General features: G+C 35.7%; 1 protein-coding gene across 1 annotated transcript; it reads right to left on the bottom strand.

Annotated features, from left to right (window-relative positions):
• Positions 1 to 26,015: 26,015 nt before the first annotated feature.
• On the bottom strand, positions 26,016 to 37,042 carry LOC149155414 (uncharacterized). The gene is made up of 2 exons (XM_089444419.1): positions 36,844 to 37,042; positions 26,016 to 29,455 (listed from the first exon to the last, which is right to left on the bottom strand). The coding sequence occupies exons 1-2, from the start codon at positions 37,040 to 37,042 to the stop codon at positions 26,016 to 26,018; spliced, it is 3,639 nt and encodes a 1,212-aa protein (XP_089300545.1).
• Between the last annotated feature and the right edge of the window lie 35,047 nt (positions 37,043 to 72,089).

Raw genomic sequence — 72,089 nt, 5'->3', positions numbered from 1 at the left:
GAATCTTTTGTTTTAGCTGGGAATTCTTACAGAGGTATAAGCGATCTTTGTACCATAACGAATCATTTTTCCAGCTAAATGTATCAGACGTACTGGAATCTTGTTGTAACTTTCGAATAAGTGCCCACACTTCTTCGTCATTCTTCCATTCCTCCCTTGCTTCGTTTATCCAATCTGGTTGGATAATAGAAATGGTGCACAACAATGCTTCCACATCCTCATCCTTTCTTGAGAGTGCATCTCCACAACATTTTGCTTCCCTTTTTTTAGATGATTTCAAAGTCATAACCCAACATCTTTGTGACCCATTTTTGTTGCTCTTCAGAGGATAATCTTTGTTCTAAAAAGTATTTAAGGCTATCATGATCTGTTTTTACCTTGAAGTGTCTTCCCATTAGGTAGGGTCGCCATTTCTTAAGTGCATGGAGTATTGCCAACATTTCCTTCTCATAAATAGCTTTGCTTAAAAACTTTCCCTTGATTGGACGACTTTCAAAAGCAATGGGTCTTTCATCTTGCATTAGAACAGCACCAATTCCATTTCCTGAAGCATCACATTCCACAATAAAGGTTTTTGTGAAGTCCGGTGTAGCTAAGACCAGTGCTTGGCACATTGCCTCTTTAAGATGTTCAAAGGCCTTTGTTGCTTCCGGAGTCCATGAAAATGCATCTTTCTTCAATAATGTTGTTAGAGGTGCTGCTATTCTCCCATAATTCTTAACAAACTTGCGATAATACCCTGTCAACCTGAGAAATCCTCGCAGATGCTTTATGGATGTGGGGATTTTCCATTCCTTAATGGCTTTAATTTTTCTAGGGTCTACCTTAACTCCTTCATGAGATACAATATGACCCAGATATTCCACCTCTTGGACTCCAAAGAAACATTTGGATCTTTTTGCATATAATTGTTTCTCCTCCAATAGTTGTAGCACCCTGTCAACATGTTCAACATGATCCTTCCAAGACTTGCTGTAGATTAGTATATCATCAAAAAATACTAACACAAATTTTCTAAGGAATGGTTTGAAAATTGAATTCATCAAACCTTGAAATGTTGAAGGTGCATTGGTAAGGCCAAAAGGCATGACCAAAAATTCATAATGACCCTCATGAGTTCTAAATGCTATTTTCGGAATGTCTTCAGTCTTCATTCTGATTTGATGATATCCTGAATGAAGATCCAACTTGGTGAAGTAAATTGATCCATGCAATTCATCAAGTAATTCATCAATGACAGGAATGGGGAACTTATCTTTAATAGTGAGCTTGTTGAGCTCCCTATAATCTGGACACATGCGCCATGATCCATCCTTCTTGTGCACCAATACTACTGGAGCAGAGAAAGAACTTTGACTCGGTTGAATTATACCAGCCTCTAGCATTTCTGCAACCATACGTTCAATTTCACTCTTTTGGACATAGGGATATCTGTACGGCCTGATGTTTGGAGGAACACTTCTTGGAATCAGATGAATAGCATGATCATGATCACGCATAGGTGGGAGACCTTTGGGAGTCTCAAATACCTTGGAATGATTGTCCAGGACTTTTTGGAGATCTGGAGAAATAGATGATTCCGATGTGGAAACATCTAGCGAACATAATTGTGCAATTACACCTCTTTGCTCCTTTTTTAGAAGCTTTGTCATACCATTAGAGCTGATTATCTTTCCTGGTTTCCCTGCAATACCCCTTAATTCAACTTCCTTTCCTTCCGTAGAAAATTTGATGAAAAGTTCTTGAAAATTAAAAGCTATTGTACCCAAGGATTGTAGCCATTGGACTCCTAGTACAACATCAGCACCTCCCATTGGAATGGAAAGCATTGGGCTAGTCAATACATATTCTCCCATGGATAGCTTGATATTATGGCACTTTCCAGAGCAATTTATTGTTCCTCCATTTGCAATCATCACTTGACACTCTGGTGCTGGATATAGGAAGCAATTCAATTCTTTTGCTACCTTACAATGAATAAAATTGTGGGTGCTTCCTGAATCAATCAACACTATTACCTTTTTCTTCTTGATTTGTCCTTCTATCTTGATGGTTTGAGGAGTGGTAATTCCCGCCAATGCATTACAAGATATGGTTGGATTTATTTTTTCTTCATCTAGGCTTTGTTCCTGGAGTATATCCTCTTCTTTTGACCTTTCTTGCTCCTTTTCTTCTTCCTCTTCACAATCTATGTAGAATAATTTCTTCTCAGCACACTTATGACCTTTAGTGTATTTGCTATCACAACTGTAACAAAGCCCTTTTGCTCTTTTTTCTTCCAATTTTTGTGGTGTCAACCTTATAGGTTGTGGAAGACTAGGGGCAACAACACTTCCGTCTTTATAGTTGTGAGTGGTATGCTTCCTGGTTGCCATAATTTTGCTTTCCATTTTTCTTGCTAACCTGAATGCCTTCTCTAATGAATCAGGTTCCCAAAGGCGAACATCATGTTGGATATTATCCTTTAAAGACCCTATGAACACATCAATCCTATGCTCCTCTGGAATATCTTTTACCCTTATGTTCAATTTTTGGAACTCCTCAATGTGCTCCATTATTGAACCCTTTTGTTTGAGACTTATCAATTGGCTAAAAAAAGTGTTTCTTTTTGTATCCTCATAATGTGCTATCAATTCTTCCGTAAAAATTTCCCAAGTGATTAATTGTTTACGAGAGCAAAGCCATTGATACCATACAAACTGATTTGGTTCCAAATATAAAGTTGCCATACGTACCTTTTGTGTGTTTTGCACATTATTGAGATCGAAGAACTGCTCCATCTGTAATATCCATGTGGCAGGATCCTTGCCATCAAACTTCCTCATATCGATTTTTGGAATATGGTGGATCTTCGATCCAACATTAGAGTCTATGGAATCATGATTAACATTTCTTTTGTTCACATCATGAGTTTCCTTTACAACCTTTTCACCATTAGTAAGTATTTCTTGTAGAAAATTTGTCAAATCTGTCTTCAAATCTGCCATGTCTGTCTTCAAATCTGCCATGTCTCTCTTCAAATCTCTCTTCAAATCTCTCTCTCAAATCTGTCTTCAAATCTGTTAGCTTTTGTGAGCGTGACATTTGTTGCACTTGTTCTTGTAATTTTGATATATCATGTAGCATTTCTTCCTCTTCTTCATGAGTCATGCTAGAGCTTTCAGGTTCCTTAATAAGTGTTTGCATTTTCTTTCCTCGGGGCATCAGTTACCGATAATAATGCTTTACTATGACCTTTGAATTCCTTCAAACCAAGCTTACGCAAAAATTTAAAAAAAAACTACACACCTTTTTTCACTTAGTAGAAGCCTGATATTGAATCTGATGTATCACTGTAATTTCAGATCATCCAGTTTTGGAATTGCGACCTGTAGTATCCTTCTGTGTCCTCTTTGCAATGCCACAAGTCTGACCCAAATTGGATTCTCCAAAGAAGAGTTATGCGAAATCTCCCACAGTGACTTGATTATAGACTAGTTCAGTAGAGCGAACTTGTACGACGTGCCACGAGTCACTGTTTCGACCTTTGGATCTGAAAAATGCATACAAGAAACTACATTCCATCCTCTTTCTGTACCTTCTTATGAAATTTGAATCCGATCCCCAGAGAGAAAGTTATGAAGATTTTCCCTAGGTCACCTGTTTGGAATGTAATTCAGGAGTTTGCAAAAAGACCAACTTCCTCAGATCATATATCCATAAATATAGCGCGAAAAGCTCTGAAATTCGGACCCAAGGTTCAGCGCGATTTCTTCTCAAATGGGTTTTTTTTTTGCAACTTCTCAAACATCGTAGAAAAAAGGTTATAGCGAAAATGCCACGATGACCTATTTGGAGCAGCGAAACCCTAGAATCCAAAGCTCTGATACCAAATGTTATGAAACCAGCTCAAGAAAAGATAGAAAAGATAGATCAATGCCTTAGAATTCAGCCTCTTCGAGGGGGCAACCTCCTTTACATTAATAAATGAACAATTCTTGGATGATTCAAATGACAATTCCTCCTTTCTATCTATAGAAGTCTAAGGAGTCACAATATAATCCAGCCGACCTAACAATAATAATATAAAGCCACAAAAATAACAATAGAGGGATTCTATGGGGCACAGTAATAACAATATGGGGGCAATAGGGGCACAACAATATTAATAAGGGGTATAACTACAATAGTAATGGGGTAATCACTAGTATTATAGGGACCCAACATATTTTTTCAAATTCTAATTTAATAAGTTGCATAAAAGCATATGTTAAATAACACACTGATTAGATGCCAAAGATGCACCAAACAGATGCAGATAAGCCACAGAAAAGCATAACTGATCATCTTGTCCTGTGCATATTTACAAAGATCTCATGGAAGTGGAATGTCAAAAGAAGATCAGTTTTAAAAAGAAAGGTGATATTAAAACATTCATCCCTACAAAAAAATCATTAACAACTCTAGAGGCTTCACAGATATTTAAAATTCTTGACATTGTACCTTTGTAAATGTACCACTAATATAATCTGAGGCTTCCCTCCCTAGCATCATGGCCTCTTCTATATTTGGTACACCAAACTGTATCATAACTGAATCTGTATCTCCATATACAACCTAGATTCAAATATAAAAATATAATATCAAGCTTTACAATAGAAATCTTGGTTAGGATCAAATCACCCATTATGATTTCAAGAACTTGGACTATCACCAATACAACAAGTGTACTTCCTGTCATTATTGATCCAGTTCAAAGGTTACAAATGCCTTTAGTTGCTAAATAATAGCCTACCTCAGCATTGTACTGGTAACCACCAACTTTTGTGAACCTTTCTTCAACTAGCCTCTTTGTATTCTCTATCATTTGATGGCCTGGCAGGTGGAAGAAAAATGAGATGGTTAATGATATGAAATTTTAAAACAATACGTAAAATTGATATTGTCTAATGGAACAGAGAATGTGTCAAAAGATCAAACTAGACTTGTAATCAAAATATAATAAGAAGGCCTAAGCATATCATCTTAGTTGTACAAGTACACATGACTAATTAATGCAATTCAAGAACTCGATCTTATTTGTACAAGATTGTCAATTACAGTTCATACCCAAAACATTATGCCAGGAGGAAGAAAAGAATTACATGGATATAATTGATGCCCAAAAATAATCAATGTGAATGGCTGATACATGCATATATAGAATAAGAGAGGACTGCAAGCATCTCTATCTTGTAAGTAAAAGAAGCACCAATAACATTACAACTAGGAAAAACAAGGGGAGAATCAAGGTGTCCATGGATTTAATGTTTTTTTTCCATGGAAGAACTGTGAAATTACCATAGCTCGTCACACTCGACGAAATCTCCAAACAGGGAAATTGCCCAACAGTGGCACCAGTAAACCCATAAACTGAATTCGCACTGATCTGCAAGTGCACACAGTCAAAACTATTTTATGCGTTTCACCAGCATACCTAGTTTTACTTTTATTCCATGTCCAAGCCATAATTAATACAGACTTGACAAAGATGTAATTACCTTCAAAGCCAATTTTCAGCCATCCAAGACATCCTTTTAAAAAGGATCTTTAGCCTCCTAAACAAGATTACAGGAAGTTAAAAACTGAGATGTTAAGTCGAAAAAATACAAGCATGTAACATGAACATAGGAAGCACTTAGTTCACCACCTTTAGGTCTGCCTTGGCTCTTTTCCTGGCAGCCAGTAACTCTTCTAGGATCTCTGGTAATATGCCCTAGGAAACAGGAAAAAGAGCATTGAATTTAGCATCATCGAAAATGGTCAGCATATGATGGTTAAAAAGTAAATAATGAAATAAGTATCAGCATAGTGTTTGACATACAAAGACATTAAGGTCCTAGCATCCTACTTTACATTTAATCCTCTCTAGTAGCATAGCTTCTGGTGCCTATGTTAGTGCTACAACGGTACAACTGTGCATTATACAGCTAGGATGACTAGGACAGTGTATTGGGATCTCATCCACATAGCAATTTGACTGCTAAAGTCTACCATACATGTTAGGGAACCTATCTACTTTTTGTACATTGACGAATCAACCAAATATGAATCTGAATCTACTTTTTGTAATTTGACTCCAAGACTATTGAAGTTTGGAGAAATGCACTTTTTCGTGTTGCAGACATTAGTGGTTTCGAGTTGGAGGCGTGCAATACTGGGTGAAAACTGAACCTCCACTATCAATGATAGTATTTTATGTTTGATAAATAGACATAGACGTTTATTTCTCACTTTTATATTTATTTTCTTCTGAATAACTAGAAAGGAGCTAGAGATGGAGTTGCTAGATAAGGAGGTTAAATGTCTATCAGAAATAGTGAAAAAGCCAGAGTTGCCCGTGGCCGACTATCCAACAAGCTTGAATTTTAAGCTTCAAGATTTTGAAGAGATAGTCCTGTTGCAGCAAAAACAAAGGGGGAAATATCAGATATTGGGGATAGTGGGGTTAGGTGGCGTAGGAAAGACAACTTTTGCAAAACATTGAAAAAGGGTGAGATTTTAACCCTGTTTTTCATGTGGCCCCATACCTTTTAAAATTGACAAATATATTTGGTGTAAACATGTTGAAACCTTTGTACTACTCTACTAGGAATGGAAAAGAGTATATATCAAGACTATTTCATACAAAACAACTAGTACCAAAATGATAATGTTGATGTCACTAAGTTCTAAACATTGAAAATAGATACAATGAAAAGAAAAGCACCTAACTCAATCAATATTTCCATACTATTGAAATATATGTCCCCCAAATCTAGAGTAAATGACCTAAATTCACTACCCAGTGATAGATAGAGAAATAGGTACTTTGAGGCCAAATGTTTTAAGAAAAAAATAGATGATAACATGGCTAAAAGTATGGAGAATATTGTGAACCCATATGTTAGAAAAATGAGATAGGGAAACTTGTAGTAGAATTAGTGTTGGTAATCTTCCAGTATGAATGTCACTAATAAATTTAGCTCCAATTATACTCAAATATTTTTATAAATATGCTCCATAATATTGCAAGGAATTTAATAAAAAGTTTTGAGATCAGAACTAGTTTCAGAAATCAATTTCAAGAGACAAAATCCAATAGTCCTAATAATAAAAGGACAATCCAATTCCTTCCTTGTATTTGGGGATTAACACTATCTTCAGGTTGAAATAAATTTACATTTTTCCAATTCCCAAGTGAAATTTTAGATCCATGTTAGAAAATTTGTAAACTCGGATACATGTAACCAGTATGATGTTTGCACCAAAAGAGCCTAGGTTCCTTCTACAACATTCAGGGAAATGAGATGAGCCATCATCTCTTTCATGGCACATTAAATAAGGAAACTAACACAATCTCATGTAAATCAAGATCTAGAATGCACCTAGACATAGGAAACTCGAGGATGAATATCTATCTTGAGTTCACACAAATGGTCGATGTATGCATTATTGTAACTCTAAATATCCAACCTAAATTTAAATAGATTTGGCTAATGTATATGTTAATTTATAGAAATGTACTTCGAAGAAAACCCAAGTGCCTAGAGAGGGGTTGATGACATAAAATTGAAAACCCAAATCGTGGTTACAATACTTAAATATAAAATGCTATGTTGTTTAGTTTGAACATATAAAGGAACTTACAAGCATATCTTGCATGAGAAGAGTGGGAAGAGGTTTGAAAGAGGGAAATATGGCATCATTTAAAACAATTCTTTTCTCAGAAACCACTGCATGCAGATTGTTGCATCTTTGAAGCTCTCCTCCTTTCCATTGTCCAGAAAACTTCATAAACCATTTTTTCCATCTATACATAACCATCCTGAGAGACGACAATAAAGATGGGACTAGACCTTCCATGTACTACCAACTTCAATTTTACCCATTTTGTGTTCAACTCATGGAAGACTGAGAGGCCACAAAATTGGTGCAACCTAAATTTTTAAAATGGGCTTATGAGAAAACTACAGAAAAACCCACAACAGATTGAGAATGAGTAGTTATGTAAGTATAAAGGTCCCCAGAATACAAGGTTCCCATTGATAAACAAAACGAAACCTCAATACCCTTCGAGGGGCCAATAATAATGTAGAAAAGCCCCCGAAAATTTAGATTGAGATAGTAAATTGGATTATCATAAATTTGTCTCGTAATCCACGATTCAACTGTAGCAAATTATAAGTTTCTTCCATGGAAATAAATCGAGTACTGCTGGAAACACAAGAAATAACCTTTTGACTCAACAATAAGGTAAGATGAACAAAACACATCCAAAAACAAGCAACTCCATCGAAACCTTTCAAGAGGACATGCGGGATTCTGGGGGGTGCTGCTTTGGAGGTCTATAGTAGCATATGTAGGAGGATCAGCCTCATGACATTTCTCTAACATTTCCCTGAAATGTTTCATGACCTCCTCATACTTATTAGGTGGATCAAAGCTGTGGAATTTCTCTAACATTTACCTTAAAATCCTCATGATCTCTTTATACCTATTGAGCGTAAAATGGGCCTTCATTAAAAGATTAAAATTCAATGTACTCAGTGTCATCTCAACCTCGTAGATGGTTTTCAGCATATCGAACCAGGCTTCCATGTCCAACCTAACAATGAGTGCTCAAAACTATGTTATATGTAACGAGATTCCATATAACACCAGGTTATTTAATAAATTTACAAAGAGAAAAAACATTATGCCGTAATAAACATTATTGCCCTAAATTTACACTCAAATTCAGGACGAAAGGGTTAAATGTCTATCGAAAATAGTGAAAAATCCAGAGTTAACCGTGGCCGACTATCCAACAGGCTTGAATTTTAAGCTTCAAGATTTTGAAGAGACAGTCCTGTTGTAGCAACAACAAAGGGGAAAATCTCAGATATTGGGGATAGTGGGGTTAGGTGGCATAGGAAAGACAACTTTTGCAAAACATTTATTCAATATGAAGAAATCAGATTATCATAGATCCTGCTTTTTATTTGAAGTTAGAGATAGTGCAACTAAAAACTCTTTAAATTCATGGCAGAGAATACTTCTTAAGGCCAACATCTTTGCAAGGGAAATACATCAAATTGAAAGGAAAATACTTGTGGAAAATAAATCCTTTGTTGTCTTCCTTGAAACTTCTAGCTCAGCTTCGAGTTCCTTTGCAAAATAACAGTGAAAGCCCCAGCATATAAAAACTAAAAAAGTTTAGTGCCAAAAAGATTTTCGGCCTCTACACCAAAAAAATTTCGGTGGTTTCAGCTGTCTTGTTTCCATTTTAAGATGGCCTAGCCTACTGTTTCCTGATGTTTCATAAGAATGAGGGTCTTAATATCAATCTCCCGCCACCCACGAATAAATGAGTATGTACTTCGCTGCCGTTGGGCCTCATGCCCTTAATTCCCATCACAAAAGCCCTAGTCTCGTGGCTTTAATAGATCAATAACTTAACACAAGCGCATTCTTGGCAACAAGACTGCAATTTCATAACCAAAACCAAAAGTCTGAAAACGAGGAATTATTCCTCTGAGTTCGGCCCAGTCCCTCTGAGTTATTATAACAAAACCCTCAACCTTAGGCCGGAGAAACCTTTTAAAAATACATTACAGGGATAGTATTCCATCCAGTTCACAGATGAAGGATGTTAACTAATATCCCTAGCCTAGTTCGACATACAAACACATACCTGGTAGTGGGCACCAAGAAACTGGTAGATCCAACCGCAATTCGGCATGACTCCGAGGACCCACACCATAGCTAACCAGGGCTGCACATTCAAGTAGAAAACAAGATGAGTATGTGATGACAAAACAACAGAAAAGCTATAAAACTCAGAAACTATTTAAGTTTAACACCTCAAAAGAATATGCGCTTACCTGAAGAGACTATCCAAGCTGGAAACCCTTTCTGAAAACAGAGACTGTGTCTCAACGCACATCATGTTATACCACTGAAAAGAACCAATTTCGAAGGAAACCAGAAGTGGGCAGCTTGATCAAAGGCAAACTGTGGCGAGGTAAAGCAGCGGGTAGAGAACCATAATAGAGAAAGACAAAAGTGAACCATTTGAGGACTTGATGGACTAACACTCGCGGCTCGACAACCCTGGGAGATCACCTCAAGACACACATTGTACTTGGATCTAACACCATGACCGTTGGATTTGGAAGAGGCATCTGCACCATAGAACCGATGCATATTCCCATTGAATGATTCCAACTAGAGGCTCCTTGGCAGTTGAACCATGCATAACCCTAGGCATACAACAACCAGGGTACCAACTAGAGGCTCCTTGGCAGTCGAACCATGCATAACCCTAGGCATATGACAACCAGGGTATTAATGTAAGCTTGAAAGGAGGTGGTATGGCCATAATTGCCATAGCACTTAAACATTTATGGAAGGTTAATAAATAAAGCCGGTTCACAGTGTCGTCATCTTTCCGGCATTAACAGAGAAAGCGAGAACAGCTCAGGGAGAAAAATTCAGGCCGATCGCATTTATTGGACTTCCTTCCAAGGGTCTCTGTAGCACAAAATCTTTGTTTCGTTGGCAGAGTAAAACGCTCAGTAAATCAAATCCTGTTAAGTCTGAAGTGCCTTTAATTATGGCATCTACAAAAGCAAGGAGTAGTAGAATTTAAATAAGGAGGAGGTGCGTCCATGTGTAAGATGTACTATGAATTGCGTGGATGCATCGACGCATTTCTCATATCATTTCTACAGAAACCTGTATGTTGTATTTGATAGACATGTACAAAATTGTTAAGACGTAGGATTAGGATATGTGGTTTCATTGGCACCTCTCCATAAATCTAATGTCGGTTCCACGTTCCTGTTTGCTCTTTGCATTTCGTTTACTCCTTGCCTGAGAAAGGAGACCTCCGAACACACGAGGAAAAAATAAAAAATCACCTAAATATCCACTCGGTGGTACATTCCCGTTTGCTCATTGCGTTCTGTTTACTCCTTGCATGAGAAAGGAGACCTCCGAACACACGGGGAAAAAAATCACCCAAATATCCACTCGGTGGTAAGCCCTTATTAAAATATTACATGTTTATTAATTTTAAAAATTTAGCAGACAACTTTGTTATGTGATTTTGTAAAGAAAATTATATCAACACTGCATATTCGTTAATTTTTATTTTAGTTTTAAATATATAATAGAGTTTTGTAAAATCTAGATTTGTAGGGTGGGTGTATTTTAATTGTTTTATATTTTGAATTTTTTTTTAAATATTATATGTCTTTTTGAATGTATAAATGGATTTAGTATTTGAAAATTTCCAAGATATTTGAATTGTGTAGACTATAACATTTCCCATCACCAGATTCTTACCAGTATTTCCAGCGGATTTACTAATTTCCCCACCGCTAAAAGCCCTTCTGTTGTAATTCCCCCCTTTAATGTGGAGCATTTGCAAGAAAGAAGGGCACATTTTGTCCAGTTGCTTAACAAAGACACATCTCTGGAAGACCCCCCTTTAATGTGGAGCATTTGCGAGAAAGAAGGGCACATTTTGTCCAGATGCTTAACAGAGACACATCTCTGGAAGACTTGTGAGACAAATCCAACAGTGGAAAACTTTGACAGATCCAATGGTCGAAAATGAAAAGGTAGATGATGGGTGGTGGCTTAACTCATTCAAAATGTACACCTTTGGTGTAAAAAAAATATCATCTGCTATTTCTGGTGGCAAAGCGGACTGGCCTGCCCTGATGTGCGCAATTTTGAATGATTGATTGGATTTTATTATAAAAATAATTGAGAGAAAAGAAAGATAATAATTTGTATAATTTTGATTAAGGATTTATTTTATTCTGGGCAATTTATTAACAAGGTTTAGTTTGAATGATTGAATTATTATAATATTTATTATTTTGAACCAAAATACAATTCTTTCAATTTAACATTTCTAGTTTGAATGATTGAATTATTATAATATTTATTATTTTGAGCCAAAATACAATTCTTTCAATTTAACATTTCTATCGGCCTCTCTTTGCACCTTTTGGAGCAATTGATAGTTAAATATCAGGTTATACGTTAAATCACACCAATAAATGGGAAGTTTCCAGCCGGATTATGGAACTTACAATCATGTATAATGGTAAATTATATATGTGCTGAAAAACCATAGTCCAACATTTCATTGCAATTTAAATTAATGAATTACGCCATGTTCTTTTGAAAGTGAATAAACATAATGCTATTGGTAATTCATGGATTATTATTAATATAGACAAATTTTATTTTACTATAAGTTACCTTATAGATGTGTGACATTAATACTTTTATTGTTTTTATTGTACCATTAAAAAATAATAAAACTATGATTGAAATTACACTAATTTTATATATTTATATATTCTCTATCTATTTTACTATTTACACTCAATTTAATAATAATAATTAATAATTAGCACATATTTAACTTTATATATTTAGTTTATTTTCACTTATCTTAATACTTAATATATTTTAATTTAAATCTTTTATGTTAAATTTATTAATAACAAACATATATTTAACTTAATTTGATTTCTTATAGGTTTAAGAATATTAAATTCCATAAGAATTTTAAAATGTTATGTTATTTTACATAGGTTAAGGTTCCATAAAAATAAGGTTTGAAGTTGCTTTTTTGAATTGACTTATTATTGATCTACTTGTTGTACTATAGGTAGTGTATCTATTTTATAGTAAGTAATCATTGTACTATAGGTAGTGTCTAGTAATTTTTTAAGGAGCATTCATCAAAACAAAGAAATCTAATGAACCATAATAAATATCATATTTATTGAAGGGATTTTATCATCATAAATTACCAAAATGTAATTTGAGTGACTAATAAAATTCTACTATTACAAATAGATAAAAAAATTCATTCCACATTCATATACACTTCAAGGTGGAATGTGCTATTCTTTAGTAATTACACCTTATTATCTTGACATCTTTGCTTATGTAATGACTATCAATCCTTCACCCTTTATTTGATTATTGTGATTTATAGTAATTGTTTTGCATGTAGGTAAATTATTTAAATAGAAATGCCTCCAAAAAGGAAGGGTCAATCAACTAATTTTTTTATGTATATTTTAAACATCAAAGACTTATAATGTTAAAGATATTCCATATATACCTCATTTGAATGATGATGCTAATGAAGATATGAATGAAGAGTATTTTGTTGATATATAAATTCTTGGCAATAAAAAGGAAGGGCACGATGGTGGATCTAGTAGTTCGAGGAGGAAGGCCTTCTCAAAACGTGAATTTCGAGAAGAGTGGATGATAAAACATCCTTGGGTGTATAGTATCAATGTTGAATATCACAAGACTCATATGAAGTGTAAAATTTGTGAGAAATACAAGGCTCAAGGTCCATGGGGTATTGGAGATGGATTTAATACGATTCAATATGATGTTGTGAGAACTCATGGAAAATCCATTATTCATCAAACATCAACTTAGAGAAATTTGTATGACATTGAAAGGTTTGAAAATCCCATTCAAGAACACATAGTGGCTATAAGTGAGGCTAATAAGGAAATGGTCATAACTACCATTTAGTTAGCATATTTTATTGCAAAAAAAGATATTTCAATTTTTACTTATAAAGATCTTTGTCATATTCAAATTCATCTACAGATGCCTAATATGCCTTCTCGAGTGGAGTATTCTTCCTACATAAATAGAAAAGAAGCTACTAAATTCATTCACTCTATATGAAATTATCTTAAAGTGGTGCAAACTAGAAAAGTGTTAGAAAATCCCTTTTTCTCTATAATGTTAGATGAAAGTATAGACAATGGTTTGGAACAACACCTTGTTGTGTATTCTACATATCTAGATTTAAAAGGTTTGGGCCCTCCAATCACACAATTTATGAAAATGATTATTGTTCCCAGTGGAAAAGGAAAGACTATATATGATACCATCGTTAATTTAAAGGAAACAAGGTAGTTGGAAAATGAGAAACTAATAGCGGTTTCGACTGATGGTGCTTCATCTATGGTTGGATGTGAAAATGGATTTGTCACACTGCTAAAGAATGATTTAGCAAATTTGATTGGCACTCATTGAATTTCACATATTGAAGCACTTGTAGCATCATATGCTTTGAAAAAGATACCTGAGTATTTGTATGTTGAGATAATAACAAACAAGGTATACTCATGGGTTGGAAATTTAGCAAAGAGAAATAATAAACTCATTTCCTTATTAGGGATAATGGAATTAGAATCCTTGTAGGTTCTTCAAATCCATGGGATTCTATGGCTCTCTATTTTGAGTGTGTAGAAGAGAGAAAGAAAGAATTCATTGTATCATAAGGTAAGGATTTTTTTAATTCAATTTTGTTTAAAAATGCTTGCTGATGTTTTGAAGGAGTTGAATAATATAAACGAAAAATTTCAAGAAGATAATGTGGATGTCACATTTCTTGGAATAGCTATTAACCATGCACTAAATACTCTTAAAAGATATTTTTGTATACTAAATTCTTTTGTAGAAGGTGTTTTACATCTTACTAAATTTTTGAAAGACTCCAAAGATGGTTTCCCTGAAAATGTTGACAAAGAGGGGAATACCCATAGACATGATTTTTTGTATATTTCAATCCATGATGAACAATTGTCACAACCAATGGTAGCTTGCATTGAGGGATCCCTTCAGAGTTGCATACAACTTACAAGAAATTATGTCCAAGCATTGATTGAGAGTTTCGATTCAAGATTTCCAGATCTTCATCTTTTTAATCCAACAAGTTTGTTTAGTCCTTGTCATTACCCATCAGATATTTATGTTAGAGAAAATAGTGTAAAGCATTGGCTTGAAATACCTTTTTCGCATTTGCAACATAAAACATGTAATGAAGGTGAAAATGTACTAATGTTTGATATTACAACTTGTAAAAAAAAATTATATCAATTTATTGACGTGGTTTATTTGAATAGAGAAAGATTCTTAATGGAAGATGCATGGAAAGCATTTTCTCAAACAAAGATTGGCACCTTAGGTATCCAAATATGCTAAAATTATGGCAAGCAATGCTTGTCATACCAATGAGCACCATCGCATGTGAATGAGGGTTCTCTAAGAAAAATATGATCAAATATATAAGGATAATAAGACTATCAATTAACACACTTGATGCATTGATACATATATCATTAATAGGTCCTAACACGACAGAGGTGAAATGGGAACAAATTTATGAGATTTGGCAAGTTGCAATGGAAAGAAGGCTTTTTGACATGTGAGGATTATTAAGTTATATGTTTTTTACTTTGCACAAAGTTTATGTATATATATATATATATATATATATATATATATATGACTTTTGTTGTCCTTTACTATATGTATATTTTTGATATGAAATTTTAATATTCTTTGTGTATTGATGGAAGGTGGAATACATTCATGAATAATTACATGGATGATGGCTACTATAAGAAGAAATTGAAGATATCATTTGAAAGTTTTTTCATGTGCTATTGTTATTGGTTGATGACACATGAAAAATGCCATCAAGTTTGAAAAATGTCCACATCTTACCAACCTTTTAGAAAACGTAGTAAAAGATGTGATGCATTTGGATTGAATCATTTTGGTACTATGGCATAGCTTTTCTCCCTTTATGCTTCTCAAGATGCATTTAAATATGAGGAGATTCTTTTGCACAAATATTCAATTCCCCTCTTTCTTTGGCTTTAATGCATACCTTTCATGCAACTAGAGGCATTTCATTGCTTTCATTATCATTGGAGCAATAGAATTTAGAAACTTGTAAGTTGTGACATTATTTTGGTGTAACTGGATTTTTTAGTAAACCATCATTTAGAATAGTATGTATATGTATCAATTAATAATTTATTTCCTAATTCCTTTCTCTTATTGGATTGATTTGAAAGCTAAACGTTGGTGGCATGCTATTTTCCTTCTTAGGGTGTCATATAATTATATTTTGTATCAAATATTATATTAGATAATGTCAAAAGTTATCTTTGAATTTTCATGGAGCTTAGTATTATTATGAATCTAAATATTTAGGTGACATAATATAATTTTTTGGTTTTAAATGATGAGTTAAAAGATATGCAATGGATAACCATCAAGTATTTTACCTATGACTAATTATATACTTTCAATAAGAAAATGCGTTCTTCTATGCTGAGTTCACTAACATCTATACTTCTCAAATTCTTAACTGAGATGATCTCAAGGGCAGGACTCCTTGCCTTGGTGCAAAGGCTTCTAACAGTCGAGTCCTTATCCTTAAAAACCTTCCGATTTCATGCCAGCCAAATATTCCATAACATATTGTGGGGAAGAATGTCCCAGACTCTCTTCACTGTGTTATTTTTCCTGTGCTGCCAGGGGTAGTTTTTTCTTCCATTTGTAAAGAATTTCTCCTATGGTATTTTGGGTGTTCGATGGGATTTGATTGTTATGAGACAAGTTCCTCCAACAGTTGATGGAAAAATGGCATTCAATAAAGAGATGATGCATTGACTCTTCAACAGCTAAGAAGTTAGGACAACGAGAGGGGCCATTAATTCCCCTCTTTTGCAAATTTTCGGCCGTGAGGGTTTTCCCTTTGAGGAGGGTCCAGAGAAAAAAATTGATTTTTGGAATTGCCTCGAATTTCAAAGCCACCTTCCAATGGTGCCAACTTGGCATGGGGTAGCTGATGTTGCAAATATAATGGTGAGCAGCTTGGATGGTGTAAGATGATCCGGATGGGTTCCAACGAAACACATCAAGATCGTTCTTTTTGACAGGGGATATACTATGCAAAAGGGATTGAAGGACAGAAAGACTTGCGTTAAGACTATTGGGTATGGCTAGGAAGGCCCAACCTGACCAAAGAAGGGTGTGAGGATCCCATTGGGAGATCTGGTCTAGGTAATGAATGCCTGTTCTTTGAAAAAAGGAAAGGATATGGTGGACTCCCCCATGTCTGTTTATTGCCTGCTGACCCATGATTCTGTCTCCTCTAATATTGATGCTTGCACCTCCCTTGGGGATTTTTGAAGTATTTTGAGCAATTAGTGGAATTGCTCTCTTGCATAATCACCAAATTTTGGAGGATTCTCTATTGGGAATATCTCGATCAAGAAGCTGATGTCTAGGAAAATTGAGGTATTTAATTTCCAGAACTTTCTTCCACCATGCTAGGAGTCCAGTAATGAGTCTCCAGACAATTTTGCCTCCAAAGGCTAAATTGAGAAATTTAGGAGATCTAATTCCAATACCTCCTCGGTCTTGGGGCTAGATCACCTGCTTTCAATTAATCAAGTTGAATTTATTTTTATCATTTCCCCCCCCCCTGCCATAGGAATTGGCGAAGGACAATTTCCATTTTGTTGTGGAAGGAGGTCGGAGCTTGAAGAAGAGAAAAATAATATAGGGGGAGAGAAGATATACTTGACTTAAGAAGAGTGAGGCGATCAGCTGGTTTGAGCCAAATAGATCCCCACTGCTGCACTTTTCTTTTCATTTTGTCAACTACTGTGTCTCAGACTTCTGCTCTCAAAGGTCTAGCACTTACAGGCATGTCCAAGTAAGAGAAGTGAGTCCAATCATACTTGCATGTGACTCAAAGATGATGGAAATATTGTGAAGAACCTGTACTGTTGTGTTCCAACCATATATGCAGCGTTTCAAATTATTTACCATTCCGCCAGAGTAGCTCATGTATTTGTCAAGGAGAGATTTGAAGCGCTTGGCTATTGTGGTGGAGGCCCCTCCAATCAACAGGGTGTCATCGGTAAATTGTGAATGATTTATGTTCTTGACCCTATCCCCAAATTTTATTCCTATGATTAAGCCAACCCTCCGGCTGAAGTCCAACGCTCTGCTGAAGGATTCAGCCATTAGAATGAAGAGATAAGGTGAGAGGGGGCAACCTTGTCGGAGGCCTCTGGAGGATTAGAAAACTTCTCCAGGTCTGCCTTTTACAAGAGGGGAGATCCATGGCCCCGAAATGCAGGCTCGAATGAGGTTGAGAAAGCGGTCATCAAATCCCATCTTCTTCAAAGCTGCCAAGAGGAAGGAGTGTCTCACTCTGTCAAATGCATTGGCCAGATCAAGCTTGAGGATAAACCCTTTCTCATTTCTGGTTTGACTCGAACGAATGGCTTCTTGCACAATTAAAATGGAATCAGTTATTTGTCTGTTGGCTAAGAATCCCACTTGATTTTCGGAAATGAGAGAAGGGAGCAAAGGCTTTAGGCGGGTAGCAATGATTTTTATCAAGATTTTATAGGAGGAGTTACCGAGTGATATGGGCCTGAAACGAGCAAAGGAAGATGGCCTGTTTTCTTTGGGGATGAGTGCTAGATGAGTAGCATTGGTATATCCTCCTATTTTTCCTTTTCATTGGATCCAATTGAGCATTTTTGTCAAGTCCTTTTTAATAATTCCCTAGAATGCTCGATAAAAGAAGATGGGAAAGCCATCTGGTCCCAGGGCTTTATTAGGTTGAAGAGTCCATATTGATCTCCTGATTTCCTCCTCATCTGTCTCCTTGCTTAAAATGTCATTCATTTCCCTGGTTATCCCTCTTGGGAGATGCTGCAATAAATCTGTATAATCCTTTGCTTCTTTTGTTTCAGTTAGCAGGTCCCGATAGTGATCTGTACCAGTTCTTCAAATGGCTTCCTGTGTGCTTTGTCTATCACCTTCTGCATCTAGGATGGAGCTAACATTATTCCTTATCTTTCTGGCTGTCGTTTGCTTGTGAAAAAAAACTGAGTTCTTGTCACCCCCTTGTAACCATAATTGTCTCGACTTGAGCCTCCATTTTGTTTCCTCTTCTTTGTTAACTCGGTATAGTTGTAAGTAAAGTTCATTTTCCTGCTATTTTTTCTCTTGGGAAAGGCCATTATCCTCTATTTCTCTTTGGATACTCTCCAGATTGTTCTTAATTTCTTTTTTTACCTTCTTTGGTTGTTGATACTTTGTTTTAGCCCATTCTTTGATGGCTTGTTTTGTTTTCCATAGTTTTGTTTCCCAAATGAAACCGGGAGAGCCTTCCATATGCTAAACTAAACTCTAACTCCTCCACCTCAAATTTATTAAGTAATCTAGGTGACACAAGCCATGTCACACAAGTTAACATTGTCCAAGTTGTCCGTTGATGTGGAAAATCGAATTTTTTTCAATTTAATCAAGGAAAAATCAAATTGATAATTTCTTGTTGCATTTTTCAATACATAGTTCACTGGAATGTATTACTTTCACTATGAACTTGGCATAGTTCACATGTTGAGATCATAAGGTTTTGGGCCGATGTAGTTCTATGTGTTTTGTATATAAAGAATGGGTGTCCATCTCTTTCTATTAGAAGCAAGACTCCCTATGAAATGTGGTATGGCCACATTCCTTCTGTGAGGCATCTCAAGATTTTTGGTTCCTCCTGTTATGCCTTCATACCTAAGCAACAAATAAAAAACTCAAGGCAAGGAGTCACAAATGTATCTTCTTTGGGTAGTCATACCTCCAAATCATACCATCTCTATGATGAAGTGAATAAGAAGTTTATAGTATCTAGATATGTGATCTTTCTTGAGTCTTCCAATATTGACAATGTTGTTGAGTGGCAACTTAATTGTTTGAATAGGTTCAAACATGAAAAGTATTTTCAAGAGTTTGATAGTGATATTCCACATCTCCTTCTCTTAGCTCTATACTTTCTATGAAGAGCCTTAAAGAAATCAGGTTGAAGGAAATTCCTATCCTTGCTTTGTCAGGAAAGAGCTAAGAGACTACTAGCAACATGTAGCCAAATTTGATAAGTAGTGAGGGTACATGCCAGATACAAAGCAAGGATTAATTCAAAGGAGTGTACTAACTATATACATATCATTAAACATATTTCATCCCACATAGGATGCCTTGCATCGTGCCTGGTTAGTCGTAAGATCATGTTGGTCACAACCTTTGTAGCTTAAATAAACAAGTGGTATTTCTCTTCATCTTCTAAGTTATGTAATAAACAAGTGAGAGGGAGAAAGACACGTATAGGAAACAATGGAATGACTTTCAGTTCTTGCAACCATGCATTTCATTAAAGACAAAATGATACGACAACGATAAGCAAACTTTTATGCTACAATAAGAGGTCTATTTCAAAATATGTGCTTTGTTTTCCATACCTAGCCTCCAAAGGGTTATGCATCAGATGGAGTCTTCATGCCATCCCGATATTATTTCATACCTTGGGTTCCTTGGTCTGCTTATTTTTATCCTCAGCTCCTTGAGAGTCATCTATCATGTCATCTTTCTTCATGGCCCCTGAGAGACATAATTCTGTATTTTCATCGAGAAGTGACCGTTACAGAATGAGGCCCTGGGAGGAAACATTTACAAATTTTTAGCTGGATGAAAGGCACTACTATTGGATGAGGTCGTGGGATGACACATCTATGCAATTTCAGGATGCAAGGCATACTGGGTAGTCAAGGGAAAAAACTGCATAGTTTTTGGAGACATTGGGTTCTGGCTAAGGGACGGACATTGGAGGAAACCACTCCACAGTTTTGAATGCTAAGGGAGGTTGGGATTTGTGTGTGTTGCGCAATTCCAATAGGCAAGGGAAAATCTTGAGGGTTACGTATGTGAAGTGCGAGGTTCAGGAAAGTTGGTTGAGGCTAGGTTGATAAGGATACTTCAAAATTTGGCTAAGTGTGGGAGCAGTGGAAATGATGTGAACAATGATAAAAATTGACTACGATCACACCCTTGAAAACTTAGAGATACAACATACACCATCTAGAACATATAACACATACTTCGCTTAATGAAACAACGTTTTTGGCATCTTACGACAAGTGTGGCTCTGATGATAGACTTTGGGATAATGATAGATTGTGTGAAATGAGTTTGAAACATGTCTATGTGGTGACGACAACCCATTCTCATAAATATTTCCGCTTGAATCAAAACAAAGCTCCCTTTGCATGACAAGCGATAACCCACATGCCCAAGGATGATAGATTATATGTAAAAATAAAAGCATGAATGACTCTTAAGATCGAAAAGGGGAGATTGAGATCATGATCAACTTACAAATAAGTGACTAAGGAACGATTGATCACAATATCCATATTAGGCTCCAAAATTTAAGTGTAGGCTAAAATTTACGAGGGTGTTGCGACCGCTACAATTGAGACTTCACCTTCTTGGTAGCTTCTTTTTCAACCAGTGCCTTGAGTTCTACGAACTTGGAGAATGTCTCATCTTTCTTCCACATGAAAAATATCCAACACTTACGTGAGAAGTCATCAATAAAAATGACAGAATAATTGTGTCTAACAATGTAGATTGTCGACAAAGGTCCATAAACATCATAGTGGATCCTTTCTAGGACTGCAAGTGCTTTGGTGTCCTGATCATGGAATGTGGATTTTATGTACTTTTGTAATGTACATCCTTTTCATATATCCTATTGCTTAAGTGCTCCTTTAGAGAGGCGAGTGGTTATTTGTTCTATAATATTCAAGGTACCATGATACAAATGACCAAGTATTTTGTGCCAAAGTTCATCGACAACGTGACCTTCACTTTCTCCGCCTTAGTGCTTAATGTAGAACATTCTTCCACATCTAGCTTATATAGGTTCTTCACACGAACCCCGATCTGCTTCACCTGCTCCGTGGCTATGTGTCTCAGGAATGCTTTTCCTTTGTTGAATATCACTTCAAAACCATGGTAAACCAACCACTCAGTGAATGCCGGTAGACAGACCCCTAATCCTTTACCTTTACCTTCTTCTACTATCGCCTCATATTGAAATTTTGGAGACAAAATATTTCTTTTCTATTAAAAAATTGTCTTAAAGTCCCCCTCCGTGTAGTGCCGAATGAAACAATAGACAAGTTGTCTCTAATCGTATCAGCATATATGAAAGGGACAGAAGAGGAATTGATGTCTGAGAAATCTTGTTGCTTAGGGTTTTGTCTTATTGTTCAATAATAAAAAGGCCCTTGAGCCTCATTGTAAGACAGTTCAGAGGCATGTAGCTGCCACATCTCTTCTCAGAGATAAGCTACCATCGCCCTAGCTAGTTTATTTCCATTTTTGTTTGTAATCATATTTGAGTATTTTACATTAATGATATGAAGTATTATTTCCGCTGCATATCTGTGTTTATGGTTATCTCTGTAATTTTTTGCATTCCTGTTTAAGTTCGGATCAATATTATCTCTAACATCAAATGCTAGCTTCATCCTAGCTCAAGCTACCAATAGAAAATTTCCTTCAACTCCCTAATCACAAATAGTTTTCTAAATGTAGCAGAGCTCAAGTGTTAAGAGTCCATTCTAAGTGAGGCATCATAGCATATTTACACAAATGGGAAGGTGGCTTTTCACCTTCTCCATAGCCTTTCATACTCCTTATGACCTTTTGTGTTTAGTGTATGGCCTTTTACAAGGGCTTACATTCATTATTTTCATAAACATAACAAAGCCTAATTAATTTTTTCTTTAATAAATAGTTTCATAAAAAGCATATTCCTTTTTATTCACTTCTTATTAGGAAATAAGCTAATAGAAATATCTCAAATTAATATTAATCAACTAACTTATTTATTTAAATTGAACAAACCACTGAAAATTCATGTGCATTAAAGGCTTATTCATATTATGTAAGCTAATACTTAATATCTCGAGCTAATACTAAGTAATGTACTTATTAGATTACACAAAGCACTAAAAACTCATGCACTTTAAAGTTTATTCATCTTCCCCTCTTTCTTCAACAACTTAATTTTTTGAGAGAATCTACATATGTGTGAGTGATGATGATGATTGTTAACTAATATGATCTATTGGACCTTAAAAAGGTAATAAATTACTCATCATTTTTTAAAATTTTATTTCTATGCTAAAAAATTCATTAAGAAAAGCATTCCAAGATTACCATAATTGTATTGACTTAAAACGTCAAGAAAGTTTGTAGTGTGACCAATATTTTGAAAATTAGATCAAATGTGATTATAATAAGGATAATCTAAGAAAAAAATATTTTTCATCTTCAACCCTCTTAATTTCACAAAATGAAAAACTCTTTGATTCCATGGTGTTTTAGGCCTTGGTCAATAAATTTGGATGTAATTGTGTTTTTAATATTATCCCTACTTTGCAAAATGAACTCCTATATTCCCTAAACGTCTCTCCAAGACTAGGCATCCCTATACCATCCCCTCTTGTGTTTGAAGGTGATTTTGGCTAGAGTTAAAAGAAAGTTTAGGAAAACTCTTGGCTTCCATCTTGTTTAGCTTCTACTTATACAAAAGATACCTAGTTGTAGTCATGCTTTCAATTGAGAAATTTTTGATTTAATCTAGTGGATAGGATTGGGGATATTTATTTTAATCTTGATATTGTAGGTTATAAATTAATTTTAGATTTGTTCATTCTTCCTCCATGACTTTGTGCAACCCCAAGTTTCACATCCATATTATGAAATAACAAGAGTAATGAGAGTCTCAAGTAGGAGTTTTATTTTTAAATCCCATATCCAAAGATTTACTAATTTGTAGTTGTTTTGAGGCCCATTATAAGTTTTCTATCCTCCATTTATCCTTTTCTCAGTGCTATAATTTCAATTGAGGTTGTGGCACATATCACTTCCAAAAAATTTGTACAAAGGAACTTCCTTCAAGTAGCTCTTTTCATATGTGATTTTTATAGAATTAATTACCATGACTTTAGTTTAGGGGAAAAAATTGGAGCTAAATTTCATATTTGGTCTAATTTTTCATGTTTTTCCCTTAAACAAGATTACCCAATTTCTTTTTCTTCACAAAATGACTGGCCAAAATTATATAAAATAAAATTATTTTATTTTTAAAATCACTAAAATTTTAAAAGGACTATATAAAATCTATAAAAATTTAAAAAAATTATTTTTTTAAAAATATCGTGAAAATTTGTATATTAATAATTAGTATAATTAACTAAAATTAATATGCTTTAAGGTAAAGTTTATTCTTGAAATTTTATTTACTTTATGGATATAATTTAGAAGATTTACTACGTACATGTCGTAAACCTTTTTTTTTCTATTTCCCGTTATTTATCAACCAGATAATATATATCACTTGTTTTATATTTACCAACTAAGATAAGAACCAGCTTGTGAAAGTTTAGGTGAGAACAGTGAAGCTTGCACCCCACTCTTGAGCAGTTTCTAGATGCTTACAATTGTTTTTCCACGCACTTACGAATGTGCCCTGTCGGTGTATAAACTGTTGATTAAGATTCTCGTGGCGACATAAGTTAAGGGCAGCACAATTATTATCCTCTTCGTGATTTGTGGTAAAAGGAACGCATAATTTGCCAAATGACCTCGTACAAGATTTCGCACCAAACTGCAGTAGTTGTCGTGACCGTACACTTTTGATGTCGGAGGCACTCCAGATAAGGGTGATGAATATATCTTGAAAAGACGCGTGTCCTTGCTCACTGAAAATTTGATTGATTTTGAAACTATTTTGGAATCGAACGTACAAAAAAATGAGATGGATGGCTATCCTGCCTTTCATTTCAGTTTGACGTGGTGATAATCTCCACAGACCATATTTGTTATTAACTCGACATTTAACTTTGACTTGAAGAAACCAACCCATAATATTTTGACTGGACCTACAAAGCCTTTTGACTTTATAGAAATAAAACGCGGGGGCTTATGAGAAGTCCATTATGCCTTTGGTCCATGGGAGGCAAGGCAAACTACATACAGTCAACGTTTGACATAGAAGCATGCTCCTTTGTCCTTGAATTCATGGCCAGCAAATTCGTCAAAGAACGGGCATGAATCAGTTATAAATACATATGTATTCCTCTTTCTAATCACTCGCCTTATATCTCAGCTCTCCATTTATTCCCACCCAATCTCTGGTTACATTTATCTCAATAAACATATTCGTTCATCATTTTATTTTACTTCCGAGGGTACATTGTTTTTCGTGTATATTGTCCACTCCATCGAAGCCGAGGCGCTTATTCAACTTCTAACATGGCGGCCACTGTGGTGTATGGCACCATAATATGCATTTTGCTAATCTCTGCGCTCTTTCCAACGGCGCTTTCCAGGCCTAATTTTCTCCACGATGTCACGGCTGACTCCAAAATTAGGGACACCACGAATACCAATAAAATATCTGAAGCCTATATCAAAGAAGCCGGTAAAACACCCGCCATTGATATTAGTCTGTTGAATGATAAGCTTCCAAAGAGTGGTTATACTCCTTCGGCTCCTTCAGCCTGCCATAACATGGTGATAGACACCGTTGGCGCTGCACGTTATAGCTGCTGACGCAGATTAAGCCGATAAATTAAACCATTGTTATTCACTTCACATCTCCGGAACTGCCACATGAGATTGGAAAAACTGGTAATCATTAATTAGCTACACAATCCATTCTCTAGATGCGATCAAAGATAGTTGCAATCATACCCGTGAAAATCAAGATGTAATTCAGGATTACTCTACACGCCCACTAACTTTGTGTGTTTGATCTGTTTGTATTAATCGATAAATATGAAATTTACATGAAAGATTGTTGTTTTTGTTGGTAAGGCAAAGTAAGTCGTATGAGAATTCAATTGCGTCGAGGTAAGTAATTCACGGCGAGTAAAAGCAAAAAAGGTTGCGTAAATTTATTCATCAATAAGACGATATCTCAACCTAACATATTTTTTATTATATTATAATATAAAATATAGAAAAATACATTCGCATGATAAATGGAGGTTTGATCTACTTGCAGATCTGACAAATTAAAAACAGAGAATAACAGAACAGACCACAGACAAAAACTAGAATAACACAGGTCTGCAAACAATATCACTAACTTTATTATGAAGAAGAGATGAGCATTTTATAAACAATGCAATCATTCTCTTTATTACAGAAGATAAAATCAAACTGCATAATTAGATAAAGCCAATAATCCTTTTTCCTAGTTTTTTAGATGTTTCCCTCTTTTCTATGCTTGGATGTTTTCAATGAAATAGTAAGCTTTTTCTTGGTTGCTGATTTTTGTGTTCTTTCTGGTTGCCCAATTCCTCCCTGTTTAGATCAGGAAGCGTCCCCGCTTCCTCCACCAACTGAGGGAAATTGCGTTGCAATGTTTCTGCATTGATCCATTTTGCCTGTGCACGTGGATCTGTCAGGATATCTGTAGCTCTTTCCAGAACAGCTTTTAGAACCACCGATGCCCCATCACCAGTAGAACTTCCAAGAGGACGAAGTGGTGGTTGCTCGGAAGAACAAACTACTGCTGTCAAACAAGCAATAAGGGCATCTAAATCCATGTTGAAAACACACAGAGCCACAGTCTTAGCAAGCCCAACTGTAGCACTGGGATCTGGAGTTAAGCTACCAAACAAAAAACGCAAATGACGAAAAACTGCCATGGAGACAATTCGTGCAAGTTCACTTCCAGGTGTGAGAAGCTGAAGGTATTTTGATATAAGTTTTCTCCCATTGGGAAGAGAAACCAGGCGTAGAAAAACAAGGTCATCTTTTGGAGCCAACCCAATTGGATGGCCACCCTCTGCTCCAAGAGGATCAACTAAGTGCAGAGAAGCTACTAATCCTTCCAACAGAATCTGCCGCCTTCTTTTTAATTGGGCCCCACCATCTTGTAGTTGAGATACTTGCAAAAACCGATCAACATCATCCACATCAAGAAGAAGGCACAGCCCATCCTCAATAACAATCCTTGCAGCCAGCATTGGTTCCTGTTCAAGGGGTCTCTCAGTGGCCTTGGGTTCATTTACATTATCACCTGTGGCATTTGGTGTTGAAGGAGCGTCCACTTCCAGAAGTGGACGAGGCCTGCGAATAGAAGAAAATGGCACTCTTCCCAGTGCCTCTACCTGAAGATAAGCATGTGGCTCTGCTACAGCTTTTGTTCGCGGTGGCAATTCACGTAGAGAAGATGGTGCAAACTGACTTTTTCCTCGAGAACCAGTAGCATTCTTTGCTTGCACAGCCTGATGATAATAATCATCAACATAGGGATCACTGGTGTGAGTTGCAGCAAGCTGCATGCGAACAATGCTCTCGATTTCTTCTGCAGACATATACTTTGATCGGAACTGTGGCCAGCCATTATTAGACCTACCTGACTGGCTGTGCGTATCTGAATTCTGTTGGCTATTACGCTGATTTTGCTTTCCACGTTGTTGAGACTTACTACGCTGATCCCTAAAATCCCCACCCAAAAATGCCTCATTGTATCTGTGCATGGCAGGTGGAGGATGTGAATTGAATACTTGTTGAGTTGGCACAGGAGGAAAATGAGGAACACCACTCTGCATTGCCTGAAATCTTTGCTGCTGCAGCAATGCCTGTGCTTGTGCAGGCAACATAGCATTGGGTTGGGGCATTTGCTGATGCATCATATTAGTCATAATCCCCGATGGCCCTCCTGGTCGCATATTAGATTGATTCAACCAGTGGCCTTGCTGAGGCCGTGTACCCATTACATGACCTGAAGAGTTGTATTGAGGCATCCCTCCTCCATATTGGATCACAGAAGGCAGAATTCCTCCTGTATCAGAAGGCAGAATTCCTCCATATTGGATCACAGAAGGCAGAAGGTTTTTAACAGTGGCTTTATTAAGGGTTCGATAGTCTGTCACGAGGCGCCATTCAGAAGTATCTTTTTTGGGAATACTAAAAGCTAGAGATGCATATGGCGAGGATGACGTCTGAATATGACCGGATGTCAACAATTCTTCAATTTGGCGTTCTATCTCAGTTGCCTCTCGAGGAGCAAGGCGATAAGATGGGGCATTGGGTAAGGAAGCGCCAGGAACAAGATCAATGTGGTGTTCAACAGAGCGTGCTGGAGGCAGCCCTGTGGGTTGGGTGAAGACAGCTGCAGATTCATGGAGTAGAGGAGCCATTGAAGGAGGGACTGGATTGGTGAGGTTGTCTGGCTTGACAGGGCGAACCAAGCACAAAGAAACATCTTGGTTTAAATTGACTCTTATAATGGGAGCTTTGCCAATGGAAGGTTGGGTTGATGTGCTAGCTGAGGATGTGAGCACATAGGTGCGCCCATCGTGCTGCAAGTGGTATTGGTGATCTGTAGCATGATAAACAGCATGTCGAGCCTCTTGGTATGGAATTCCTAGCAATAAATCAGCACAATCTAGAGGAGAAACATCACATATCACAGTATCACGAAAAGGCCCAATAGCAAAGGTGACAGCACAACATTGTGAGATGGTAAGACGAGGACCGTCCTTTCTGACCCAACCGAGCTGATACGGGTGGGGGTGAGGAGTGGTGGGAAGGCAAAGGCGTTCAACTAAGTCTTGTGACACAAGATTCTTTTGACTCCCATTGTCAAGAATAAGCGTGGCCAACTCATGTTTGATTTGACAATTATGGGTAAACAAAGGCGTAACAGAGGTGTTTGTTGCATTAGCAGTCATGAGGATGAGAGAGGGGTCCACTTCTGTCGGATTTTCGAGAGAAATAGCTGGAAGTGGGGTAGTGGCCTTTGGTTGTTCGACCTCTGTAAAAAGAGTTTTCTGGGGGCGGAGATTTTTCAATACTCGACAATCTGCAGAAGCATGTGAGTTGGTCTTGTGAAATGTGCACCAGGGGGTGCGGTGAGGTGTGGGGGATGAGGCAGAGGCGACATTAGAAGAATCAAAGGAAGATGGACCATTTCTGGCCTCTGGATATCGGATTCGAGTACCCACTTTGCGTTCCACCGCCAGGGCCCGAATAAAGGCCTTGTCTAATGAAGCACTATCAAACAATTCAACTTCACGACGAAGAAGCATTAGCAAACCAGAATTAAATTTGATAATTAGTACCTCGTCTGGATCGGATATATGGAGTTGAATGCGCAACTTGCAGAAGACATCAATGTAGGCTTGCACTGATTGATTGGGTAGTTGTCGAAGCTGCAACCATTTGGCAAGGAGATTTTGTATATATCCTGGAGGATAGAAGCGTTCACGTAAGGCCTCGCAAAAGAGATTCCAAGATGTGCTAGGCTGGTTCGCGGCTTGTTCTCCAAGTTCCACAACCAAGGACATATTCTCAAGATGAGTATCCCACCATGTTTGTGCTAGGCCTTCCAATTGTAGACTGGCGATCTGAAGTTTCATCTCCTCCTCCATTGTTGGACAGGTTCTAAAATAGTTGGAGAGGCTGCGGATCCAAGAATCAACAGCCTCACCATTCATTTGCCCTGAGAATTTGGGCAGTTGAAAGCGTGTATCAAGCTGCATTTGCCCTGGAGGGCGTTGTTGTTGTTGCAGCGTAATTAGCTCTTGAAGAGCCCTAGCTAAATCATTCACTGGAGAGTGCATGATTGGAGTGAAATGTATGACCCTTAAAAAAAAAAAATCTTCGAACAGGTGGATGGCTTCCAAGAACTTACGCTCTGATACCAATTGATCTACTTGCAGATCTGACAAATTAAAAACAGAGAATAACAGAACAGACCACAGACACAAAAACTAGAATAACACAGGTCTGCAAACAATACCACTAACTTTATTATGAAGAAGAGATGAGCATTTTATAAACAATGCAATCATTCTCTTTATTACAAAAGATAAAATCAAACTGCATAATTAGATAAAGCCAATAATCCTTTTTCCTAGTTTTTTAGATGTTTCCCTCTTTTCTATGCTTGGATGTTTTCAATGAAATAGTAAGCTTTTTCTTGGTTGCTGATTTTTGTGTTCTTTCTGGTTGCCCAAGGTTGCAGTTCTAAGTGAAAATACAAAATACCTATGTATCACTGGGTTGCTGATTAAGTGTCTTTAAAATTTCATAAAACTGCTTTTCACTCGCCCACCAATATTTCCTTCAAGGTTTTCTAGTGAGATGCTCTCTAACTTGCCCAACTTACAAATGACCTTTACTTGCATATTTATGTCAACATACAAATTTGACATTAATACATGACATAGCAAATTATTAATACCCAACATGGGTGATTTTACATAGTAATTGTCTGAACTTGAAGGTGTTGTGGAGTGTGGTCAACAGTAGTGGAGTAGATGTTTGCCCATATCTATTCACCAAAATTTATTAAATGCATTAAACTTTCTGCTGTGTTGCAGAATAGTTAGCCATGTACTTCTCCTCTGATCAATCCTTTCACCTGCAAACAAAATCGCAACCTTGCAGTAGTTGACTAGGCAACAAGGTGTTTGTCATTTTGTTTTTAAGAGGGTGGTTGGAACTTGGGACTATTATTTCCAACAGTTTTGACAAAAAGTGCTTGAGCCGCAAGTTGAATATGAGAAACAATTAGTGTAGTTAATTTTGTTGTTTATGAATCAGCATAGATTTATTTTAAATACGGATTTAATATGAGTCTAAACTTTAAAGGGATTTTTTTTATGAACCTACATTATTTACATGATTTGTATAATTATTTTTTCTTTTTAGATTTTTTAAAAATTTTATTTTGGTATAGAGAAAATGGACAAGATTTGTATAATTTTTTTTTTTTTAGATTTTTTAAAAATTTTATTTTGGTACAGAGAAAATGGACAAAGAAATCATGGAAAACAGGCAATAAATAGAGATGGAAAAAATTGCAAAGTTATCAGGGGAAGCAAAAAACTGATAAATCCAAAAAAGTAAAATGCCTTGTCTACCGGGAGATGCCAGGGGCAAACATAGCCAGGGGATAGATATCCCACGTTTAGACAGGCCATCAGCCACCAAATTTTGCTCTCGATAGATATGGGAGAAAGAAATGTGATTAAATGAAGGACGAAGACCTAAAATCTGCTGAGTCCAATGGTGCAGTGAGGGGATATCCACAGAAGAAATACCTCATACCCAATCAATCCCCAATTTGGAGTCTCCAACTGTTGGGGGTTTTTCTGTCAAAATCCCAAAAACACAATATAAAATGCACACAGAGAACAATGCTCTGTTTCTCTCCAGGATCTTCACACAGCGGAAAGCTACAAATTATTTATCAGAACAGAGTATTACACTCATAAACAAGGATCTGTATTCATTAAAATTGAAAAGCCTGATACAATATTCTTCCTCTTCTGCTCAGAGGGATTCACAAAAAAAACATACACACACAATACATTACAGTCTACGCTGCTGCGTAAAAAAAACATTCACTTGCGCTGCTGCGCTACACTTTTGTCACACACTCTCACACCGACAACTACAAATGCACACTACTAACTTACATACAAAATCTGAGTAGTTTTAATGAACAAAAATGGCGTCCCATACTGGGAACTGCTCGAGGCTGTCCTTCTCATCCTCGGCTGAAAAAAACATTAACTGTGGTCGCTGGAAATTCAATGTGCAGGAGCTTGAACGCAACCTTCTTCCTTCTCGGCCATGCTGTAAATTGAAAGCTTCTACCTGCTATGCTGTACTGTTCCATGCTCACTTTAACTGCCTCCACGCCAATTCTCTGTTTCTCCATATATTTGAAAACATATGCAAAACACTGCTAAATCATGAAAAATGGCCTTGGGCGGATTTCAAATATTATACAGTTTGGCTCCGGAAACCCATCGGGTCCGAGCTTCATCGCATAGCGTGCATATATGAAAAGTTTTGCACCCATGGTTTCCCCGATTGCGATATGCCGAACGCACTGTGTGCCGATACCTCCGATCATATATATATATGCCTGAAATACATTAAACATGCCCTGAGCGCGGACTTGAAATTTTATCAAAAAACTATTTATAATGTTGTCGGGTCCGCTCCATCGCATCGCTACATAACTCATGTTAAAGGCCCCAACTCTATGACATTGCCGATAGCGATGTGCCGATAGCGAAATCGGCGATCGCTCATCGCAAACACAAAAGCATTTTGTAAATCCTTCCGCTGCGACTTCGCCGATGCAATATCGGCGATCGCTCATCGGCGATATTTCATATCGCTGCCGCTGCCTGCCTCCGATGCTCCAACCCGCCGATATGCAGACTTGCCGATACGCCGACGCGATCTGGACCGTTGATCGGTTAGATCTGACGGCTGAGGTTAAAGCGGATCTTTAAGCCTGCAGTTTGATTTTTTAAAGTTCTTGCCTCCCGATCCTTGGTGAAGCGCTCGGTTATTGTCTTCATGCTGCCGCATGGCTCAACTGTTGCACAGTTGAAATTATATTTTCAACACTCCCCTTTAATTTCAACTGTCGGGCCTTCAATCATACCCAAACACTTCCTCAAAAATTCAAAGCTTTTCTGATCCAAAGGCTTTGTTAAAATATCTGCAAGCTGTTCCTGAGTCCTGCAATGTTGTAAACTGATTTCTCCATTAACCACCAATTCTCTGATGTAATGGAACTTTGTGTCAATGTGTTTGGTTCATTTGTGAAACACAGAATTCTTGGACAATGCAATAGCAGAGTTGTTGTCACAATAAATTACTGTTGCTTTTGCCTGCTCTTGGCCTAGGCTTCTCAACATCCTTCTCATCCACACTGCTTGACATGCTGCTGCTGTAGCTGCCACGTACTCTGCCTCTGCTGTAGACAACGCTACAATTGGTTGCTTCTTGGAAGCCCATGAAATGGCTCCTGAACCCATGTGAAAAAGATAACCGGATGTGCTTTTCCGATCATCCACACTTCCAGTCCAATCGCTATCAGTGTATCCAACCAAATTTGAATTTTCTGAGACACTATATAATATGCCAAACATTTTGGTACCTTTGACATACCTTAAAATTCTTTTTGCTGCCTGCCAATGTGCCTCCTTTGGCCTCTCCATAAATCTGGAAATTAAACTAACAGCATACATTAAATCAGGCCTAGTTGCTGTTAAATACATAAGGCTGCCCACAATGCTTTTATACAAGCTAGGATCAAAATCCTTGCTGTTGTCCTCTCTGCTGAGCTTTAATCCCATTACTGTGGGAGTGATTGCTGCCTTGCATTCTTGCATGTTAAATCTGCTCAACACTTGATTTACATATCTAGCTTGTGAGATAAAAATTCCTTTTTCATTTTGATCTACTTCTATGCCTAAGAAGTATCTCAAGAAACCCATGTCAGTCATTTCAAATTCTTCCTTCATGACTGATTTGAAATTCTCAATGAGCTGATCATCATTACCTGTGAAAATAACATCATCAACATACAAGACAACAATTAAAATTTTACCATCCTTTTCCTTGATGTAGACTGTGGGTTCTCCTTCACACTTGTCAAATTCATTTTCCAATAGATATGAATCTATCCTGCTGTACCATGCTCTTGGCGCTTGCTTCAGCCCATAAAGAGCTTTCTTCAATTTGCACACTTTGTGCTCTTCACCTTTCTTCTCATATCCGAGAGGCTGTTCCACATAAACCTCTTCCATTAACACTCCATTTAGGAATGCTGATTTCACATCCATTTGGTAGACTTTCCATTTGTTTTGTGCTGCTATAGACAACACTGCTCTTACGGTTTCCATTCTTGCAACCGGTGCGAAAGTCTCCTCATAATCTCTCCCGTACTGCTGCTTGTACCCCTTGACGACCAGTCTTGCCTTGTGTCTTTCTATCTTGCCTACAGCATTGCTCTTGGTCTTGTAGACCCATTTCACACCAATGACTTCTTTGCCTTTTGGTAGCTCAACCAAATCCCATGTTTTGTTTCTCTCTATGGCATTCATCTCCTCATCCATAGCTTCTATCCATTTCTTATCTTTAATTGCATTTTCGAAATGAATAGGATCATGAACATGACAATACAAGGCAAATAAGGAATTCATTCCTTCATTATAAATGTCACTTAAGTTTCTGAACTTTTTACCTCTTTCACTTGGTCTGCAAGTGCTTGAGGATGCACTTGAATTTCCTCCTTGTGGTGTGCTTGGAGAAGCACTTTCATTTATCCTCAATGGTGTACCTTGCTGTTCTTGTGTTGGTGCTGCTGTTTGGGGATTCATTTCAGCCACCTCCTCTTCATCTTCATCATGAGACAAACAGTTTTTAACATTCACTGTTCTCTCTATGCTTCCATCCCAAGCTTCCTCTTCAATGAATTGAACATCTCTGCTGACGAAAAACTTCTTGGTAGATGGGATATACAACCTGTAGGCTTTGGATTCCTCACTGTATCCAATGAAAATACATTTCTCCCCTTTGCTGTCTAACTTCTTCCTCAGCTGATCTGGAATCTGTGCATAGGCCACACATCCGAAAACTTTCATGTGGGTGACTCCTTGCTTTCTCCCACTCCATGCTTCTTCTGGCACTTTGTTCATCACAGCTTTTGTAGGACACCTGTTCAAAATATACACTGCACAGTTTACGGCTTCAGCCCAATAATCATTTGGCAAATGCTTTTCCTTCAACATGCTCCTTGCCATATCCATAATGGTCCTGTTTTTCCTTTCAGCAACTCCATTTTGCTGCGGGGTATACCTTGCTGTAAACTGCTTGTGAATTCCATTTTCTCTGCAAAACCGCAGGAATTCTTTGGAGATATACTCACCTCCTCTATCAGTTCTGAAAACTTTTATGTGCAGTCCGCTTTGGTTCTCCACAAGTGTTTTGAAGTTTTGGAATTTCTCAAAGACTTCACTTTTGTTCTTGAGGAAATATATCCAAGTCTTTCTTGTAAAATCATCAATGAATGTCAAGAAATATAGGCTGCCAGCTAATGATGTCGCTTGCATTGGTCCACACAAATCTGAGTGGATAATCTCTAAGGGTGCCTTTGCCCTTATGCTTTTCCCTGATGGAAAACTCTCTCTATGTTGTTTGCCCAATATACAACCTTCACAAAGACTGTCTGGTCTTTCTATCAAAGGTAATCCTCTTACCATTCCTTTTCTGCTTAATAGGTTTAGACCTCCAAAATTTAGATGCCCGAATCTCAAGTGCCATAACCAATTTTCATCCTTTGGCACGCTTTGGAAGGCCTCTTGGGTGACTGCTGCCATTTCCTTCTTTTTCTTCAAATCTGCCCTGATCCGGAGAGGGAACATCCTGTTCCTTGTCATCTTCACTTCAGCAATACATCTTTTGCTGGGTGGTATATCCATGATGGTGCACACATCATTTACAAAGTAAACATTGTAACCCTTTTGGACAAGCTGTCCAATACTCAAGAGGTTACATCTCATTCCAGGGACATAGTAAACATCTGTTATGGTTTTCTTTTCTCCTTGCTTTGTAAATATTTTTACCTCCCCTTTTCCCATAACAGACACTTTACTATCAGTTCCTAGTGTGACTTCTGATTTCACATTTTTATCTAGGGCAGAAAAGAAGGCTATGTTTCCTGTCATATGGTTGCTACAACCTGAGTCTAAAAACCAAATATCTTCACTATTTGTTTCAGCCATATTACAAGCTAACAGCACATTACCTTGGCTGACATTTTCTCTAGTAATATTTGCACTAGATCTATTACTCATATCATGCTGCTTTTTCCTACACTCATTGGCATAATGCCCATATTTTTTACAGTAATAACATTGGACATTGGATTTTTCATACCTTTGTCCTTGAGCATGATGCTGTCCACTTTGTTGGCTGCTGCCTTGACCTTGGTTCTGATTTGGATTGCTGCCTCTTCCTTGAGCATTTGCTGGACTGTTCCTTCCACCTCTGTTCTGGCTTCTGCCTCTTCCTCTCTTGTTTCCTCTTCCTTGACCTCTTCCTCTTCCAAAGGACATCTGGGTCTTGAAGGCTTGCTCAAGAGATGAGTTTTCATTTCTACTCAACCTCTGCTCATGTGTTATCAGTGATGCATGAAGCTCATCAACTGAAAAGTTTGAGAGATCCTTTGTCTCTTCAATGGTGGTGACAATCGCATCAAACCTTGAGAGTAAGACCCTTAATATTTTCTCCACAATCCTCCTTTCTTCAAGCATCTCTCCATGAGATCTTATTTGAGTAACCAGGCCAATTACTTGAGTGAAGAATGAGTCAATATTATCTGACTCCTTCATGCACAGATTCTCAAAATCTTTTCTCAGCAATTGTAGTTTTGTTGTCTTCACTTTCTCCATTCCTTGATAGGCTGTCTTGAGAGTTTGCCAAGCTTCTTTGGATGTCTTAGCTGCTGCGAACCTTGGAAACACGCTTCCATGCACTGCTTGATACAGAAAGAAAAGGGCTTTTGAATCCTTCTTCTTGTGGCTTTTCAACAGATCCTTCTCTCCCTGAGTTAATGCATTAAACTCATTTTCATCTGCTGGTTGTTCAAAACCATCCTCAACAATTTCCCATAAGTCTTGGTAAGCAAAGAGGGCTTTCATTGTTATTGCCCAATAGTCATAATTTTTGCCATCGAATAGTGGGAGCTGCATACCCATACTATCGCTGGTGCTGGTGCCTGCCATTATTTCTCTTTTAACTTGGATTCTTTTGCTGAACTTCGCTCTGTTAGAGAAGGTGCTACAGCAAAGGTCTTTCCTTCAGCTTCTTTGACTGCTTCAAAGAGCCTGGATTAGCTCTGATACCACTGTTGGGGGTTTTTCTGTCAAAATCCCAAAAACACAATATAAAATGCACACAGAGAACAATGCTCTGTTTCTCTCCAGGATCTTCACACAGCGGAAAGCTACAAATTATTTATCAGAACAGAGTATTACACTCATAAACAAGGATCTGTATTCATTAAAATTGAAAAGCCTGATACAATATTCTTCCTCTTCTGCTCAGAGGGATTCACAAAAAAAAACATATACACACAATACATTACAGTCTACGCTGCTGCGTAAAAAAAACATTCACTTGCGCTGCTGCGCTACACTTTTGTCACACACTCTCACACCGACAACTACAAATGCACACTACTAACTTACATACAAAATCTGAGTAGTTTTAATGAACAAAAATGGCGTCCCATACTGGGAACTGCTCGAGGCTGTCCTTCTCGTCCTCGGCTGAAAAAAACATTAACTGTGGTCGCTGGAAATTCAATGTGCAGGAGCTTGAACGCAACCTGCTTCCTTCTCGGCCATGTTGTAAATTGAAAGCTTCTACCTGCTATGCTGTACTGTTCCATGCTCACTTTAACTGCCTCCGCGCCAATTCTCTGTTTCTCCATATATTTGAAAACATATGCAAAACACTGCTAAATCATGAAAAATGGCCTTGGGCGGATTTCAAATATTATACAGTTTGGCTCCGGAAACCTATCGGGTCCGAGCTTCATCGCATATCGCGCATATATGAAAAGTTTTGCACCCATGGTTTCCCCAATTGCGATATGCCGAACGCACTGTGTGCCGATACCTCCGATCATATATATATATATATATATATATATATATGCCTGAAATACATTAAACATGCCCTGAGCGCGGACTTGAAAGTTTATCAAAAAACTATTTATAATGTTGTCGGGTCCGCTCCATCGCATCGCTACATAACTCATGTTAAAGGCCCCGACTCTATGACATTGTCGATAGCGATGTGCCGATAGCGAAATCGGCGATCGCTCATCGCAAACACAAAAGCATTTTGTAAATACTTCCGCTGCGACTTCGCCGATGCGATATCGGCGATCGCTCATCGGCGATATTTCATATCGCTGCCGCTGCCTGCCTCTGATGCTCCAACCCGCCGATATGCAGACTTGCCGATACGCCGACGCGATCTAGACCGTTGATCGGTTAGATCTGATGGCTGAGGTTAAAGTGGATCTTTAAGCCTGCAGTTTGATTTTTGAAAGTTCTTGCCTCCCGATCCTTGGTGAAGCGCTCGGTTATTGTCTTCATGCTGGCGCATGGCTCAACTGTTGCACAGTTGAAAGTATATTTTCAACACCAACCACTATGAACTTATCAATGGCGAGCCAACTCGGGAACTATAGGGCACCCAGAAGTGCCAGAATCTTAGTTCTGCACAGTAGGTACCAGTGCCACCAGACCAACAGAGCCTGAGATCTGTAAACTGGTCCAACCTGAACCTAAGATCTGTAAACTGGTCTAACCTCATGAGAACACGATAACCACAGTTATCCTATACGCAGGCACTATCAAAGAAGCCAACTGGACTAGAAAAGTCCGATTGTGTAATAGATGCCGCCATCCCAGCAAATATGGACGATCCGTCTTTATTTATACAGTTGATTTTTCATATATGGCATTTAAAATTTGTTCAAATTAATTAATATGTTTCTTCAGAATAAAATCTAAGTTGAGGGAGAAATAATCCTTCTGACTACCAATTAAATTATTGTATTTTTTTAATAATGCGGTATTATAAAATATTAATATTAATATTATAATGTTATATATTAAAAATATTATAAAATGTTAATATTAAAATCATAATTATATATATTAATTAATTACATATTAACAATATAATTCAACCACTTAAATAAAATTTGAAAAAAAGTAAAACACTTCTTTTCAATATAAATAAGTATTTTTTGAGTTTGGTTTTCAATATAATTCAGTATTTTTGAGTTCGGCTTGAGTGACCTAGGATAAAAATCCTTCCCATAACCATCGAAAACCAACACAATTGATTCAAAAAATATAAAGGGTAATATTTTTATGTAATTAAAAACAATTTAAAAATTATAAATAAATATTAAAATTATATAATAATTAAATTTAAGATAATATTTTAAAAATTAAATTAATTAAATTAAAACAAATATCTATTACTATTAATTAATTAATAATATATATATGGATTAGGTTTCGTTAAATAGCAATTTACAAAACTTTATTTTCAAAAATTAATAAAATTTTCCAAAAGCCTATGTTAATTCATTTTTGTTAAAATAAATTTTGCTGGATAAAAAAGCCCAAAAAAATGCCTTCATTTTGTGGAAAGACCAACAATTCCATATGATTTTGATACGTTGCCATTTGTAGTTTTACAGTAAGAATTAAGTTCAAAATGTTTATTAAATGATCTCAAATATTTTTAGTTCCCCATGTTTTAGATGATAAAGAACTCAGTAGAATTTTGAGTTGGTATCAAACTAGTTTATCTTTGATGTTTAAATATCATTGAAAGGAACCTACCAGAATATGTTCATCATAGAATTCAAAAATATATTGTGAAATAAAAAACAAGATTTTAAAGAAAAATTCCACATGCATCATACCTCTTCACTGAATAACCATTTCTACTGCCATTATAAATGGATTGTTTTCTTAATGGAAAAATACAAGTTTTACTCTTTCTATTTAATAAATGATTTTGCAGTAGTTGAAATATTTTGTGTTATAATTATTGATTTAAAATGTTAGTTTGTTTTTCTAATTTTTCCAAAATAAATAATATTTCAGATATAAATGAAATATATGTCTAGTTATCTCATCAGATTTAAAATATTCATTTTATAATTTCTTTTATAATTTTCTCTACTTCTCATCTATTACATTATAATAAATATTTTAGAATTTTTTTTACGCCTAAAACGTGTCATAATTAATAAACTATAGCAACGAAATTATAACCTTCATTTTTATAGTTGTTCTCCTCAACCAACCTTCATTTCTAGTGCTTTTTTGGAAATTGATCAGCTGAAGAATTGAACTCTTTATAAATATATCAGCACTTAAATTATATCTACATATCGGGTAGTTATATCTCCAAAAAAAAAATGAGTTTTCTTATCTTTCAAAACTACATATTTTTCCAAAAAGATTTTAAAGTAGACAAAAAAATGAGATTTTATAGATATATTCCTTAGAAAACTGACCTACCAAAAAATAAATTTACATATCAATACTATTATTGATTAATAAAGCAATACTTCATAATTGTGCAATGTCAATCCATTTAGCTCTCAAGAATAGGAAGGCTTAATTCAACCATTGATCATTAAATCTCCTAATCTTATTTACATCCTGCATTAGCACCTAAGTCCACATCTTTATTGAGATCACAGAGAATATGAAAATATGATATTGAAGCGACCCCTTCTGCTACTTTCCTAATTCCTTTAATAATAATTTCTAATGTTTTGTACCTTGGAGAGGAGCCCTTCACCAAATGGTCACTAAGAAGGAGGGGGTCTCCCAAAACAATGATAGAAGCTACCTAATTTTCTTTGACTAATTGAATCCCTTGGTACAGTGCATAATATTCTGATCTTGGTTGTTTTTAATGCATTCAAGCCCGACATAAAAACTAAAATAGTATTTTTTTATCAGTAACTACTAACTCAATAATTTATAATTTTAAAGCCATTAAACCATAATCTCCAATGCAATAATTATTCAGTAACTAGTCTGCAACTTAGACATTACAAATGCATAATTTCTTAATTACTAATGATTAATCTATTGAGTCAATTAAGCACAATTTAACTTGTAAGCTATAGTATTTTAAACTACAAAATGCAAACTACATGATACAAGAATGGATTTTATTCACATTTTTCTGTAATTAGGTTGTTGATGAGTTTTTATGTCTTATTTTTAAGACTATTTTTATGGAAACCTTTGTTCAATTTATGGTAATTAGAGTATGTCTTTGAACTTTATAAATATGGTCATTGGGCTTCTTAAAGTACAACTCATTTTTTTGTATTTTTACTTGGTAGATTGGACTCTTAGTCATTTCAAGGGTTTTGAATGCATTGGACTTACAAACAATTATCTTCTTGATAAGAATTTCTTTTAATAATTTTGATTTCACATCAATGAAAAAGAAGGGTTTGACTTGTTGGTTGAAATTCATCATTCATTTCAAATGTGGAATGGATCATTCTTTTGTATTGTTGTCATTGGTGTCAAAGCCCTAATATTAGGGATGATGCCATAGGTTTGGGATGATCAAGTATGTGATAATAGTTCAAGAAGCCTAAAGAGAAAAAAATTTAAGCACTCAAAGGCAAAACTGGTGGTCAACCAAAAAAAATCAAGGAAAAGGTAATCAAAAACAGAGAGAACTCAAGAAATGACTATTTCATCATGTAACCCTAATCACACCTTTCCAATGGAATATTGAACTCCCTATAACTCCTCACGATTATGGAAAAATGATTTTTGTATTTTTAATGCTCCATTTGGATACCCTATATCTGAATACATTTTTACTTCATCTACCTAGATCCAATGGAATTATAACTTACATGGTCTGAAATATTATTACGATATCTTTCCAACCATATCTCTTAAAGTCAACGTTTAATTTAGAAGCCTGCTCCTTTGTCCTTGAATTCATGGCCAGCGAATTCGTCAAAGAACGGGGATGAATCAGTTATAAATACATCCGTATTTCCTCTTTCTAATCACTCGCCTTATATCTCTGCTCTCCATTTTTTCCCACCCAATCTCTCGTTAAATTTATCTCAATAAACATATTCGTTCATCATTTTATTTTACTTCCGAGGGTACATTGTATTTCGTGTATATTGTCCACTCCATCGAAGCCGAGGCGCTTATTCAAATTCTAACATGGCGGCCACTGTGGTGTATGGCACCATAATATGCATTTTGTTAATCTCTGCGCACTTTCCAACGGCGTTTTCCAGGCCTAAGCTTCTCCACGATGTCATGGCTGACTCAAAAATTAGGGACACCACGAATAACAATAAAATATCTGAAGCCTATATCAAAGAAGCCGGTAAAACACCCGCCATTGATATTAGTCTGTTGAATGATAAGCTTCCAAAGAGTGGTTATACTACTTCGGCTCCTTCAGCCTGCCATAACATGGTGATAGACACCGTTGGCGCTGCACGTTATAGCTGCCGACGCAGATTAAGCCGATAAATTAATTAGGAGGATGGAGTCGTCCTTATCCAGATTCTGATAGTAGATTCAGGTAATTAGGAGGAGCAATACAAAGTCAACCAACAACTTAACTTTCTGAGTAATCCATCTGATCATAAAAATATAAATACTAGATAAAGTCAATACAAAAGAAACGGAATAAACTCAAGCCAAAAGGAAATGCAAAGCTGCCGGTAAATCAATCAGGACACAAGTTACAGGCACCCTGAAATAACTAAGGAAATAAGGTTCACTAGAAGTCCGTCCTGTCTTAAACATAATACAACCAAGATCCGGAGACACTCGAATTTCTCTAACACCTTTATCGATGACCTCAACCAAAGATTGTAGGATGGTTTTATGTCAGGTTTAATAACATGAAATATATTATACGCAAAAGAAACGATGCCATTTTCATGGATAGTGTCGTTTTTATATTTTATCTTTCAGAAAGAAAAAAACTAACAATTTTTATTAATAAAAGTTGTTAAATAGTTCATAGGTTTAGTTCATAGTTTTCGTATACTGTAGTTTACTAAAAAAAATATAGGGTTGGAAAGATCAACACTGTTCAATGATAAAGAAATCATGGAAACTTGCAATAAATAGAAATGAAAAAATTGCAAAGTCATCACCGGAAGCAAAAAACTGATCAGTCCAAAAAAGTAAAATACCGTTTCTCATTTTGAATCCCGAGATGTCACAGGATGAAGCAAACATAGCCAGGGGATAAATATCCCAAGCTTAGACAGGCCATTAGCTTACATATGGGAGAAAGAAATGTGGCTAAATGAAGGACGAAGAAATGTGGCTAAATGAAGGACAAAGATCCAAAATCTGTTTGAGTCCAATGGTCCAGTGAGGGGATATCTAGAAAGGAAATACCCTGAACCCCATCAAAAGCCAATTTAAGGTCTCCAACTATTTTGATTTCTCAATGGCAAACCAACTCGCAAACTGTAAGGTGCCCCAAAGTGCCAGAATCTCTGCTCTGCAGCAAGTACCAGTGCCACCAGACCAACAGAACCTGAGATCTGTAAATGTGAGGAGAACCAGTGTTCAAATTTGAACACATCACAGCCCTTCTGAAGCCCTCTAGCACGTCAGAGAAGTGCTCAACAAAATTTATCAGTCAAAAGAAATTTAAATTTTGACTTTTACAAGTTTAAAAAAAAATTAAAATAATATTATAAAATGCCCAATGAAGGGCTGCGTGTCCGTAGGACATTTCAAAAAATTCCAGCTCTCTCTCTGATGTAACACTCTAAAGTCTACAGGAGGTTCTCACAACACTCAAGAAAGTGCAATGGGACGTAATGGAGGTTGTTCGTCCATTCTCAGGCCATAGTCATATGGCAACACTGATAGAGTTAGCAGTGATGATATGAGGTTTATGTTCGCATTCGCTGATAACAGAGGTTTCTTTTCACATTCATTGATAGCATAGGAGAAATAGCTATGTATTGGTATCCGTGAACATGCATGTTTTGAAGGTATCAATGATTTAAAAGAAACAAATGACAAAAGACAGAATTAACGATGACTGAGGTAGATTATTCTGAGCCTGTGAATCTTGCCTGCATTGATTTTTCCAATCCCAACCTTACGACGAGTGCATCAAAAGTTTGCAAGGTATTTTAACTCTTAGTTATAATTTTCAACTTTCATTTCCCTCCCTTTCATTCAGTTCATTGATTTAGGCAGAACCGATTAAAATTATTATGTATTGAATGGTTGATTGATATTTATATAGTCATGTGTAGAACAAGTTCACAAGGTATTTTAACTCTGAGTTTTAATTTTCAACTTTCATTTCCTTGGCCTTTCATTCGATTCATTGATTTAGGCGAAACCAATTAAAATTATTATGTATGGAATGGTTGATTTATCTTTATATAGTCATGTGTAGACTCTTTATTTTTTTTATATCGTCCATCATGTCATCAATGAAGATTTTTTGGACTAAGTCTTTGAGCAAAGTTGATGGTTTTTTTCCCTTCCTGAGGAGGAAAAGATGAAATTGTTGCGAAATGAGAACCATCAAGGTTATACTCGGTATCAAGCAGAATCTCTTAATCTTTCCATTCAACTCGAAGGTTTGATGTGGATTTCTGTCTCCTTATATTTACTTCTACTTGTAATTACATCTTGCTCTACTCAACTCTGAAAAATCAATCCATTGAAGTATTTCACTTCATATTTTTTCATATATTCGTTTTTCCATGGATTGGAAGGGGAGTTATGAAGCTTCTGAAGCGTCGATAAAGGAAAGTGATTTCACGGTCCCAATCAATGGCCTTCAACAGGTATGCAGTGAAACATTTGAAACGATATTTTTCATACTTGTCCAGTGACTAAAAATAGATTAAAGTGACAGTATTGACATTTTTACATCATAACCACATACTACATTTTCTGTGGTATCTCCATTTTCTTTAATTTGTAAAATTTTATTCTTTCTTGTCAACTCACCATTCACACAAGATTGTTCAATTATGAGATTACCTCATTAGACTTACTGATTCACAATTTTTTTTTTTCATCTTGTAAATAACTACTACCATCTACTACATCTTCGAGGATGTTGAATATATTCAAGTACTGATCATCCTACCACTATGAAAACAACTTCCATCCTACCTTTATGAGGACATATTCATGACATTACTTTGATGTTCCACATAGATATCTTGACATAGTATAATAAGGCCGATATGGTTCCTTACATTTTCCATGAAGACATCATTACTTTGAAACTCTGATGTTCGACATGGAAATCTTGAGATAGCATAATAAGACCGATAGGGTTCTTTATTTAGGGTTTCTTTTTAGCGAAAATCGGTATATAGACAAAGTAATCTGTTTATTAATTTGAGTTCTTATTTTATAGTAATAAATGAATAATTTTTCATTTTATAGTAATAAATGAAATAAATTAGTTAAAGATGTAATTTTAGCATGTTTAAAAATAGATTAAAGTGATAATATTGACATTTTTACATCATAACCACATTTTCTGTTGTATCTTCATTTTCTTTCCTAATTTGCAACATTTTCTTTCTTTCTTGTCAAGCAACCATTAAGACAAGATTGTTCAATTTTGACAACCATTAAGACAAGATTGTTCAATTATGAAATTACCCCATTAGATGGTGGTAACTACACTAAGTGATTCAAACATTTTTTTATATTCTTGTAAATAACTACTACCATCTCTTTTCTATTTTTAGATGATTTCGTTCTTTTCTATTTTTAGATGATTCCGTGACTGACAACCATAATGCTTACAAAAGCCTAGCATTTCTTCCATTTGAACATACTACAATAAAGCTTACTATTAAGCCTAGCATTTGTAAAATCAAACTTCATTTAAAACAGTGTATTTCTTCTCTTATCTTAAAAATCCTTTTTCTTTACTAACTCTCTAGTTTTTGAAAACATAGAAATTAATGCTATAAAAAAATTTGAGAAATAATAAGTGTGCTTCCCATAAAATTATGTAGAGTTTTGAACCGGGGAGAAGTGTTAAAATGAAACTCCAGGGCTATTTAATAACCACACAACATAAGATTGGTGTGCCTACACGGCTACAACTTAATTTTCTTTTTTCGGTTGGTCTTCCCAAAAGATATAGAATGCCAATAGTTATCCATAAAACTACTATTGTGTCTCTCGCTTCATTTTCTCCATTCGACATCTAGGAAATAAGTTGTGTGTGTGGGTGTCCATGTCGGTGCTGCTATGAAGGGTTTTCAAGTTGATGTTGAAATCATAGAAAAATTTTAATGAAAAGAAACCATATTATTAGAAAAAGACATCAACGAAAAGAAACTACATTATTAGATAAAGATATCAACAAAACTTGAATTCATTGTAAGGACCAAATTTGAAAACCATTCTTAAACAACAACAAAAACGACCAACCAAGCCATACAACAACAACACTGCAGATGTGTATTACATATTATAATATTTCCCCAATTAGATGTGGAAAACTTTCCTTATAATTACATAATTTTTTGAATCTATAAAGCTTGAAGTTTTTAATGGAGATGAAAGTCTATTGATAGTGTTATTTGATTGAGCAATGTTAAGAGAAAAGTTCAATTCCCTTGGTTGTTGAAGGTATATATTTATTTTTTTGGTTTGCTTTAAATTGTTTCAAGCTGAACAAAACATATAGTATAAATTAGAAACAAATGAAACTAATTTTTTTTTTTCCATTGTGCAAATAGATTTATATTTTCAATGATGTAAATTCAAATATTTTTGAATTTTATCTAATGAATAGAAGAAACATATGGTTACCTTTTTTCAATATAATTTGAGAAAAATGTTTGCCTATTTACTAAATTCTATTAAGATTTATAATATTTTAATGTAACCACTTTTTAAATTTTAAAGATTCACGACACCATTTCATTTTGACATTTTTTTTATAAAGAGTTTATTTAATATACACTTGTTAATAGAAGTATAACTTTTTTTATAACTTTTCATCTTTGAAGGGTTAGATAAATATATGCCCTTCCAAATAAAATTAAGACCAGCCCTTCAACTTTGATCACTGAGGAGAACACAACAACCACACTAAACTAAACTAGAAAATTCCAATTATATGATAAATGTCACTCTACGGCGAGTGCATGGCGCCTAAGATCCTGCTTCCAAGAAATAATCGAAGATGCCCAGACAAGCTGAGTGACAAACCGGAACTTGATTTTCAAAAAGATATCTCATAGAGAAAATTTTCTTGCCACTTTCCGAACGGGACAACCAAACAAATATGGAGGATCTGTCTTTATTTATACAGTTGATTTTTCATATATGTCATTTAAAATTGGTTCAAATTAATTAATATGTTTCTTCAGAAGAGAATTTAAGTTGAGGGAGATATAGTCCTTCTCAATACCAATCAAATTATTGTATTTTTTTAATAATTCAAATTATTATAAAATATTAATATTAATATCATTAATAGTATATATTAAAAATATTATAAAATATTAATATTGAAATCATAATTATATATATTAATTAATTACATATTAATAATATAATTCAACAATTTAAATAAATTTTGAAAAGGAGTAAAACGCTTCTTTTCAATATAAATAAGTATTTTTTGAGTTTGGTTTTCAATATAATTAAGTATTTTTGAGTTTGGCTCGAGTGACCAAGGATAAAAGTCCTTCCCATAACCATCGAAAACCAACCCAATTGATTCATAACTTATAAAGGTAATATTTTTTTGTGTAATTATAAATAAATATTAAAATTATATAATAATTAAATTTAAGATAATATTTTAAAAATTAAAATGTTTCAATTAAAATAAGTATATATTACTATTTATTTATTAATTAATTATCTATATCTATATATATATATATATATATATTGGGTTTCATCAAATAGCAATTTAGAAAACCTTATTTTAAAAGATTAATAAAATTTTCGAAAAACATATGTTCACTCATTTTTTAAAATAAATTTTGCTCAATAAGAAATCTTAAAAAAGGTTTTCATTGGGAGGAAAGACTAACAATTCCATATGATTTTGATATGTTGTCATTTGTAGTTTTATAGTAAGAATTAAGTTCAAAATGTTTATTGAATCAAATATTTTTAGTTCCCCATGTTTTAGATGATGAAAAACTTAGTAGAATTTTCACTTGGTATCAAATTAATTTATCTTTGATGTTTAAACATCATTGAAAGGAACCTACCAAAATATGTTTATCATAGAATTCAAGAATATATTGTGAAATAAAAAACAAGATTTTTAAGAAAATATTCCATATGTGTCATAACTTGTCACTAAATAACCGTTTCTACTGCCATTATAAATGGTTTGTTTCTCAGTGGAAAAATAAAAGTTTTACTCTTTCTATTTAAAAAACTATTTTGCAGAAGTAGTTGAAATATTTTATATTATAATTATTGGTTTGGAATGTTAGGTTTTTTTATAATTTTTCTAAATTAAATAATATTTCATATATAAATGAAATATGTGTCTGGTTATCTCACCAGATTTAAAATATTAATTTTATAATTTTCTCTATTTCTTATCAATTACTTTATAATAAATATTTTAGAATTTTTTTGGGCCTAAAACATGTCATTACACTTACAATTAATAGACTATAGCAAAGAAACTATATCAAAAATCTAAAAACAAAACTGAAAACTAAATAATAAGCCTTGTATCATAACAAAAAGCTTTCACACATTTAATTGTTCTCCTCAACCAACCTTCATTTCTAGTGTTTTTTTTTAAATTTATGAGCTAAAGAGTTGAATTCTTTATAAATATGGGAAAAAAGTTAGTACTTAAATTATATCTATACATTAGACAGTTATATCTCCAAAAAAATCTTGAGCTTTCTTATCTTTCAAAACTACACATTTTTCCAAAAGAACTCCAGAGTAAAATAAATAAATAAATAAATAAGATTTTATAGATATGTTCCTTCGAAAATTGACCTACCAAAAAATAAATTTACATATCAATACTATTATTGATTAATAATGCAATACTTCATAATTTTGTAGTACCAATCCATTTATCTCTCAAGAATAGGAGGGCTTAATTTAGCCATTGATCTTTAAATCTCCCAATCTTATTTACATCCTGCATTAGCACCTAAGTCCGCATCTTTATGCAGATCACAACGAATATGGAAATATGATATTGAAGAGAACCCTCCCGCTACTTTCCTAATTCCTTTCATAATAATTTCTAATGTCTTGTACCTTGGAGAGCAGCCCTTCACCAAATCCTAAGTAAGAAGGAGGGGGTCTCCCAAAACAATGATAGAAGCTACCTAATTTTCTTTTGCCAATTGAATCCCTTGGTAGAGTGCATAATATTCTGATCTTTGTTGTTTTTAATGCATTCAAAGCCCCATGAATACTCTGCAACTTTAATCTCCAAAGAGTAATCCTCCCCCTCCCACTTCCACTCCCACTCCCACCACCCCTATTAACCATTAATTAAATAACACATAAAAACTAAAATAGTATTTTTTTTATCACTAACTACTAACTCAATAATTTATAATTTTGAAGCCATTAAACCATAATCTCCAACACATTAATTTTTCAGTAAATAGTCTGCAACTTAGTCATTACAAATGCATAATTTCTTAATTACTAATGATTAATCTATTGAGTCAATTAAGCACAATCTAACTTGTTGGCCATAATATTTTAATATTAATATTTATTAGTATTTTAAACTACAGAACGCAAACTACATGATACAAGAATGGAGTTTATTCACATTTTTATGGAAACCCTTGTTCAGCTTATGGTAATTAGAGTATGTCTTTGAACTTATAAATATGGTCATTGGACTTCTTAGAGTACAACTCATTTTTTTGTATTTTTACTTGGTAGATTGGATTGTTAGTCATTTCAATGGTTTTGAATGCATTGGAATTACAAACAAATATCTTTTTGATAAGATTTTCTTTTATTAATTTTGATTTCACATCAAAGGAAAAAAAGAGGGTTTGACTTGTTGGATGAAATTCATCATTGATTTCAAATGTGGAATGGGTCATTCTTGAGTAATGTTGTCATTGATGTCAAAGCCCTAATATTAGGGACGATTCCATAGGTTTGGGATGATCAAGCATGTGATAATAGTTCAAGAAGTCCTAAAGAGAAAAATGGTTTAAGCCCTCAAATGAAAAACTGATGGTCAACAAAAAATCAAGGAAAAGGTGGCCGAAGCCAAAATGAACTTAAGAAATGACTATATCATCATGTAGCCATCATCAAGGCCTTTCCAATGGAATATGGAACTCCCTATAACTCCTCATGATTGAAGAGAAATGATTTTTGGACTTTTGATGCTCCATTTGGATACCCTCTCTCTGAATGAATTTTACTTCATCTACCTAGATCAAATGGAATTATAACTTACATGGTTGGAAATATTATTACGATACCTTTTCAACAGTATATGGAACTCCCTCTAACTCGTCACAGTTGAGGAGAAATGATTTTTTAAATATTCACTATACATTCCATGAGTTGCGTAGCTTAGTCCAACGAGTGGACAAGTCAGTCCAGTCTAGACCCTAAATGCACTATATATGGGCATGAGGAGGAGTAATTTTAACAATTCTCTATAGGAAAATTCAGATATATTAAAACAAGCAAAGAAATGAAGTGCTTCTAGCGTTCATATCTCATGAACCGAAAGTGAGGAGAGGTCGAATTGGGGAGGCTATCTATGGAAGGACTTTTGTTACATTTTTAAAGGATTTTGGCACCATTTTTGAAGTTCCTTTTTGGCATCATCGTTGTAGAAGTTTGAAGCATATATTGAAGTTATTCTTGTAGAAGTTTGGAGCAAATATTGAAGTTATTCTTCCAGAAGTTTGCAACATATCTTGAAGTTATTCTTGTAGAAGTTTGGAGTAGATCTTGAAGTTATTCTTATAGATGTTTGGAGCAAATCTTGAAGTTGTTCCTGTATAATTTTGGAGTAGACATTGATGTCATCCTTGTATATGTCTTGAAGTAAATCTAAGCTACCTTTTGAGACAAATCAACAATTCGAGGTTTGTTTGAAGGAATATATAAGAACCTGCTTGAAGATGTGAATTAGAAAATATTTTTTTGCATTGGAGGTTAGCCTTATAGTGGCATATCTATTGGAGAAAATATGAATCTTAATATTCTTAGGCATAGATAAAAATTATTATATGTTATTGTATTTGGGATGTTATCCCTAGTACAAGAGCCGAAGAGTTGTTTTTTTTTTTATTGTTGAGGGTGGCAGAGTGGTGCTTCCTTCAGGAGAGTTTTTCTCCTTCTAGTGGGAACTGGTATCTCTCTCTCTCTCTCTCTCTCTCTCTCTCTCTCTCTCTCTCTCTATATATATATATATATATATATATATATATATATATATATATATATATATATATATATATATATCTATTGTTGAGGGTGGCAGAGTGGTGCTTCCTTCAGGAGTGTTTTTCTCCTTCTAGTGGGAACTGGTATACACACACACACACACACACAATGTTACTTTGATGTGATGTTATTGTTTAATCTTATTGACACTAAATTATAAGAAAAAGTGAAATAGTGTTTCAGACCCGCTCTCAGTATTTCCAACAATTACTGTCAAAGTAGGTTAGCCTCTAATAGTCTAATCACTAGATGGAATATCATAATCAAGTATGGATCATATGGATGGCATATCTTCATGGAAAATTCCAATATTTGATGGAAATGATTATCCAGTGTGGAGTAGTTGCATTGAAACCTACTCAAAGGCTATGGGAGTGGATGTTTGGCTCTTCATTGTAAATGGATACAAAGTTACTAAAAATACTTTAATTGATCATAAAGAGAAAAAGTTTCTCAACTATAATTCAAAATCTCTTCATGCCATCAAACGTGGATTGTCAATAATCATTAAGTCCAAGGTTATATCCTGCACCACAGCTAAAAAAGTTTGGGATAAACATATAACTTTGTGTGAAGGTGATGATAAGGTCAAGTAGGAAAACTTTAAAAAATATAGAGCTCATTTAAAAACCTCAAAATTGATCAAAAGGGAAGATATTGCAACATATTTACTCAAAGTAGATGAAGTTGTCAACTCCATTAGAGGATTAGGAGAATCAGTTTTTTAAAATCCTTTGATCATGCAAAATGTCCTAAGATCTCTTCCCTTGAAATACGATGCCAAGGTATCTACCAAATAAGAAACCAAGGACTTGACCAAGATGAAAATGGAAGAATTATGTAGCACTCTTACAACATACATAATGAGAATAGATACAGGAGATAGACAGGAATATATAGAAGTAGCCTTTAAAGCCACAAAGAAGACAAGAAACAAAGAACTTGAGCTAAGAAAGGCACAAGGCGATGAATCAGATATAGAAGAAGAAAATTTCATGAGGAAGCTCAAAAGAGAAACCCAAAAAAGAAAAGGTAATTTTCCTTTTAAATGTTTCGAGTGTGGCAAAATAGGTCAATATGCTAAGATATGTCCTTTTAAGGAACCCATGAAAATAAATATAATGATCATGGTGACGAAGTGGTCAATGATTAAGATGATGAATAACCAAATATGATAATATATTATTTTTGGGGACTCAAAAAAGATTCAGATGCCAAACAAGAAGATAAAAATATTCAAGAAAAATTAAAGAATAATAGCAAGCTCCGAAGCAAAATAAAATAAAATGAGAAGAATAAATTATCTCTTTAAAGGACCAACTTGAAGTATAAAATAGAGTTGTGGAAGTAATAAAGACTCAAATGATCAAGAAAGAACATTATAAGAAGCTAGAAGAGGAAATTGTGAAATTGAGGGTTGAAGTTGATATTGGATAATATTCTCAATTGTGAAAGATCACCATATAATCAGATAGGTCTTGGATGTATAGGTGCATCTTCAAGAAATGGGGACAAAAAATCCAAGGAATAAACCAAAACAAGTCATGTTGATGATCCTAAGAACACCCATCACAACGATCAACAATGGATTTAACCACCTCTAAGGAAAAGCAACTTCATAAGAACATCCTACTCTCCAAAATATGTAAACAAATTTCTTGATCATTGTTACTCTTGCGGAAATTTTGAGCAGAGAGAAATTCATTGTAAAATCAATAGAGGATGACATTATGCAAGGAAAAAATATGATTATGGATTTGCAATAAATGACCTTAGATCAATAAATTTTCATGGACCTACCAATAGAAACTATAATCCATTTGAACCACTAATGAATTAGAATATTATGTCCTACGAATGAAATAATCTTGGTCACAAGGAAACTGAATGCAGTCTTCTGAAAGAAAAAGGTCCAATCATTAAAATAGAGAAGCCAATTATGACACGGGAGAAAAAGAAGAAAGAAAATTGCACTTTAGCATTTAGTGTTGAAGATAAAGAAGATGATTAGTACATAGACAATGAATGTTTGACACATATGAAAGAAGATAAAAACATAAATATTGTCGTCCTAAAAGGAAAAAGAGGCAGTGTTGCATTTGCAGATAACTCTTTTTCAAGATATATGTAAAAGGTGTTGTAATTCTTGGAAGCGAACATATGAAAGAACAAAATGTTTTGCTAGTTAAAGATTTAAAACAAAATCTTCTCAATGTTCGAAAATTGTGTGATCAAGGGTATAATCTCTTGTTTGACTCCTCGAAGTGTGAAATTGGAGAATAAGAATCAAGAAGATTTCTTGCAATAGCCACGAGAAGACCGAGTAACATTATATTCTAGATCAAACAAAACAAAAGGAACTTTCAACCAAGAAAAATAGTTGTAAGGATAACAAATAACGGAAGGATAAGAAGGAATAAGTAGTGTTAAGTGCCACAAAATCAGGGAAAACTACCCAAAATACATAAGTCATCTTTTTTCAGTGATGTCAAAGTGGGAGAGAAGAGGAATTGCAACATCGAGACAAAGTAAGTGAAGCATGGGGATAGGGGGAGCATGATGATAGGGAAGCATGCATATTTACATCAATGAGAAATGGTTTGACTTGTTGGACAAAAGTTCTCATTGATGTCAAAGGGTGAATGAGTCATTGTTGATTAATGTTGTCACTGATGTCAAAGCCCTAGTATTAGGGATAATTCCCTGGCTTTGGGATGATCAAATCATATGATAATAATTCAAGAAGCCTAAAGATAAAAATGGTTTAAGCCTTCAAATGCCAAAATGACAGTCAACAAAAAATCAAGAAAAATGTTATCGAAGCCAAAGAAAATTCAATGAAGGAATACATCATCACATAGACCTCATCAAGACCTTTCCAATGGTATATGGCACTCCCTCTAACGCCTCATAGTTGAACATAAATGATTTTTGGGTTGTTGATGCTCTATTTGGATACCCTATATTTGAATTCATTTTTACCTCATTTACCTATGTCAAATTGAATTATAACATACATATTTGGAAATTTAATTCTGAGACCTTTCCAACAGTATATGGAACTCCCTCTAACTCTTCATGGTTGAGGAGAAATGGTTTTTTGAATATTCACTATACATTCCATGAGTTGCACAAGTTATTCCAACCAGTGAACAAGTCAGCCCAGTCATTGAACATGTTAACGTAGTCTAGACCCCAAATGCACTATATATAGGCATGAGGAAGAGGCATTTTAGCAATTTTCTCAAGAAAAAATTGGATTTTTTGAAGCAAGCAAAGAAATGAATTGTTTCCAGCTTTCATATCTCATGAAATGGAAATGAGGAGAGATTGGATTAGGGAGGCTATCTATGGAAGGACATTTTGCACATTTTTAAAGGATATTGGCATGGTTTTTGAGGTTATTTTTGCAACATTTTTGCGGAAGTTTGGAGCATATCTTGAAATTATTCTTGTAGAAGTTTGGAGTAGATCTTGAAGTCATTCTTATAGAAGTTTGGAGCATATCTTGAATTCATTCTTGTAGAATTGTGGCACAAACCTTGATGTCATCCTTGTAGAAGTCTTGAAGCATATCCAAGTTACTTCTTAGGGACAATCAACAACCTTTTATAAGACAAAGTTTCTGATGGAAATCAGAGTTATTAAAAGCACAATTCCAGGTTTTTTCTAACTCATATCTAGAGCAGTTGATTTAAAAATGAATTATAATCTACGTTTTTTTGCATTGGAGGCTAGAGTTATAGTGGAAAACTTAATGGAGTAGATCTGAAGTTGAATATGTTTAGGAAGAGGTGGCATTGATTGTATATTGTTGTATTTGGATCACTATCCCAGTATGAGAACCTAATTTTTTTGTTTCTTCTTTTGTTATTGAGGTTGGTAGATTGGTGCTAGGGAAGAAAGTTGTAGATTCCTTTAGAAGGTTCACACCTCCTAAAAATGAGAACTAGTAAATATAAAATTGTAAACTATTTTTTTTGTTATTTCCTAACTAATACAATTACATAAACTTATGAATAATGGATGATGGTTGAACATTAATTCCATCTCACCTTAAGTCCTTAAATATATATATTTTTTAATTTAAGATATCGTTTTTATCCTAAAACAACATATTATAATATATGTCCTAAAGGTTGTGATCCTAATCTTCTAGACCGTGCGAGGTTAATAATAATGGTTATTATAATTGTTGTATATATTGTGTATTATACGTCAGTAGAATTGGTTGGCAATTTTTTTTGTGTTATTTATTTTATTTTATTGAATATTTTAAATTATTTATATATATTTTAATATTTTAAATTATTTATTTATATTTTTAAATATGATATATAATAATTATGTTAGTAAAAAAATAATAATATTTGTTTTTTAAAATAAAAATAAAAATATTAAAATAATTTAATATTTTTTTTTAATATTTCTAAAAAAACATTTATAATAACATTTAATTAAACTACCAGGCTCAATGAAAATAGATTCATAAACCTCTCTAGACATTACCGTCAAACCAACCAAATTCTTCCTAAAATATTTCATATACTCTCAAAATGTTTTAACTAAATAATATTAACGTCCATAAGGAAGACTATCCTCTTTTAGCTGTTTATGGAGATGCGATTTTGGTCACATGAAGACGGTGAAAATCTATCCCCTTTCAATGTTTTGATTAATTTATATTTATTTTTAAAAATTAATTTTGGTTTATTGTGAGAGAAATTTTAGTAATCTATTTCCGCTGTTGAAATATTAGGAATAATGTTCTACTCCTAATTTATTTTTTTCAATTTCAAACATTAAATAGATTTCAATTTTTCCAAAATCTGATTTCATAGACTTTACAGAGATTTGAGATGATATAGCTTATTTTAGCTATTAGTTTTGGTAATGATGGTGTTGATAATAATTTTGGTAATGATATAATTGATAATGATTCAATAGTAGTTTTGATAATGATTCAAATATTCGATATGATTCATATGCTATGGAAACTTTAAGTTTATATTTTTTATTTGGGGTTTAAGGACTTGGTAGCATATTTGAGTTATATAATAAATTTGCATTGTTGTGAGCCATTATTAATTTTTAGTATTGCACTCTATGTGACATGATTGGATCATTCTTAGATTTGATTTACTAAGTTATATCTTTCAACGTATTTAATGTAGTTGCCACAATGTTATCTTTATGCACTATTTTGTCTTCTTTGATCCTCATTACATTGTAATCTTTTTATCTTTTTTATTATTAATATGGATAGAATTAAAACATAGAAAACCTTTAAAGAAGGTAAATATTACTAAAAAAAAAGATTTTAGGTTAATTACGTGTGTTACATGTCATTTTATTGCATTAAGCAAATGACTATCATTTTGGATCTTTTGTCTTCCATCAATGTGTTCCAAAGAATCCCCTGCAAGTTTAGAACCCAAACTATCCCAAAGAGAATGAAATTCCTGGATTCCAAGGCTCAAAAACTATTTTTGGCTTCCTACATAGTTTCGTAGTCTATTTTTGCGCATACGCAGAAAAATCCATTAGAAACTACGCGTAAGTGTGCTATTTCTGACACTATGGCCTACACACATGACCTAACACAAGTAAAAATAAAAAGTAAAGTCTAGAAGCATTTTTATTCAAATCTTTCATAACTAACAGACTTCTCATGGATGTATATTCAACCTTGATCCCTCCCATCATGGAGCTACTTGCCTCTCTTTGTGGAACCCCTATCCCAACGTTTGTGGATCTCATCCATTGGGAAATGGATCCAGAACTTCCCCCTCTTGGCCTATAAAGCTAACACATGCCTGAGGATTGTGGAGGACTATTGAAGGTAGGCTTATGCTGCGCAAACAAGGCTAGGAGGTTATTCATCCAAGGAGAGGGTTGGAGATTGTGAGAAGAGGCTTGTAACATCAAGGCTTTGAGGTTGTAAGCTTGTTCTTCATTTTATTTGATAAAAATAAATTGTTCTTTCCTAATCATGTCTTCTTTGATATCATTCGTGGGATTCCTTGATCACTCACAAGGGTTATGATTGGTTATTGATTCAATTTATGATATATGATCAGTTAAATAGTTCATTTATGTTTCATTATATATACTAGATGCTTTGATCCTTTGTGTGTTTCTGTCTATGCAGATCTCTTCAAGACATCATGGAGAAGTTGTGGGAAGCACTGGAATGGTCTCTAAAGAATCAAGGGGAAGCTAACTATCAAAGGCACTGAAAGGGAATTTGATAGGAATTTCGATAAATGGTAAGTTATCTCTCTCATATTGTTTGCTTAAATCAATTGTAAGATAAGGAAAGGTAACAATTATTTCTTATTTGTTACTAGATTTCTTTGAGGTCTAGGGAGATTTGTCTTGTCTGCAAGAGGGATTAGTCTTCCTAAGAACTTGAATATGAATGGATTGCATAAATTACTACAATGACATAAATTCATAAACAAACAAGGTATTAATATTACTTGATGATTTCCAACAATCAATCCTTAGAAGAATCCTAAGCAATATCACTTGCAGTTGCATGGGATGAATAAATTTGTATGAAGACATAAACTCATAAGGAAGTAGGTATGGAACTTACATGATGGTTTTTGATGGATAATACTTGAAAACCCATATTTGTATCAATATTTTTGTTGTTTACATAATGATAGCTAGAGGGTCAGAAATCTGGAAAATAGGAAAGATCGCCAACATGGCCTTTGGTCTTCTAAGCATGATATTATTTAGAATATCATCTAAAAATATTACTCATCGATGGGATTGATTTTATATATGACAAGTGGTCAATATTTGTGCTATATACATAACATTGATCTCTTACACTTATTCTTTTTCCCCATAACTTTAATGGATGTGAATATTGACCATCCTTCCAAGAGGCATCCATGACAATAAAACTATGAAGCAACATGTAGTATAATTAAACAATTTAAGATATCGATTGAAACATCCAATATTATATGCACAAAAGAATAATCAAACGCATCAATTTTAATCGTATCTCTTTCCATTCCAATGTTCATATGTGATATTTTTTAAGTTGATTTCCTCCGAATTTGGCTCAAATAATTGATGAACCTATTGTAGCTCATTTTTCACTATGTTTTTAATTGTGAAAATGAAAAGGTTATATATTTAAAAAAAAAAAAAAAACATACTTATTATAGTGTTAGTATTTTCAAAAATTAATGGTGGATTAACATTGAGATTAAAAATAATACATCATTATGATAAGGTATGTTGGTGGGGCCCTGACGGAGTTAAATGAATTGAAGGGTTAAATGTTGGGCTTGTTCATCGAGTGGAGTTATTCGAGATGTCGGGTCCTCCCCATGGTGGAAACCTGACATCACAGAGGGTTCAAATTTTATGCATATGAGTGCCTCTGTAAAGGAGTGAACATTAGATTGGTTGACCAGTAATCAACGACTGAGATCAATTCTGAGATCACCACTGGCGGGCCTCGCCTATTATAGTGGGTGCTCTTGTAACTCTGCTGCAAGCGAGCGTGACTCTACAATAATAATTGACATTTATCACCATGTCACTTTTGCCACGTCATCCCATCTCGTACACATCATTTCAGTATTAAATATTTTTGTCCCTCGTATTTTTCCCATTTTCTCCATAAAGTCCATTTCCATTCTCATAAGTCACATTGTCAGCTTCATTTTCCAGTGTCTATAGCACGTTTGCAACTTTTGTCCTACTTGAATTAAAATTTCCAATGCTAAATACCATTATCCAACAACAACAATAGAAGTTGGACCCTCTACAAACGACCCTACATAGGAATCATAAATTACTCAATGAAAAAGGGCCACTTGTTATTTTCATGAGTTTTTTTTTAAATTCTATTTGTAATAATAATATAACTTTCTCATTAGTTTATCATATATAAATTCCTTCGAAAGACCAAATAGACCAAAGTAGTTCAAGTGGTTAGTAGTTTTTTGATAGTTAATAGTTTTCATAAATGTCACTATTGTAATGATCATATAAAAGAAATTTTGTTAGGTCCCTATAACACTAGTATATTCCCTCATTATCATTACTGTAGCCCCCTTATTGTAATTGTTGTGCCCCATAGAAGCCCACTATTGTTATTGTTGTGCCCTTACATTATTATTGTTATGTCAGCTCTGATTATATTGTGACCCCTTAGACTCCTATATATAGAAAGGAGGTTTTTTCATTTGAATCATCCAAGAATTGTTCATTTGTGTAATGTAAATGAGGATTCCCCCTCGAAGAGGTTGATTTTGAAGTCATTGATCTATATTTTCTTCTATTTTGTGAGTTGGTTACATAACATTTCATATAAGAGCTTTGGATTCTAGGGTTTTGCTGCTTCAAACAGGTCATCATGGAATTTTTGCTATAACGTGTTTTCAAGGAAGCTTCAAATGCTATAAAAAACACCCATTTGATACAACATCATGAAGAAATTCATGTCCAAATTTAAAACTGTTTCTCACAATACTTTTGTAGATATGAACTGAGGAAGTTAGGGTTTTTGCAAGATCCCAAATTCCATCCCAAACAGGTGATCTTGGGAAAATTATCATAACTTTCTCTCTCAACATCGAATTGAAATTTTGTCAAAAGATAAAGAAAAATGACGGACTATAGTTTGTCAGATATCATTTTTAGGGACGAAGTTTGAAACAGTGAAACGTGGAACTTCATACAAGTTCGCTCTACTGAACTAGTATATAATCAGGTCATTGTGGGAGATTGGACATAACTCTTTCTTGGAAAATCCGATAGTTGTAGTTGCTACAACACCCTCCAAAATTTTGGCCTGCATCCAATTTTGGAGGATTCCTTGGGTTTTTCCTTGATGTTTGCAAGCACTCTGGCTCATCACATGAGCTCGTGTTGAGTCTTTGCAACTTCCTCACTTGACCGTTCACCGAATATCTTTTAGTATTTTGGTCACAATGTCATGCTTGCAGTCATGTTCTAGCTATGTTCACATTTGTCTTCATGTGTACAAGTTGTATTCGCTCTGTAATCATCTGTCGCACTCACTCACGAAGTTGTATGCAATGTCGCGCAAGTGTCATCACAGTTGTTCAACGATCTATCACAAATGTCATCCTTGTCGCTTGCACCCATTGCTCAGTCACACTAAGCATGTTGTCTTGTTGGTTCAAGGTGTCTTGTCTTCGAGTCGTGTTGAGTGTGTGTTTGCAAGGTCATGTATCCATGATTTCACTCTTTCACACACTTAGTCATTTTGTTGAAACTCTTTCGACGGGATCACCGTCCAATAGTTGGACCTCCACTAAGCTGCACTATGCAGTTTCAGTTGTCAAAGATCATGTACTTCTACCAAGAATTGCACAAAGCTTCAGGTAGCCTTCAGTGCGCAATCCTGGAATCAACCCGACTGACTGTCACCCAAAACAGTGCAGAAGTTTCTCAGCAAACCATCTCAATCTGCGCTACCCATAAGAAAATATATCAAGCTTCCCATTGGTCAACCAGAGCATTTGACTGGGTAGTGACCTCGGGCTTCAATCCTCCAAAAAATTTCCCAGAAGCTGCCAACATACCCACCTCAGCTAACTAAAGAAATTACATAGACATGAAGGACATGCACCTAGTTCTTGTCACTGCACTATCCTCGAAATTTGTGCAGTCCTGTTAGCTATTTCCCCTATCATCCGGCCTATTGCTCCTCTTGAAAACTGCTAAGTTTTCTTGGGTTGTCCTCCAGTTTCCCAGCACCCTGCTAAGCCTGGAAACTACACAGAGACGTTTTGTAGGCTAGCGCCCCATTTCTGTGCAGTTTTCGTGAGCAAGCTACCGCAGCCTGCTACCATCTGCCCTAGATAATATATACATTTTTCACTCCCAGTGTCCTCCCTGTTGCCTGCACTGCCTCCTTGGAAAATTTACGTAGTTCTACCCTCGAGCCAAGCCAGACCCTGGAGATGGTCACTACTATTCCAGACTACTCATCTCAGCCTCCTAGTGACCTCTGCACAATTTTCCTTAACAGTGCCCTGGAACCCGCATCCCGACCTAAAATGTGCTTTGTGGAGTTTCAGATCCTTGTCCTCTCTCCCGGTCACCTGCAGCTGAAAATGAAAGATTAGGCATCATGGTAGACTTGGAGATTTCAGAATTTGATGTCATCTTGTCATGAGTGATTGCAGATACAAGTACATGGATGAGACATGGCATGACCATGAAAGGGATGAACAAGGAGCACATGCTAGGGAACTTGTTCGCAAATGGATGAACACATGAAGTACACCAAGTAAAAGCAAATGAGAGACATGCACATGTAACATCAAGCAAACACTAAGACCATTGAAGACTCTGCAAACCTTGCCATGTAGAGGTCAAGCTATGATACACCAAGAGCACAATTATCACTTAGCAACACTGCAGCTCGACATGGACACCACCATCAACATTAACATACCATCACTGTCATGGAGATTCATGTCATGAGTCATCTCGGCCACATCACTATTGTGGGCCATATTATTGTAGTCAATATAATGTAACGTGGAAGTCCAAGAGACCCACATGTAAAGTTGAAGGGTCATGTAAAGTTGAAGAGCCATGTAAGTCAAACAGTCATGAGGGAAGTCGAAGAATCACAAAGGCCAGTTTCACCCTTGGCTATATATCCCCTCATTTGTACATGCAAAAGACTTTTCACCTCAGCCTTGAGAGTCTATAGTATTTTCTTTGAGGAGCGAGAAGTGGCTCCAATGCCCCACTATCAGGGTTAGTGATGTATGGTGTGTCGATGTGTCTTCGATCTTTCACTTAATTGAGATTCTTGATAATAGGCTAGCACATTTTCACATGTATTGTATTTGTTTGTAAGACTATTCTTTGGATGCTTGTAATGCATGTTTATTTAATCTGTATTAAGACAGATGAAATATTTTGGTTGTTCTAGTACATGTGCTTTCGAAATTGTGTTGTATCAGTTGTTAACATTGTCTCGCCTATGTGGACTATTCCGCTAGACACTTGACATATTCATTCTTGTAAACTTGTTATAATGACCGTCGCACTCGTGTGGACTATTCCGTTGGGGGTGTTCTACATGCTATCTGTTCACTATGTGTTTGTGGCTGCCGCATCCATGTGGATTATTCTACCAGAAGTTACACATGTCCTACTGTGTTGTGTTTCTCTAACAGAGTTGGGGCCATTCCCTTTCGACTTGATACTCACCTTCACCCTCTCCCTCTACAATGAAATAACCTTGACACAAGTAACACTAAGCACTCACTAGGCACATGAACCTAATTTTTTTATGACAAAGCACACCACTCTCATGTGCTGACAAGCAAGAACCAAGTCAAATCTTTAAGATAATGGAAACTCGGCCATCATATCGGATGGGAATCCTACACCAAATATTGTGAGGTCTAGTTGGGACTTCATACCGGGGAGATCCCCTGAATGTTGGTAGGTCCAGCCCGTCAACATTTATGGCACTAGAAGGAGGGCCACCAGTTGTTTTTGGTTGAATGTCATTGCACCCCCACTCATCAATCATTTAGTCAAGGTAGTAACTCACGATCCCTCTCACCTACGTGCCAACTCTGAAATTGGTTACTCCTCACCTCCTAGACGTGAACACAAAATTTCATATCAGCACCTCTGATCTGTCCTTCCCATCACTCTTTAGTTTGCCATAGTATTCAGACTGATCCCAAGAATAGAAGATCTTCTATACACATCAATAAATCCAAATACCACTCCCACATGAGTTTTTGTATCATCGGTGGAATAAGTAGTACTTACAACAATTAAAGGTCTGGAAAAAGCTGCTGAGAATAGAAAGGAACCTCCAATCTTCCAACAGGAAGAACAGGACACCCTCGTGATCTTGGGCTCAGAATCCAGTATAGGAGGCAAAGGGGAAAGCATCAAAGGATGCAGAGGTGGAGACGAACCAACAGACTCAGAGCTAGAACCATTAGATTCTGAAGAAGAGGAGGAGGATGAAGAAGAAGAAGACATGGCTAACCAAAACTTAGAATGGATGACTCGGGGACCATTGGCCCTCTTGAGTGCTTTGCACAAGATGACAAAGTGTTCATAGAGAATGTTGACAAAGTATGACCTTCACAGAAGAGTGAAGGTAGAAAACCACTCAGAAAACTTCTACCTACAGTTGCAGACACTTGAGGTACGGTACGATGATGTTGCATGTAGATTGTTTCCATGTACTTTGGATGGCCGCGCAGTGACATGGTATCACAACCTTCCTGTAAATTCCACCCATAACTAGGGTTGTTCAAAAGAATGTTTTTGGAAAAAATCGTTGATGACAAGACCTCGATCATGTTGCTCAAAGAGTTGGGAAGTCTGAAGATGGAGTCGAAAGAAAAGGTAAAAGATTTTAATCAGAAGTTTTTGCGCATATTGAACAAGTTTACAGCAGACACAAAACCTCATGACTTCATCATTGTCTACTATTATATATCTGCATTACCAACCAGTATTGCATAGTTCGTCAAGCGAGCTGAGAAACTAGTGTTACTATTGAACTGCGAAGAGGCAATCATTGTTGAGAAAGAGATATGCGAAATTAGAGTCATCAAGGATAATGAACTAGCAAAGGACTCGAGAGACGTGAGTAGGAATCCCTAGGCTATGGTGAGCAAGGGTAAAGATAAGGAAGCAAGTGACATTGAAACCCTTACTCATTTTGTCATGACTTGAAAATAGAGGTTCCTGAGCTGAAACAACAAACGATCGACACATGTGCGAGTAGCCAACCTCCTAGACAATAGAAAGGAAGCATGTCATCAGGCAGCAACCGCTTCCTGACTAAAACTTCGCAGAGCTCTAACTCAGTGTTCCAAATGTAACTGTGTGCAAATGATAATTTTTTCTCATTCCATGAAGACGTTCACCCAGAAGGGACTTGTTCAGAATGGAAATAAGTTGCGGACTCAATATGTAACTATGAACTAAACGTAGTACATAATGCACAATGCTAGTCCAGAGACATATATGATGATGAAGATGCTGCATCTGATAAGGCACCCAGCACTGGGAAGGTTATAAACATGTATCAGTGCTCACAAGCAGCAAAGAAAATGAACACCGAGAATCATCCCCAAAATCAAAATGGTCGATACAATATCAGAAGTCAAGGGGCTCCCCCTACGATTAGGGAAATGTGAGAAAATCTTGAACTATTGAGGAAGTTTGATCCACTGGCTGTCCAAAAGAAGAAAGCTCAGGAAGATAGAAGTGAAAAAGATTACGTCCATGAGCAGTAAACCACAGAATAGTCCACTGGAAAGTACAAACAAAAGTCCAACCCCAGACATCTCAGTGAGTCTACCAACCCTTGATTACAACATTATGGAAGATATGAAGAAAAATTGTGCAAACATCTCTTTGTTCGAGTTAGCTAAGATTCAGGGTCAGCGGGATATTATGTTGCATGCACTGGGGAAAACAGCTATAGACAGCACAACCTCTACTATAAAGGGAGCAAGCACATCTCCCGGTTCACTCACAATAGTGCTCAACACACTCCAGATGGAAGAAGAAAACTCTGTTTTCCCTCGATTCTTGCATTCATTTGAACTATTTAACTGCAATGTTCACACCTGTTTGGTTGATTCTAGTGCATCAGCCAATTTCATGCCACTCTCCATTTCCAAACAGATCAATGTGCAATGGAGCAAGACAATTACGCAGATCATCCAACTTGATTGAACGTGCGTACCATCCATTGGTGAAATTCAATATGTGACCATCCAATTATCTCATGATGGTCGATTTCACCAATGCATCAACATTGTCATTGTGGACATACCGGAAACATATGGCTTAATTCTTAGCAGAGACTATTCCAGCAAGTTGAATGGGTATTTTTCTATAGACTAATCACCTTTTGGCTTCCATACCAAGTCAAAAGCAATCAGATTCAGGTGTTATCCGAGAGATACATGAGACACAATGTCACTCCCATCAATGGTGAGAACAAACTATTTTTCGTGGAACTCATGTTTGGCAACTGCCTCTTGGAAACACAACTGTGGTGTTATCTTGCACAACTAGCTCAAACCCCACTAGACACGCAGTTAGGTCTCCTTCCTTTCCCAACTGATGGAAATGAAGCTTGTACAAAACATTGTAACACTAGTACCAGTAGCAATAACAATAGTAACAGTAGTACTAGTGTATCAAGTGGTCCGTGTACAGACGATTTTTGGACTATGTATTTTGATGGAACAAAGACATGAGACAACTCTAGAGTCAGGTGTGTCTTGATAGACCTAAAGCATAGGAAACATTTGATCTCAAGCCACTTGGATTTTCACTGCACAAACAACACTGATGAATATGAAGCACTCATATTAGGCTTGCACAAAGCCATTAGCTTGAATGTTGTTGTGCTTAAAGTGGTAGGTGATTCAGAAATTGTGGTATGGGAGATACGTAACACCATACACTTTTTGTCACCTCATCTCGAAAGTTATCAACATGAGGTATGGCAATTAATCTCTAACTTCCAAGCTTTCAAGATCATTCTTGTGCCAAGAATGCATAATGGAGCTGTCGATGCCTTAGCAAATGCAACTGCTAGGATGTCACCGCTTAGGGATAGGCTTACAATTGAAATATTTTACAAGCCTTCTATCCCTGATAACATATCTAATCTATGCATTTTTGACGATGATTAACAGGTACTGCACTTCATTGCCAGCGCTGATGTCATCAAGACACAGCGATTGGCGAAGATGAACACAAGCACTCTCTGCAAGCTGTAGCTGATGGCAAGAAAGGCAACCTCATCCCCAAGGGTGTGGTATCTCTCGATAAGCTTTATGACTTGTAGAATTGCTTCCAAGGGTCAAGAAACAACAAAACCCACAATTCCACCATGATGTACAAACAAATCAAAATGGGAAAATAGCACGATCTGAAGTTCGTCAGTCTAGGTATGTGTTGCACACTGCAAGAGCAACAAATTTTTGTTTGCTTTCTCAAAGAGTACCAGGATATGTTCGTGTGGACATACAATGATCTAAAGACATTCGACACACGAATAATCCAACACATGATTCCAATCCAAGAAGGGTCAAGCCATTGCAATAGAAACTTAGGAAACTACATCCGTCACTTGAACCCCTTATACAAAAAGAACTAACTAAGTTGTTGGATGCTCGGATCACTTACAGAGTTTGTCATTTTACATGGGTTTCTAATTTCAGTCTTGTATGTAAGAAATACAGGGAGATCCACTTATGCATTGATTTCCCAAACTTGAACCGCACCCTGGACAAAAAAAACTACCCTGTGTCATTCGTGGAACCTCTGCTACACGCAATATCTAGAGTAGGAATGTTGTCTTTGCTCAATGGTCTTTCGAGATACAATTAGGTTCCAGTAGTGGAACCTGATAGTTTGAAACTATTTCATGAGAAGCTTGGCCCACACACGTACTATCTACAATCACTTGACGGGAGGATTGACGACCTTCCTGTCAACGACCAAGATATCAAACTCTACTTTCATTAAGTCAGGGCCGCACCCCACACCATGTACATAGTTTGTTCACTGCTTGTTGTATTTTCACTTTGCCTTACTATTTTTGTTCCGTCTTGTTTGGTTTCCTTAGTTTCATGCTATTTTTGGTTTTGTAAACAAGTTATACCCTATACTGAGTTTTGGCTTTTGAATGAGTATGTGGCTGAGATCCAAAGAGTCTTGTGACACTGCAACACTTGTCTAGTCCTCGTCCATCTTCTTTGTGCTTGGTTATAACCTTTGGCCAATGAAGTCCTGATGGAAACTAATAATCGTCTGCGAGGGGAGCTTGGGTCCAACCATGAACCTATGTCCACACTGGGAAACCCCATGCTTGTACTTAGCCTTTTTCTCTGTGTGTTCAAGCTCATCCAACTAGTAGAAACAGAGAAGGGGAAATTCTAAACAAGAAAACCTATGTCAGAGGTCTTACATGCTTCTCTAAAGGAACAACCTCTTCTTCTCTCAATAAGTCAGGATCCCTCTTTTTCTAAAAAGATAAATAAGTGCCTATGCACAGTCCTCTCAAAAAAATACAAAGGAGAAAGAAGAGAAAGGCTTCCTATGCAGAGAGGCGAAGCATGCAAATCCAATGGGGCACTGACTAGGCTCATTGGTAGTGGAAAAATGTGTGTTTTTTTGCATAACCTCGATGGGGATCCAATCCTACTAGCAGTGGAGCAACACCAGAGATGAATGTTAGAAAATTATATATTACAGAGCAATGGAATACATAAAATATATTGCAGAAATATAAACACAGAAAACACATAAAACAAGAGAGACACAGATATACGTGGTTCACCCAATTTGGGCTACATCCATGGAGAAACAACCAGTCCTTCCTTTTATATTATCCAGTAAAGGGAAGAGATACAACCTACAATAGATCCACTGTAACTCCCTCTTCACTTTCAGACAATCTCCTCTCTCTTTCTCACTCAGAATACAGATCTACATAGACGCAATACAATTCCCTCATATATAGTGAGGGGTTGTGTTCTAGGGAAAAAACCCTAAATTAAACATAAATTCTATTGTTAGATCTCCACCTAATGAACGACCCAGATTGACTACGAAATTGCAACATTTTACAAGGCAATTTTACATCTATTTTTAGCTTCGGGACCCCCCTGGACGCCCCTTGCAGCGCAAATATTACGGGCAGCATTGTCGCCACATTACGAACCAGAGTCCAATGCCGGTGATACCTATGAATAAAGAAGATAATTAGGCTCCACACCTAACAATCTCCCACTTGGAGACTGATTATAACAACTCCACCGTTGCTTCATTTGCTGGAAAATGACTCCACTTTGGACCCTTCTATTTCCCATCTTCATCATCATACTTGAAGACCAATTGAAACTAAGTAGAATCTTAGATTCTCCATGGTTACAACTTTTGTTAACATATCTGCATGATTCTAGCTAGTGTGTATCTTTTCTAGCTTCAACTGTCCATCTTCCAACACTGATCGTATGAAATGGTACTTGAGTTGTATATGTTTAGTCTTGAAATGAAATGAAGAGTTCTTTGCAAGATGTATGGCACTCTGGCTGTCACTGTATAGCCTGCCCAACTCCTGCTTATTACCCAATTCATCCAGAAACCTTTGTAACCAAATCATTTCTTCACTAGCCTCTGTAGCAGCAACATACTCTTCTTCTATTGTTGAAAGTGCAACAACACTTTGAAGTTTTGAAAACCAATTAACAGTTGTTCCACCTACAGTAAATACATACCCTGTTGTGAACCTCATATTATCTCTTTTACCCACCATATATGCATCAACATATCCCTGTAGAGCAATGTTTGAAACGCCAAAGCATGATGCTTGATTTGTGGTACCTCTCAAATACCTAAGAATCCACTTCACCGCCATCCAATGTTATTTTCCTAGATTGTTCATGTACCTGCTTACAACTCCCACTGCATGTGCAATATCAAGCCTTGTGCAGACCATTGCATACATTAAGCTTCCAACTGTTGATCCATATGAAACTTTAGACATATAAGCCATTTCTTCTCGAGTCTTGGGATAGACCTCCTTACTTAGTTTGAAATGACTAGCCAAAGGTATACTAACTGGTTTTCCATTCTTCATATTAAATCTTTTCAACACCTTTTCTATGTACTCACTTTGAGACAATGTTAATTTTCGATTCTTCTTGTCTCTAGTTATTCTCATACTAAGGATTTGTTTTGCAGCACCCAAATCCCTCATTGCAAATGAGTTCACTATTTTTATCTTGAGCACATTTATTTCCTACATGTTAGGACCTATAACAAGCATGTCATCTACATACAATAAAAATATTACATAAAATAACAATGTAATATAATTGCCATCATTTTTCCTTTTGAAATAAACACAATGATGAGAGTGACATCTAGTATAACCTTGTTCAGACATAAACCTGTCAAATTTTAGATACCACTTCTTTGGAGCCTGTTTTAAGCCATACAAGCTCTTCTTCAACTTGCACACTAGTTTCTCCTTCCCTTTTACCTCATATCCTTGTGGATGTTGCATATATATCTCTTCCTCCAAATCCCCATGGAGAAAGGTTGTCTTTACATCTAACTGCTCAAGATGCAAATATTCAACTACTACTAGACTTAAAATAGTTTTGATTGAAGTCATTTTAACAATAGGAGAAAATATTTGATCAAATTCTATGCCCTTTTTTTGTGCAAAGCCCTTCACCACAAGTCTAGATTTATACCTTTTTCTACCTCCATCTTCTTCCTTCAACTTGCAAACCCATTTATTGTGCAATGTTGTTTTACCTGCAGGAAACTTGACTAAGTCTCAAGTCTGGTTATGTGCTAAGGAGTCCATTTGTTCTTTCATGGCTTGCTCCCACTTCTTCCTAGTTTCTACTTGCACTACTTCATGACATTCAGGTTCACCAGAATTAGTCAACAATACATAATATAATGAAGGAGAGTATCGTTCAAGGGGTCTACTTATCTTGCTAGAGCTTCTAACACCACTTTCAGGCATTCGAGGTACTTGTTGTTGTTGTTTTGGCTGTTGATCATAATGATTTTCAAGCAACTTCACTTTTTTTGTGATCTCATCAAGCACTGTGTATTCTCTATTTTCTTTTTCCTATTCCTTTTTCTACAGTTGATCCTTATACAAAACCTTTTCATTGAATATGACATCTCTTCTCCTAATGATTTTGTGTTTTTCATAATCATAAAAGCGATAAACAAAATCATTAACATCATATCCAATAAAGGTATGTTTCTTTGATTTTTCCTCAAGCTTTGTTCTATTTTCTTTATTAATGTGGACAAAGGCTTCACAACCAAAAGTCTTTAAAAATGAATAGTTTACCTTTTTACCTATCCATGCCTCCTCTGGAATACCACCATCTAGGGATCTTGAAGGCCCTCTATTTATTAGATAAAAAATAGTATCTACAGCATCTGCCCAAAATTATAAAGGAAATCCTGCATGCAATCTCATGCACCTTGCACTCTCCATGATTGTCCCGTTCATCCGTTCTAACACACCATTTTCTTGTGGTGTTCCTGGCACTATCTTCTCTCTACGAATTCCATTCTCTGAACAGTGCCTATTAAACTCTTTGCTGCAATATTCACCTCCATTGTCTGATTTGAGACACTTCAACCTTTTTCATGTCTCCTTTTCAACAAAAGATTTTCATTTCTTGAAAGTATCAAATACATTAGATTTATTTCGAATACAATAAATCTAGGTCTTTCTGGTTGCATCATCAATAAAAGTAACATAATAACGAGATCCACCAAGATATGATACCTGAGAAAGTCCCCATACATGTGTATGCACAAGCTCTAATTTTTCGCTCTGACTATCTTCTGTTTCCCATAAACACAATTCTTATAGAATTTTAAATCAACAAGCTTCAAACCTAGAAACAAATTTCTTGAGTGAAGAATCTGCATCCCCATCTTACTCATGTGCCCAAGCCTATGATGCCACAATGCAATATCTTCTCCTGTAGAGGTTAAAGCATTAACAAAATTAGAAATACCATTCCATAAATACAATGTACCAACCTTTTCTCCTTTTGCTATTACCAGGGATCCTTTAGTGACCTTCCAGGTTTTATCTGTAAAAGTAGTCATTCAACCTTCACCTCCCAACTGCCCTGTTGAAATTAGATTTTTCTTTAGATATGGAACATGCCTTACCTCCTTCAATAACCATTGATTTCCATTCTTCTGTTTTATGAAAACTATACCCATTCCAATGATTTTATATGATTTATCATCACCCAATTGAACCTATCCAAAATCTCTTTGAACATAATCATGAAAATGTTTCCTATCAGGTTTGGCATGGAATGACATCCCTGAATCTACCACCCAGGCATCAATGATATTTTCTAACGAAAGAATCACAACATTTTGCAACACATCACCTGTCACATTCGCTTCGTGATTATTTTATTGTTGCGCATCTCCTTCTTTTCCCTTCCAAGACTTGCAGTCTTTCTTCAGGTGTCCTTTCTTCCCGCATTTCCAGCACACTATCCCTGATTTGGACTTGGATATTCCTTTCCTTGACTTACTATGATATCCTGGGCTCTTTCCTCTTTACATTTTTCTTCCCCCAGACTTTGCAGTCAAAGCATTACCTGATGTCTCACGGAGCATTTCCGTTGTATTTTCTCACTAAATATTGCACCGACAACATCTTCAAACTTTATGTACTAGAACCAGATACAGAGTTACTAATGGCCATAACTAAACCGTTCCAACTTTCTGGCAATGAACATAGAAATAACAAAGCCCTAACTTCATCAACAAAAGTTACCACTACAGAACTTAACTGATTGGTAATTGTATTAAATTCATTTAAATGATCAGCAACAGATCCACCTTCTAACATCTTCATATTAAATAAACGCTTCATAAGAAATACCTTATCTGAGGCTGAGGGTTTTTCATATAGTTTGGCCAATGATGATATTAAACCCTATGTTGTTGTTTCCTTTGAAATATTAAAGGCTACCGATGCCTCTAGGCACAACTGTATTGTTCCAAGTGCCTTTCTGTCGAGAATATCCCATTATGTGTCTGTCATACTTGTTGGATTCTTTGCCTTTCCGCTCAATGGTAGGTACAGATCTTTCTGATACAGATAATCTTCCATCTGCATCTTCCACAGCTGGTAGTTTTGGCCGTTAAATTTTTCAACCCTAAACCTACCATCTTCCGCCATTGCTCCCACTCGAACTAGGAACCCTTCTCGCCTACGAGATTACCAACCAAATAGACCTTCGGCTCTAATACCAATTGTTAGAAAATTGTATATTACAGAGAAATGCAACACATCAAATATATTGCGGAAATATAAACACATAAAACGAGAGAGATACATATATACGTGGTTCACCCAATTTGGGCTACGTCCATGGAGAAATAACCAGTCCTTCAATTTATATTATCCAGGAAACTGAAGAGATACAACCTACAACAGATCCATTGTAATTCCCTCTTCACTCTAACACAATCTCCTCTCTCATTCTCACTTAGAATATAGATCTACATAGATGCAATACAATTCCATCATATATTGCGAGGGGTTTCCTTATAGGGAAAAAAACCTTAAATTAAACATAAATTCTACCGTCATATCTCTGCCTAATGAATGACCTACACTGACTACGAAATTACAACATTTTACAAGGCAATTTTACATCTATTTTTAGCTTCAGGAGTGCTGCCCCGGATCCCCCGCCAGGGGGGGGGGGCTTCTAAAGATAATTGTCACCCCTTGTGGAATGCCCTTGCAGTGCAAATATTACTCCTGGCGTTGCCACCACATTATGAACTGGGGTCCAATGACACCTATGATTAAAGAAGATAATCAGTCTCCACACCCAACAATGAAAACTTATACTC

Source organism: Pinus tabuliformis, chromosome 9 (assembly GCF_031772625.1).
Source record: "Pinus tabuliformis cultivar Carrire ecotype Pingquan chromosome 9, CPIR1, whole genome shotgun sequence".
Classification (NCBI taxonomy): Eukaryota; Viridiplantae; Streptophyta; class Pinopsida; order Pinales; family Pinaceae; genus Pinus; species Pinus tabuliformis.
Note: the sequence above shows the minus strand (reverse complement) of the source record. Positions and strands in the feature narration are given on the sequence as shown.

Bases quoted from the DNA above. Each gene is read 5' to 3' on its own strand.
- LOC149155414 (XM_089444419.1), bottom strand. From the start codon at position 37,042: ATGGAGAAACAGAGAATTGGCGCGGAGGCAGTTAAAGTGAGCATGGAA. The intron at 29,456-36,843 runs GTATGGGACGCC...TTAATTTGTCAG, and splicing joins ACAGCCTCGAGCAGTTCCCA to ATCTGCAAGTAGATCAATTG.